General features: G+C 37.1%; 4 protein-coding genes across 10 annotated transcripts; 3 read left to right on the top strand and 1 right to left on the bottom strand.

The window, feature by feature from the left end:
* Positions 1-23,155: 23,155 nt before the first annotated feature.
* Positions 23,156-37,270, top strand: LOC136229016 (uncharacterized). Of its 3 annotated transcripts, none has more exons than XM_066017556.1 (16): positions 23,156-23,685; positions 24,120-24,820; positions 26,055-27,500; positions 27,702-28,097; positions 28,440-28,511; positions 28,598-28,678; positions 28,754-28,791; positions 28,906-28,993; positions 29,070-29,210; positions 30,603-30,794; positions 30,880-30,959; positions 31,067-31,139; positions 31,223-31,324; positions 31,691-31,793; positions 34,968-35,055; positions 36,848-37,270. In XM_066017556.1, the coding sequence occupies exons 1-16, from the start codon at positions 23,295-23,297 to the stop codon at positions 37,026-37,028; spliced, it is 4,173 nt and encodes a 1,390-aa protein (XP_065873628.1). In that variant the 5' UTR covers positions 23,156-23,294; the 3' UTR covers positions 37,029-37,270. The 3 variants fall into 3 exon arrangements, with proteins under 3 accessions (XP_065873628.1, XP_065873629.1, XP_065873630.1); XM_066017557.1 differs by having other exon boundaries at positions 28,598-28,636; XM_066017558.1 differs by having other exon boundaries at positions 23,559-23,665.
* LOC136229017 (uncharacterized) lies at positions 32,954-34,951 on the top strand. Its single transcript, XM_066017559.1, has one exon. The coding sequence runs from the start codon at positions 33,708-33,710 to the stop codon at positions 34,530-34,532; it is 825 nt and encodes a 274-aa protein (XP_065873631.1). The 5' UTR covers positions 32,954-33,707; the 3' UTR covers positions 34,533-34,951.
* Positions 37,271-46,730: 9,460 nt separating the features above from the next.
* Positions 46,731-52,165, top strand: LOC136230013 (zinc finger protein CONSTANS-LIKE 9). Of its 5 annotated transcripts, none has more exons than XM_066018940.1 (6): positions 46,731-46,918; positions 47,522-48,211; positions 49,071-49,301; positions 50,139-50,443; positions 50,888-50,970; positions 51,178-51,716. In XM_066018940.1, exons 2-6 carry the CDS (start codon positions 47,639-47,641, stop codon positions 51,207-51,209), a joined length of 1,224 nt encoding a protein of 407 aa, XP_065875012.1. In that variant the 5' UTR covers positions 46,731-46,918; positions 47,522-47,638; the 3' UTR covers positions 51,210-51,716. The 5 variants fall into 5 exon arrangements, 3 of the variants coding, with proteins under 3 accessions (XP_065875012.1, XP_065875011.1, XP_065875010.1); XR_010689233.1 differs by adding an exon at positions 51,771-52,165 and having other exon boundaries at positions 46,732-46,918; positions 50,888-51,525; XR_010689234.1 differs by having other exon boundaries at positions 46,732-46,918; positions 50,888-51,083.
* Positions 52,166-54,995: 2,830 nt separating this feature from the next.
* On the bottom strand, positions 54,996-59,324 carry LOC136231009 (uncharacterized). The gene is made up of 9 exons (XM_066020237.1): positions 59,186-59,324; positions 58,310-58,854; positions 58,115-58,216; positions 57,880-57,961; positions 57,746-57,765; positions 57,196-57,256; positions 55,588-55,649; positions 55,288-55,380; positions 54,996-55,202 (listed from the first exon to the last, which is right to left on the bottom strand). Exons 2-9 carry the CDS (start codon positions 58,712-58,714, stop codon positions 55,140-55,142), a joined length of 888 nt encoding a protein of 295 aa, XP_065876309.1. The 5' UTR covers positions 58,715-58,854; positions 59,186-59,324; the 3' UTR covers positions 54,996-55,139.
* Between the last annotated feature and the right edge of the window lie 12,765 nt (positions 59,325-72,089).

Raw genomic sequence — 72,089 nt, forward strand, 5'->3', positions numbered from 1 at the left:
ATTCAGTATTTTCCTTTATTTATGGCATTTTCGGTATTTTCAAGGATTTCCAGGGACTATTTGAGCATTTTCGAACCAGACTAAAGCCCATTGGAGCATTACCGAACTATTCAGGAACCATCGAAGCACTTTTGGGATTCGTCAGGGACCATTAGAGCATCTTTCGGAAGCCCATGGACTCAAAATGATAAAAATCGGAGCCACAGTTCCCCAAATGGGACCTGTCTCGGCGAGACAAAGGTTGTCTCATCGAGACATGCCCTCATCTCGTCGAGACGTGCCCTGTCTCGACGAGACAAGCTGGAGCCCATTAAAACATTATGTAAATGTCTTTTTCACCCTTGTTGCATTAGGGTTTCTCCCTAACTCTATAAATAGGGAGTTAGTTCCATCTTTTTCTTTCTCCCTCTTTCACAATGTAGACAATTAGTTTTAGCTTTTAGTTTAGTTTTATTTTCCTACTTTCTAGGTTAAATTTATTTCAGTTTTTATTTCTTTTATTGAAGAACAATTGATGGGAGAAGCTGATCTTCTATTTTATAAATCGGAATCGACAAACGGGTTCTAGATTTCTCTCTTTCCCTTTTATCGTTTACCTTTATATTCAATTGAAGATGTTTTCCATTATTCCTTTACTCCTTATTGCTATGATTGGTTTGTCTATGAACTGATCCCCATCCAATCTGGGATGGGGATGAAATTGATTGTATGAATATGTATGATTAGGGACCTAGGGCCTTTGATTGATCAGTTTATGCATGCTTAATGCCTTGAAATTGTCAGGAATATGATTATTACTAGAATGAGACTCGATGACGATCAACTAGCCTGCTTTGTATATATGATTGTGCCTAATGCCTATAAACCTGACAAAGATAGGATTATAGATAGATAAGAACCTAACCATGGAATTATCTATGTTGAACCTGTGTAAACCTGACCTCGCTAGAGCCACTAGGAGTGCGGCTTCGTGACTGGGCTACGGCTTTAGTCTTAGTTGACAAAGAATCTAATGCTTTGCATGCCCTAAGTTATATGCCTAATCAAGCCGTTAGCTAAATGCATGTGAATAGGTTAGATGAATCTTGATCACATTTGTCTTTCTTATTAGGGTAATTACCATCAATCACTGGTAAAACATAAATCCGAACTCCCTAAACCCATACATAGGATTTAATCAAAGGATTCCTCATCCTAGATTGTGCCATCTGTTAACTCTCCTTCTGCCCTATTAATTGTTCGCTTTATTTTGTTATGTTATCGCCTTTAATTTATTTAGTTCATTATCAAAAACCCAAATCTTGATTTAACCCTCTAAATAGTTAGACCAGCCTAAGTAGATTTACTAATTATAACAAATAGTCTTTGTGGTTCGATCTCGTGCTTAGCACAATATTACTTGTTGCGATAAGATACACTTGTCCTATTAACTGCTATATATTTTACGAGCATCAACCACTTCCTCCAAGTCCTCCCAAAAAGCTTGTCTTATAGAGATATCTAATCCTATTTGTAGCGCATATGCACTTATGACATTCACAACCTCATCTCCTATCACAAGCTTAACACTCATAATTCTATCACTCTTTCGAGATATCGCTACTACATCATCAATATACTCCCGATCAATAAGAATACCTACTCCATTTCTACCCTTATCCTTTTCCGAGTACCAAAGTTTATAACCCCAAGGAGCTAGCTTTCTAACCTTGGCTCCAACCCACTTGGTTTCTTGTAGGCATATTATATTTATTCTCCTCCTCTTCATAACATCTACAATTTCAACTAATCTTCATGTCAAAGAGCCTATGTTCCATGTCCCAAAGCGTAACCTATTACCCCTACCCCTACCATTACCGTTACCGTGGACTAGCTTATTTACCCGCAACCCTTGCATATTTGACACCACCCCCGGGTCCTGGGGTGGCGCGCTGCTTCGGGCGACGACCTAGCAACCCTTGCATATTTTTCACTACACCCGGGTCTAAGAAGTGCAGCGCGTCGCTGAGTAGGGAACGCCCCCACGATATTCATATTCTGGTTCATGTCATAAGATGTGGCTAAGTTTTCCGGTGGCCGCCACAAACCTACCGCAACCCTCCTCCTTTGTCCGGACTTGGGACCGGCTGTAAATGCCACCAAGTGACTCACAGGCGGAGTTTTACGTACAAGCCTATATATAGAAATAATTGTTTATATTTGAATTGTAGAGAATGAACTATAAATTATATTCAAAATATTTTCTACAATTTTTTTTCTATTTTTTTTATTTCTGATAAAAGAATCCCATAGATATACATGTAACTCATGATTTAATACTGAAATACTAAATATAAATTAGATTCCTTGTCAAAAAAAAAAATTAGATGTGTTGATGTTTTAAAAGTACCAAATTAAATTAAGTTACGTACACAATTTCTCAACACACAATTTCTCAATAAGTTGAATATGACAGAGGCTAAATTCAATAGTAATTATAAGATAAAGAAATCATTTTATTCTCAAATCAATCAATTTCTATTAGCATTAGAAATTTTTAATTTCTCAATTTCTATTATTTTTAAATATTTAAAATATTATTTTAATTGGTAATTACAAAACCAAGATTATTATGTATCAAATTTAGACATATTTACTTATTCGAGTATTCGATCAGCCCGTAACCGATAGTTCAAGATTAAATAAACAAAAATTACATTTGACGTGGTTGGATCCAGCCCACATAATTTTACTTATTTTTGGACTGAGCTACAAGCAAAATAAAATATGTTGGTTTAGTCTGGTTCGATCTAACGTGATAATGTTAATATAATATAATTTAAAAAGTACAAATATCTTTTCATTAAACTATTTTGTTAGAATTTATATTATTTATTCTTATTTTCAAGTATAATTCTTTTTATATAAAATAATGTAATTTTATTTTTGAAGGATGGTTTATGCAGATTGAGTTTGAGATTTAATTTTCCAATTCAAATTTTATCTGCTCTAAGCTATCTAACCATTTATGGGGATGAGAATATTATTAAAGTAAAGAAAGAAAAGGTAACATTACTCGAAAAACAATTTGGAGTGTTAGAAAAATTAGGGGTGGGCAAAAAACCCGATCAAACCGGTAACCGAATCAAAATCGGTAATTCGAACCGGAAAATGGTTAACCGAACCGGTGGTTTTCTTAATGGTTAAAAAAATAGATAGATACCGGTTTCGATTTCGGGTTAGAGTGTTCAAAAACCACGGTTAACCGAACCATTTAATAAATATAAATTTAAAAAAAATATATAGGTCATTTGACGACAAAGACAAGACAAATATAAATACATAGATTATAAGATAGATTATACTGCTTATATAAATACATAGATTATAACATAGATTAATATAAATATATAACATAGATTATACTACTTTATTTTTTTCTTAAAAAACACTGCTTAACATAGATTATAACTGTTGACATATAAGTTGTTAGTTAGTGCTAGAAGTCTTGCTTGGTTCCTTTTCCTATTTAGTCTCTTGTATAGCTATCCTACCACATATAGGAATTTGTTCTGTATAACTCTTCTACTTCACATAGGATTCTGTAATGTGTATAAATATTCTTCAAAGGTTAATAGAACATTCATTCCGCCTAATTATTTTCTACTTGGTATCAGAGCAAGGTTCAACCTAGCCGCACCATTCTTTTTTTCAAAACCCTAGCCGCATAACCTACTCTACTCTGGCATAACCTAGCCGCATATCAGAGAAAGGTTTAACCTAGCCGCATAACCATATTCCTTTTTCTTCCAAAACCCTAGCCTCATAACCTACTCTACTCTGGCATAACCTAGCCGCATATCAGAGAAAGGTTTAACCTAATTATTTTCCTCTTTCCTTTTCAAAACCCTAGCCGCCCAAACCAATATGCCTCCTAAAACTGATAGTGAAAATTCTACCAGCAAGAAATTCTCCTCTGTCACCATTCAAGATATTCCTTCATCCATTCATGTAAAATTGGATGGCTCTAATTATCGGGTTTGGTCAAAAAAATTTGGAGATGCACATTGCTGGAAGAAAAAAATGGGATACATCAATGGGAAAGTCGTTGTACCAGCCACCGATAGTGTTGAACATGAAGAATGGGAGGCTGAAAACGCATTAGTTAAGTCATGGCTCATTAATTCAATGAGCGACAATCTGATGTCACACTTTGTCCAGTTTGGGACAGCCAAGGAAGTGTGGGATGCAATCAAAAGGAGCTATTTGGATGTGTCTGATTCTTCTCAAACCTATGAACTGATGAGGAAATCCTTTCAATTGAACCAAAATGGCAAATCTCTTACTGAATACTACAACGAACTGAACTCAATCTTCATGGAACTCGATTATCGAAGGCCAATTGAGATGACATGCACTGCTGATATCAAAAAACAAAGGAAGCGTATTGCTGAAGATAGAGTCTACATCTTCCCTGCAGGACTAGATCACAACCTAGACCAAGTCAGTAGCAGAATATTGGCTACTTCTCCTTTGCCGAGTGTTGAAGAAGCTTATTCTATGGTTCATCGTGAAGTACAACGACAGCTTACTATGGGGGCATAAATCCATTTTGAAGGTTTTGCTTTAGCTGCTCATAAATATACACCTAAACCAGAATCCTCAAATGCTCAAGAACGTTTTTGCACTTATTGTCACAAGAGCAACCATACTGAAGACATTTGTTGGGAGAAGCAAGGTTATCCAGAATGGTACAAACTCAAATAAGTTGAGAGAAAGAACAGGAAGACTGCATAGAATGTCGTTACAAGCAACTCGTTGCCTTCCGTTTTGCTGCCTTCCGCCTCTCATGTTTCTAGGATGTCACCTCAAGAAGGTAATTCTTGTATGTCTTGTGTTTTAGCCACCTCAAATGATTGGGTTATTGATTCAGGGGCGTCTGATCACATGACTAATAACTCTTGTATCCTTAGCTCTCTAACACCTCCACCTGTTAAGTCTGTCCAGGTTGCTAATGGAAGTGTCATGCCTATTACAAAGGCTAGGACAGTTTCTCTTTCTCCAAATCTTTCTATGTCAACCGTATTATTTGCTCAAGGTCTCTCAAATAACCTTCTTTCTATTAGTAAGATTACAAAGACTCTTAATTGTTTTGTAATTTTTACCTCTACGCATTGTGTATTTCAGGACAATCTTACGAAGATGACGATTGGCATTGGTAAGGAGAGAGGAGGAATCTACTACCTAGAGGGTAATAAAATGGAGATGTCTGCTAGTACCCATAGTCTTCATGTGGAAAGTGGGAATTCTGATAGAGAGAAAATTGTACTATGGCATTATCGTTTAGGCCATTCATCCTTTTCATATTTAGAACACTTGTTACCTCATTTATTTAAGAATGTTTCAGTTGCAAGTTTGCGATGTGAACAATGCATTTATGCCAAAAATCATCGCGTTCCTTTCAAAGTCAGCTCTAATAAAAGTACTGCTCCTTTTTCATATGTTCATACAGATGTTTAGGGGCCTTTTTCTACTACATCTGCTTTGGGTTACAAATATTTTGTCTCTTTTATTGATGATTGCACTAGAGTAACGTGGGTATATTTGATGAAATCTAAGAATGATGTTATACAGCTTATTCCTCAATTTTATAAAATGATTCTTACTCAATTTGGTGTCCAAATCAAAGTGTTTCATTCTGATAATGGTCGTGAGTTTGTGAATCAATCTCTTCTTGCTTTCATGACACAACATAGCATACTTCACCAAACCATATGTCCTTACACACCACAACAAAATGGTGTAGCAGAACGTAAGAATAGACATATTCTTGAAATAACAAGAGCCTTATGTTTCACTATGCATGTTCCAAAAACCTTTTGGGCTGATGTTGTCATGACTGCTGTTTTCTTTCTTAATCGCATGCCTTCTCATCGTCTTGACTTCCAAACTCCTTTGAGGATGCTTTCTAGATTTCACTCTATACCAGCTTGTTTAAATATTTGTCCTAAAATATTTGGTTGTGTCTGTTATGTTCATGTTCACTCCACACATCGTGATAAACTTGATCCACGGGCACTCAAATGTGTTTTTTATGCTATTCCAACACTTAAAAGGGATATAAATGCTTTCATCCACCTACAAACAAATACTACGTTTCCATGGATGTAGAGTTTAGTGAAAAAGAGTCATACTTTTCTAGGGATGTGTCACTTATTCCTCTTCAGGGGGAGATTAATAGTAAGGAAGAGGAACAGTTATGGTTAGCAGAAAAGAGGTTTTGGCAGTATGATGAACAAAATGGTGATGACAAGGTGACTGAATCTGAGGGAGAGAGATCAGTTAGGCTATTTCAACAAAAGAATTCTCGTAGAAATGGGACAGATCCTCCTCTCAATGATAATACCATGCCATCGGATGACTCTTCAAAGATTGACTCTGAGGTAAATCTCCAGTTCCCTGAAAACCAAAACTCTTGTTTGGATCAATCTGTTGTTCCGATTCCTTCTTCTAATAATGATCAGGTTAAAAGATATCCTACTCGTGAGCGAAAAGAACCAGATAGGTTTGGGTTCTTTAACTCTTCTAATATTGCCTATCCAATATCCAACTTTGTATCATATCATCGCCTATCTCAAGAAAATCTAACCTTTGCTCTCCAGTTATCTTCGGATTCAATACCTAATAAGTTTCAGGAAGCCTTAGCTGACCCAAAATGGAAGGCAGCGATGGAAGAAGAGATGACAGCTCTTCAGAAAAATGCTACTTGGGAGATGTCGAATCTGCCTGAAGAAAAACAGACTGTGGGATGTAAGTGGGTATTTACAGTGAAATACAGATCAGATGGAACAGTAGAAAGGTACAAGGCCAAGTTAGTTGCCAAAGGTTATACACAAACCTATGGCATCGATTACCAAGAGACTTTTGCTCCAGTGGCAAAAATGAATACTGTTCGAGTTGTACTATCACTTGCAGCCAATTTAGATTGGTCATTGAGGCAATTTGACTTAAAAAAATGCCTTTCTCCATGGTGACTTAATTGAGGAAGTTTATATGGATCCTCCCCCAGGATTTGATTTATAAGATGGCAAGGTGTGTAGGTTGAGGAAGGCATTGTATGGGCTGAAACAATCACCTAGAGCATGGTTTGGGAGATTAAGTTACGCCATGAAGAAGTATGGATTCAAACAAGCTCTTGGTGATCATACTTTGTTTTTTAGAAGAGACCATGAGAATATTACCATACTTCTTGTCTATGTTGATGACATGATTGTTACAGGTAATAATGATAATGAAGTCGAGAAGCTTCGGAATTACTTGTCTAAAGAGTTCGATAGGAAGGATCTCGGAGCTCTAAAATACTTCTTAGGTACAGAAGTATCTCGATCAAAGCAAGGAGTGTTCCTCTATCAACGGAAGTATGTTTTGGATCTTTTGGCTGAAACTGGATATTCTGCATGCAAGCCAATAGATACTCCTATTGAAGTTAATCATGGGTTGTCCATCTATCCAAATCAAGTTCCAACCAACAAAGAAAGGTACCAGAGAATTGTGGGAAAATTGATTTATTTGACTCACACTAGACCTGATTTGACATATGCAGTTGGCGTTGTGAGCCAATTTATGCATAATCCGAGCGAGTGTCGCATGAATGCAGTAAATTGGATTTTGGCCTATCTCAAGTCTTCTCCAGGAAAAGGTGTCATGTTCACTAAGAATGATCATCTAGATATTGTGGCATATACAGATTCTGATTTTGCCGGAGACAAAACAGACAGAAAATCTACTTCAGGCTACTTATCATTTGTGGGAGGAAACTTGGTAACTTGGAGAAGCAAGAAACAAAATGTTGTAGCATTATCAAGTGCTGAAGCAGAGTATCGTGCAATGCATCATGGAGCAACCAAACTCACTTGGTTGAAGATTCTCTTATAAGAACTTGGGTATGGACCAAAAAAACCTATGGTTTTGTTCTGCGACAATATGGCAGCCATTGAGATTGCAAACAATCCAATTCAACATGACAGAACTAAACATGTAGAACTTGACAAGAACTACATTAAAGACAATTTGGATGTTGGTGAGATTGAAATTCCACACAGGAAAAGTTCAGACCAGCTAGCAGATATAATGACTCACGCCGTCTCAAATGGGTGAGTGTTGACATATAAGTTGTTAGTTAGTGCTAGAAGTCTTGCTTGGTTCCTTTTCCTATTTAGTCTCTTGTATAGCTATCCTACCACATATAGGAATCTGTTCTGTATAACACTTCTACTTCACATAGGATTCTGTAATGTGTATAAATATTCTTCAAAGGTTAATAGAACATTCATTCCGCATAATTATTTTCTACTATAACATACATTTCTTTATGTTTTAAATGTAAACTTGATGGATTGTTTTTTAGTTCGGTACTTATGTTTGAATTCTGAACTTTTATATGAATTCATTTCGTTTGAATTTTTGAAATTATGTGTATTTTAATATTGTTTAAAAATTTAGGTTTGGATAAAAATTATAGTTAACCGTTGATTTTTGGTTAACTAGTGAGAATTGGTTAAAAACCGTTAACCGAAAAACCTAACCGAAATTAATGGTTAACCGGTTGTATGGTTAACCGATTGATATAGACCGGTTTCGGTTTGGATGGTTAAAAAACCGTTAATAACGGTTCGATTAATTTTTTTACCTAATGGACCGGTTAACCGAACCATACCCACCCCTAAGAAAAATATATAAAATTTACCAATTTATCATCAAAATTCATTAATTATCCTAAAAATACATCTGGAAAACAATTCCAATCAAACCGCTTCAAATAACTAATATCTCAATAAATATATTTTTTTATCTTTTGGAAAATAGTTCGTAAACAAATTTTGGCTATCAATATCATAATAATTTCTATAGGCCCTTACTATTTGGAGCCTTCTCGTCGCACTTCATGCACACCCTCGAGACAGATCTTGCACTTATCTTACTTTATTAATCTCACATTAACCCTCAAACTAAACAAAGTAAATCAATAGCGGATTGAACGAGAAATTCTACTATGGTACTAGTCCAATGAATCTACTAATGAAAAAATAATAGTTGTGCAATTTTTTCCTTTATATTGGGATTTTTGAGAAAAAGTATAAAAGAAATTAATAACAAAACATGATACTAAGGATTTTATTGAATCTGACAGTTTATACATACCTTAAAAGTACAGATTAATGACATTTTTATGAGTTTATAATGCAATAAGAAGATATTAGAGAAAAACAATAAAATCTTATTTGTTATCCACTAATATTCCACTAACAAAATCAAATACTTATTTTTAGAAACCACTAAACTAGATTTCATCAAAAATGAATTTGAATCAAAAATCAAAATCTTAACACTTTACACCAGTCATTTTCCAACAAGTGGTATGCGTCTTTTCGTTAGTGAGATTTATTGGTTGTAACCATTACACCATCCACCATAAAAATTCTTGGATTGAATTTGGTTTGATTTGATGATTTTTAGATACAAATCTATTAATTTTGGAATGGACCTACCATAAGTGGATCTAATTGGTTGGATTGAAAGCAAATGGATCAAATTTATATGTAATAGAGGGATAATCTACCAAAATAGCTTCAATATTTTTTAAAAATGGCTAATTTAATCTTCACAAACGTTTATCAAATAATGAATAAAATGTTTGACTAATATAAACCGACAGAACATATGGTTATATGATTAACCTCAAAAATTTAAATTCAAATCGACCCCTTCTATACAGAAGAAACGATAATCCTCTCCTTTACCTGATGGCGACGAACAGAAATACAGAAGACGACGACGACGAACAAGGAGAACACAACAACAAGAAAGTTAAAGAAGCTGATGGCAGTGCATCCACAAAGACAACCATCACACTTGAACCAAAAGGTTCCCCCTACAGGAAAGGAGCAACCCCATGGAAGGACTCGTTGCTCGGAACAAAAAGAACCGAAGACTCGAATATGGAAGAATCTGATCCCGCTGAGGATTTCAGTCAAGGCTTCCCACACGGCTATGAACCTGTTTCTGATAGCGGAGATGAAGATGAACCAGATGAAAAATGTCCAGTGGTTCATTTTACAGCTGACGAAAAACGCATACTATGGCAACCTTGGAAGAGAGCGTTGATTGTCAAAGCCCTGGGGAAAAAATTGGTTACAGGTACCTCCACAGCAAACTACAATCTTTGTGGGGAAAGACAGGGATAGTTAACCTGGTGGATCTCAACAACGATTTTTATTTAGCAAAAATGAGTAATGACGAGGACTTCACGCTAGCATCTTCAGGAGGTCCTTGGATTGTTTCAGACCACATCTTGACAGTAAGACCTTGGAAACCCGACTTTGATCCCTCTGATGACCAAGTGTCTAAGATCCTGGCCTGGGTTCACTTTTCAGATCTCCCCATCGAGTATTACAACGGAAGATCCCTCATGAAATTTGGAAATCTCGTCGGACAAGCTCAGTTTGTAGACAAAAATTCATCAACGGAAGTAAGAGGGAAATACGCAAGAGTTTGTGTTGAGATTGATCTCTCCAAGCCGCTGATTGCTAAATACAAATTACGGAGACGAACCTACATGGTCGAATACGAAGGCTTACATAATATCTGTTTTACTTGTGGTATGTATGGGCATAACATGGAGTTCTGCAAATTAAGAGAAGATGAAGGAAACCATAAGGGAAGCACAGCCGAGGCATCCAACATGGATAATTCCAGGGCTGTAAACAGGGAGGAGGTAATCGAAGATTATGGACCATGGATGACCGCCCAACGGTGAAGAGGCAGGAAACCGGTGAACAAAGAAAATCCCAACTTGGTGACGTCAACCCTTCACAAAATACCAAACCAAATCCCATTAAGCAAACCAACTTGGGAGAGGACCCACTTGTGGCAAATAATGTATCAATAATTCAAAACAATAGTTTTGATAAGCTCAGCATAGAGGTAGTGGGCAATGCATTAAATGAGGAAGTGATGGCAATTGACAAAAGTCGGGAAAAGAAGAAAGAGGACTTAGGTGATACTCATTTCAAAAAGGATGAGATGGCAATTACTATTATCCCAACACTACCAAAAGTGAAAACTAACGGTAACTCTCTCCTTATGGGAAATAAGGAAAACAAATAAACTACTTTTAAGGCTGCTCCCAAAGAAAACAACATGAAGATGGCTACGTCTAGACTGCCAACAGCTTGTGGAGATTCTAACTCAAAGACACAGGGTCGATTGCTGAATTATACTAGACAGCCAGATGCAGTCGGGACGGATAATACTATTTTGCAAATCCAAAATCTATCCAAGGCCTTCTAAAGGGAATTCACCAATCCCTGCTTCCTTGGGGGAAGGGAGAAAATAAAGTTCCAGAACTAGGGGAGAAATCAAGCAAGAATGTAAAGGAAGATCATCAGACTCCGAACTCAGGGAAGCGAATGGTCTCAAGGAAGCTATAAAAGATCTTCTCCTGTTCCCTTCTTTTTATCCATGTCAATGAATTTTCTAAGCTGGAATATTAGAGGTGCTTCCAATAAGCACAACTTAAGGCATTTACACGATTTGATAAGTCTCCATAGACCTACTATGTTTGCCCTCTTAGAAACCAAGATGGGGGGGCCATAATGCGGATGCCATTACATGAAGATTTAAAAGCTGGTTAGTAGTGCGTTCCGAAGCGACTGGTAGATCCGGAGGTATATGGCTTTTTTGGAAACCCCAAGTGTGTGACTTCTCCCTCATTAAATCAGACAAACAGTATCTCCATGGCAAAGTTACAGTGGGAAATAAATTGGTGACCTTTCTCACAGTTGTATATGCTAGTACTAATTCCTTTTTGAGGAAATGCCTTTGGGAGGATATCCATGCGCAACTCCCACCTGCGGATAAATCCTGGATTGTAATTGGAGACTTCAATGATATTGCAGAGTTGGAGGATCAGCGAGGAGGCTCTCAACTGTATATCAGGCGGTGTGCAATCTAGAAAACCCAAATTGAAAAAGCAGGACTCATCGATGTTGGCACTTCTGGTCTACGATTTTCATGGAGGAGAAAGAATCTTCAAGTCAGATTAGATAGAGCGTATATTAATGAAACTGGTCGTACAGTCTTCCCAGATGTTGAATTGATCACACTTCCCTTCAGAAGCTATAATCACGCACCAATCCTCATAAACCTTCATTGATTTAGCTCGGGCAACAAAGGGAACAAGCCGTTCAGGTATGAATTGGCTTGGGAACTCCATGACTCCTTTCCGTCCTTTGTAAGTAACAACTGGCAGCCTAGCAATGACCTCCTTAGATCCGCACACAACTTCCAAAGTGAGGTGAAAGTGTGGAACAAACAGGTATTTGGGAACATTTTTCAGAAGAAAAAGCGTTTACTAAGGCGTCTTGAAGGTATCCAGAGAATGCTTACTACCCGCTGGCAACAATCCATTTGTGACCTAGAAAGGGAGTTACAAGCGAAACTCATGAACACCATTAAGCAAGAGGAACTACTCTGGTACCAAAAATCAAGGAAAGAGTGGATCACTGATGGAGACAGAAACACTAAGTACTTTCATATATCCACTATGGTTAGAAGGCACCGGAACAGAATTTCATCTCTTAAGGACACTACAGGTGGAGAGGTTTCAGACCCAGAAAAGCTGAAAGCTATGGCTATAGAGTTCTTCACACATCTGTTTCTAGCAAAACCTATTAAAATAGGAGCTAATGCAGTCTAGGCCAAGTTCCCTATCCTCCCAGACAATACGCTTAAGAACACGTTCAGTCAGATAACAAGAGACGATATAAAGAAAGCGGTTTTTTATTTGGGCGCAAATAAGGCACCAGGGGTGGACGGCCTAACAGCAGGGTTCTTCCAAAAACATTGGAACGCCGTAGCGGAGAGTGTGTACAACTTTATATTTGGGGTCTTCCTTAACCAAACCCCGATAGAAACTGTCAATGAAACCATTCTGGTTCTTATCCCGAAGGTGACTGCTCCAGAAAGCTTCAGCCAGTTCAGACCAATTAGTCTATGCTCGGTTATATACAAAATTGTAACCAAGATCATCACTACCCGTCTGAAAAACATTCTACCAATAGTAATCGACCAAAGCCAAAGCAGTTTCATACAGGGCCGCCAACTTCATGATAATATAATCTTAGCCCAAGAAGTAGTACATTCAATGCGGATCAAAAAAGGGAAGGTAGGACACATGGCTGTGAAGATTGACTTGGAGAAAGCTTACGACAGACTAAGATGGGATTTCATCATGGATACCCTAGAAAGTATCGGGGTGCCTCAAAATTGGCTCATGCTTATACATAAATGTATCTCTACCTCGACCATCCGCATCTCACTTAATGGTGATCTTATAGACAGCTTTAAACCCACTAGAGGCATCAGACGAGGTGGCCCACTCTCGCCGTTTCTCTTCATACTCTGTATGGACAGGCTGAGTCAAATGATCAAAAGGAGGGTTGATGAAGGAAGCTGGAAAGGCCTAAAACTGTCAAAGCATAGCCCCAAGCTAACACACCTTTTCTTCGCAGATGATCTTATTCTGTTTGCCGAAGCCTCCAGAAAGCAAATGGAAATCATGAAAGATTGCCTCGACATGTTCTGCGATATCTCAGGGCAAAAAGTAAATGTTGGTAAATCAAGGATATGCTTCTCCAAAAATGTCTCACATAGTCTCTCAAGGTCCCTCAGCGCCCACTGTGGAATACCCCTGACTTCATGCCTAGGCAGATATTTAGGGGTCAACCTTCTACACAAAAGAACTGGAATTACTGACTTCCAAGGCATCGTCAACTCTGTGAGTAGCCGTCTTGCGGGGTGGAAAGCAGCCTCCCTCTCTTTAGCAGGACGTGCAACCCTAGTGCAAGTTGTCTATAATGCCATTCCCACCCATACCATGAATATAAATCTTTTACCGGCTACCACAACTAAGAAAATAGACTCCCTCAATAGAAGTTTTCTTTGGGGGACATAGGTAAATGAAAAGAAAATTAGCCTCCTGGCATGGGATGACGTCTGCAAACCCAAAAAGAAGGGCGGGATAGGGCTAAGGAAAACGGCCGACCAAAATAAATCACTGTTGATGAAATTGCTTTGGTGCATCATTAGGGAGCCGGATTCCTTGTGGGTGCGAGTTTTAAAAGGGAAATACTTCCCATCCACGGATATCTTTTCAGATAGGCCAAAGCCTCATCATTGCTCCCATGTATGGAGAAGCATGAATACGGTGATCTCAGAGTTTAAACAGGGAATCACCTGGAGCCTTAGGGACGGAGATAACATAAGCTTATGGAATGATGAGTGGCTAGGAAACTTCAGACTCTATGATATGGTACAACTGATCCCGAAAAACCAGATCGGATGCATAGTCAAGGAATATATAAACAGTGAAGGGGACTAGAACTGGAATGAAATTGAGAAATGGGTTCCCATGGAGTTATGCTTACACATAGCAGCTACAAAAATCGATATATCTAGACAATGCAAAGATGAGTTGATTTGGAAAGAAACGAGCAATGGCAAATTCTCTACCAAATCAGCATATCAGATAATTGCGAAGGACCGTTGGGAACTCGCTACCTGGAAGTGGGAGTTCATTTAGCACTTGAAAATTCCTCAAAGAATTAAATTCTTCCTCTAGACAACAATTCACGATAAACTCTTGACTCAAGCCGAGCGATGTCGAAGACACATCTCCGACAATCCCACCTGCTCCCGCTGCAACCAAAGAGTGGAAAATAGCCTCCATGCTCTGAGAGATTGTCCGGAGAGTCAAAAAATCTAGCGGTCTATCATCGTGTTTGGTAGCCATGAGTTCTTCGCACTGGATAGGGAGGTTTGGCTTTGGAAATTCTTACACAATGACTCAATTACGCAGTGGGAGACAAGTACTTCCATCATTTTTGTTGTGGCTCTCTGGTTCATTTGGAATCGGAGGAACTCGATGGTCTTTCAAAACGCTATAACTGACTAGAGAGACATGGGTGAGGTAATTAAATCTTTCTGTTTACTGGTAGTAGGGGCCACAATTGAGGAAAGAAGGGCCATGGGGCAAGATAGAAATGAGTCTATGGCTAAATGGAGGAAACCAGAGGCATCATGGTTCAAGCTGAACACAGATGGCTCCTGATGCACAGCTAGAAACTACATTGCAGCAGGAGGGCTATTGAGGGATGAACATGGACAGTGGATGTTCGGGTTCTTACACAATATCGGAGTAGGAGACAGTGTTAGCGCTGAACTGTGGGGGGTTGCTACTGGTCTTCGGCTTGCGATTGAACGGGGATATGAGTGTATCCTGCTAGAATCGGACTGCCTCGAGGTTATTCGACTGATCAATTGACCAATTGAGGAAGCACAAGTCCACCCTGGAAGAGTGCTTGTTATGACAATTAGAGGGTTAAAAGAAAGAGCAAACGTGAAAGTTCAACATACCTACTGCGAAGCAAATATGTGTGCGGACTGGCTCGCAAAGAAAGCCTAAACGGCTCCCCGTGGAATTAACGTCATGTTGGAAGCACCCCTAGATATAAGAGGTCTGATGAGTGAAGATTGTTCAGGACCTAGCATTAGGAGTCCCAACTCTGCTGTCCTAGGATAATTCCCAGCTATGCTAGTTTTTTTTATGTTTTTGCTGCTGTTTTTCTTTTCTGGTTTGCTGTTTTGTAATTTTCTTTGGAATAAAAAAAAAAGATTAACCTCTAAGAAATTGTGTTTGAGAATTAGGATGGAAGATGACATGGTACCTAAGAGGATAAAATTGTACTATTTTTTTCTTATGCATGACATGAGTGCTAATTTGATGCGAACCCACGAGGAACGGTGCCTCGAAAACCCGACAACTAGATTTGATTCCCAAGAAAGCTAACGAATCAGGGTTGGATAGAAAAGAACCTTTGTAAAACAGAGTTACAAAGACCCAATCCCAATCTCCAACAACCAAGAATACGATCCGAATGATAAATTGAGACGAAAGAAAACCCCTGCAAAACGAAGTTGCAAAGACCCAATCCCTAGTCTAACTAACAAGGATTCGATTCCGAATTGTTCAGTTGTAGTGCTCCAAAGAACATAAGAGAAACCCTCACAAGAGAAGAAATTCCAAACTTTAATTTTGATGATAATCGATGTCTGCCGTTACAATCCAAGGGAAAGCTATAAATACCTAACCTAAATCTAATTAGTTTTTGGACGTAATAGTCCTTACAATAAAATAAGGAATGAAATAGGAAGTTAAGGGTATATTGGTAACCTTCCTAATTATTAAATAAAACAGAAGCCGATATCTGTTAAGCCGTGCCCACATCAATTTCCAGGCCACTTTTGTTATGATGAAACAGAAGCCGATATCTGTTAAGCCGTGCCCACGTCAATTTCCAGGCCACTTTTGTTATGGAGAAACAGAGGCCAAAGTTGTCTAAGCCGTGCCCACGCCTTAGGAAAACTTCCGAAATTGTTGCTAAATCCTTGAGAACAACGCCAATCAATCTTGAACATTCTCATGTGAGTCTGAATGCTCCAATTGACCTCCGTATTCACATCTCATGCAACTTGAAAGAGATACGACAATTAATGGATCATTAATTTCAGAAACTACGCTTTTATCCGCGATGTCCATCACTTGGACCATATATGATTGAAGCTCCTCTTCAAACTGTTTGGCTCTTGCTCGGGTAATAGGTCCATCGGGAAGCTTTAATTGAGAGATGTGAGATCCCAAGTTTGAGCTCTGATTTCCATTTTCATCATTCCCTCCCTCCTCAAGAGGATTCGACCTCGAATCAGTATCTGCATCATAAAAGGATAAATCAGAAACATTAAAAGTAGCAGAAACATTATAATCACCAGGCAGGTCAATCTTGTAGGCATTATCATTCACTCGCTGCAAAACTCGAAATGGTCCATCGCCTCGAGGTTGCAGCTTATTTTTACGAAGTCCAGGAAATCGCTCCTTTCGAAAATGCACCCACACTAAATCACCGGGAGCAAACACAACTCGTTTACGATGTCGATTCACTTTTGAAGCAACTCGTCGATTCTTTGCTTCAATATGCTTGCGAACCTTCTCATGAATGGATTGCACTAACTCAGCCTTTTCAACGCCATCTGTACTAGACCTCGCATCCACAGGTAAAGGTAACAAATCCATAGGAGTAAGAGGGTTAAGTCCATAAACAATCTCAAATGGTGAAAACAAAGTAGATGAATGAATGCTACGATTATATGCAAATTCAACCATAGGCAAACATTCTTCCCAACTCTTAAGATTCTTACCGACTACCGTGCGCAAAATTTGACTAAGGGTTCGGTTAACAACCTCAGTCTGTCCATCCGTCTGGGGATGACAAGCTGTAGAGTATAAAAGCTTAGTACCTAGTCGACTCCATAAAACACGCCAAAAATGACTCAAAAACTTGGCATCTCGATCGGATACTATAGTCTTAGGGACTCCATGTAACTTAACAACCTCACGAAAGAAAAGATCAGCAACATTAGTAGCATCATCGGTTTTATGACAAGGAATGAAATGTGCCATCTTACTAAACCTATCAACTATGACAAAGATAGAATCACGACCTTTCTTTGTCCTAGGTAACCCTACAATAAAATCCATGGAGATATCTACCCAAGGCTCCGTAGGTACAGGTAATGGTGTGTAAAGACCTTGAGATAAAACCTTAGATTTGGCCTTTTTACAAGTGATGCACCTGGAACAAAACCTATTGACATCTCTACGCATTTTCGGCCAAAAAAAATGTTCATGCAGAATATCTAAAGTTTTTGTAACCCCAAAATGGCCCATTAAACCACCACTATGAGCTTCCTTAACAAGTAATTCTCTATATGAACATTGTGGGACACAAAGTCTATTCTCACGAAACAAAAACCCATCAAGTATATAGAACTTGTCCACAACAGACTTACCACACAAAGAGTAAATGTCACCAAAATCAACATCACCATGATACAACTCTTTAAGATGTTCAAATCCCAAGAGCTTAGTGGTTAATGAAGTTAAGAGAACATACCTGCGAGATAGTGCATCGGCCACCACATTTTCCTTACCTTGCTTGTATTGGATGGTATAAGGAAAAGTTTCAATGAATTCCATCCACCGAGCATGCCGCCTGTTTAATTTCCCTTGTCCATTGAGATGCTTCAGGGACTCATGGTTAGAATGAATGACAAACTCTTTGGGCCAAAGGTAGTGTTGCCATGTCTCCAATGCCCTCACTAGAGCGTATAACTCTTTGTCATATGTGGGGTAATTAAGTGCAGCCCCACTCAGCTTTTCGCTAAAGAAAGCGACCGGTCGTTTATCCTGCATCAAAACAGCACCAATACCTATGCCAGAGGCATCACATTCAATCTCAAACGCTTTCTCAAAGTTAGGTAATGCAAGGACAGGAGCAGAACATAATTTATCTTTCAGAATATTAAAAGCATTCTCCTGTGCTACCCCCCATGAGAATCCAACCGTCTTTTTAATCACCTCTGTAAGGGGAGCAGCTAAAGTGCTAAAGTCCCTCACAAATCGTCTGTAAAATGATGCTAAGCCATGAAAGCTTCGCACCTCAGACACATTACTAGGTGTAGGCCAATCACAAATTGCCCTTACCTTTTCCTCATCTACTTCAATTCCCTTAGCAGTCACGATATAACCAAGAAAAACAATTCGATCCGTGCAAAAAGAACACTTAGACATGTTAGCATACAATTTTTCCTTTCTAAGCACATCAAAGACACTTTTCAAATGACCTATATGCTCTTCTAATGACTTACTATACACCAATATATCATCAAAGTAAACTACCACAAATTTGCCTATAAATACACGCAACACATGATTCATTAAGCGCATAAAAGTTGATTGTGCATTAGTTAGACCAAAAGGCATAACGAGCCATTCATACAAACCATGTTTAGTTTTAAAAGCAGTTTTCCATTCATCCCCTTCTCTCATTCTAATCTGATGGTATCCGCTTTTTAAATCTATCTTACTAAACACTACAGCTCCATGTAATTCATCCAACATATCATCCAACCTAGGGATAGGATGACGATACTTTACCGTTATGTTGTTGACGGCTCGACAATCAACACACATTCTCCAGCTCCCATCCTTCTTAGGCACGAGAAGCACAAGAATAGCATATGGACTCATCGACTCTCTCACGTATCCCTTAGCAAGCAACTCTTCCACTTGGCGTTGTAATTCCTTAGTCTCCTCAGGATTACACCGGTAAGCTGGACGGTTAGGGATAACTGCTCCAGGTACCAAGTCGATCTGGTGTTCGATGCCTCGAATAGGTGGCAACCCTTCAGGCAAGTCTTCAGGCATCACATCTTGATACTCCTGCAAAAGAGAGACACAAGAACTAGGCAGGACATTGTCAGCTTGATTTACATACGCCTCTTTATAAATAAGTAATAACACAGGCTTATTCATAGAAATAGCATACTTAACCTCACCGGATTTTGTAAAGAAATTGACCTTACTCCGCCCCACACTGTTATTCTCTCTTGACTCTCCTTTTGCATATGGCCCCTCTCCTGTTAAACTCTCAGAACTATTTTTACCTCGACTCTCTCGCTCCTTGGCCACATCAATATCAATTATCTCTTTTTTTTTAGATTTGGCTTTTCTCTCCCCAAGTCCCCCTTACCATCACTCTTCTGATCATGCTTTTCTCTCAAATCTCTCTGTTTATCAATGGACTCAGGTGCCTTGTTAGAAACAGCCCCGATGCGGTCTCTAAGCTTAATTTGGTCCTCATAGACCTCTTCTGGTGTCAAAGGAGCTAGAATAATTTTCCTTCCATCATGCATAAAACTATATTGATTCTTTCTCCCTAAATGCATAGCATTTTTATCAAACTGCCACGGCCTACCTAGCAAAATATGACCGGCTTGCATAGGAACTACATCACAAAGCAAATCATCTTGGTATTGCCCAATCTTGAGCGACACTAAAACTTGCTTATTAACCCTTATTTCCCCACAATCATTTAGCCATTGCAATTTGTAAGGATGTGGATGCTTTGTTACTGGCAATCCTAACTTCTCTACCAAAGTAGTACTAGCTACATTAGCACAACTACCACTATCAATAATCACACTACATACCTTGCTTTGCACGAGACATCGAGTGTGGAAAATATTTTCCCGTTGTTTCTTGTCCTCGGCAATCTTCATTTGAGCACTCAATAGTCGTAAGATGACTAGTGATTCTCCCCTCTCGGCTTTAGTGTAGCCGTCTGCCTCATCAGAATCAAATTCCCCTTCATCTTCATCTACCTCACACTCACTCTCACTATCAGTGACCACTGCACCTCCTCTCATCACCATAGCTCTTCTATTCGTGCATTCAGAAGCTATGTGCCCGAAGCCTAAGCATTTGAAACATTGAATTTTACTTGCTCTCGGCTTTTCCTCTACCTTCTGCTTGTTCTTGTCAGTGGAGTCTGTCTTAGGTGTGGGTTTATCAAACTTGGATGGATTTCTGCTTCCCCTCTCTTGGCTTCCCCAACGATTCTTCCAATTAGAGTTGGTAAATGAGGAACCCCCATTGTAGGTTCGAACTTCCTTCCTCTCCTTAAGTTGGCGTTCTGCTGTCTTTGAGGCATGTACCATGTCTTCCAAATCCACACAATGCTGAAATTCGACTATATTGGCTATGTCCCGATTAAGGCTAGCAAAAAATTGAGACTTGGTAGCTCTCCGATCTTCCACTACATCGGCTCTCAACATTGCCATTTCCATCTCCTTGTAGTAAGCATCTACGCTCTTAGAGCCTTGTCGAAGGGATTGCAATTTTCTGTATAAGCCATCATAGTAATCATTCGGAACAAAACGCTTCCTCATAACGGCTTTCATTTCACCCCACGTGTCAATTTGTGGCTCTCTGCTTCTAAATCTAGAGGTCACAAGCTGATCCCACCAAACTAATGCATAGTCTGTGAACTCAATCACTGCTGCCCTCACTTTCTTCTCCTCAGAATAATTATGACAGTCAAATAGGAGTTCAATTCTTTTCTCCCATTCTAGGTAAGATTCAGGATCATCCTTACCATTGAATGAAGGAATCTTCAGTTTCACATTCCCAAGACCTCTGTCTTGTCCCTCATGTTGCCAAACTTGTCTATCCCGGTTATCACGTCGATTTTGTTCTTCGGCATTGCGTGCTTCTTCAGCAACTCTATGATTCTCCTCAATCACATCCATACGCTCCATTAACCGGTTTAACAAGGTCAATACTCGTTCCTCTGCCATTTTTTTTCTCTACACAGAAAAAGAAACAAAACCAAACAGATAACATTGAACAAACACGAGAAAAATTAATCCAAGCTCACAATCCTCTCGGTGTTTCGCTCAATTCTTTGGCTTTTCACTCTGATACGCTCACCACTCGTTGCCTTTTACCACTTGATTTCTCTTATTGTGCTCTTTAAAGCACTCAGTAGAATAAATTCAGTGTCAAAACCCCGAAAGTTCAAACTGGAATTAAATCCTACAACCTAAGAAGCAAAACGGTAAACAAGAACGAATCGCAGAATAGCAAGTCGATGACCAATATTAATGTGACGATATGGAAGTATAACACGAAACGATGATGATCCAAATACGAATGACAAAACTCAAATTTTATTGTGCTGCACCTAATTTGTTTTGTACTTACTTGAATCAAAATAAAAATCAATTATCCATGACCTGTTTTCTTTCGACCCTTTTTTTTTTCTTAAATTGTGTTGCTTTTTTTTTTTCTTTGAATTGAAACTTTAATTCAATTCCACTACAACCTCTTTTTTTTGATTTTTTTTGATATATCTTCAACAAACTAAGAATTGGTTAGGTAAAGCACATAATCTTGTTTTGAATTTTAGATAAGGTTAGAACCTATTTTGAATTCGACCAAAACTCAAGAAAATTGAGAAAAAAAAATTAATGAAAAAATAAAATAAACGATTGACAGATAGATGAATCTGAAAAGTTAGAGCTCGGTTCTGATACCAAACTGATGCGAACCCACGAGGAACGGTGCCTCGAAAACCCGACAACTAGATTTGATTCCCAAGAAAGCTAACGAATCACGGTTGGATAGAAAAGAACCTTTGTAAAACAGAGTTACAAAGACCCAATCCCAATCTCCAACAACCAAGAATACGATCCGAATGATAAATTGAGACGGAAGAAAACCCTTGCAAAACGAAGTTGCAAAGACCCAATCCCTAGTCTAACTAACAAGGATTCGATTCCGAATTGTTCAGTTGTAGTGCTCCAAAGAACACAAGAGAAACCCTCACAAGAGAAGAAATTCCAAACTTTAATTTTGATGATAATCGATGTCTGCCGTTACAATCCAAGGTAAAGCTATAAATACCTAACCTAAATCTAATTAGTTTTTGGACGTAATAGTCCTTACAATAAGGAATGAAATAGGAAGTTAAGGGTATATTGGTAACCTTCCTAATTATTAAATAAAACAGAAGCCGATATCTGTTAAGCCGTGCCCACGTCAATTTTCAGGCCACTTTTGTTATGAAGAAACAGAAGCCGATATCTGTTAAGCCGTGCCCACGTCAATTTCCAGGCCACTTTTGTTATGGAGAAACAGAGGCCAAAGTTGTCTAAGCCGTGCCCACGCCTTAGGAAAACTTCCGAAATTGTTGCTAAATCCTTGAGAACAACGCCAATCAATCTTGAACATTCTCATGTGAGTCTGAATGCTCCAATTGACCTCCGTATTCACATCTCATGCAACTTGAAAGAGATACGACAATTAATGGATCATTAATTTCAGAAACTACGCTTTTATCCGCGATGTCCATCACTTGGACCATATATGATTGAAGCTCCTCTTCAAACTGTTTGACTCTTGCTCGGGTAATAGGTCCATCGGGAAGCTTTAATTGAGAGATGTAAGATCCCAAATTTGAGCTCTGATTTCCATTTTCATCATAATTAGCTCTTCCCAATCGAGACGATTTTTGATAACTTATCTCTATAAACGTCAAGGGACGTATATTATGTAATAAAAAAATAATGGGGTAGAAATGAAAAAAGGGTCAAAATCAGGGATGAAAATAGATATACGGAAGGCCAACAAAAGAAAGCCATTCAAAGTTTCGCACTTCAGGTAATTTCCCGCACAAAATCCCATTTCATATCCCATCTTCGACTTCTTTGCTGGTTCTCTCTTCACTCTACCTAAATGTGTTTCATACCGTAGCTTCGAAATTTCAAACTCCACTTCAATTCTCTCACTGCGCAGAATTATGGCTTCAAATCCTCCCCAAACTGTTGAGGATCCTTGCAACACCGAGACCGACGAGGAAACCATCGCTCTAAAAAAGAAGCGGTCGCGCCGGGTCAGCTTTGCGGACCGCGAAATTACATCTGTACATATTTTCAACCGTGATGAGGACTACGAGACACCTCCCGACTCATCCGCTCGGAACCCAAGCTCCGATAGTGTCTCTGAGGCGGAGAAGGAGGTGCTAGGGTTTTTTAGGGACCTTGTTGATAGCGATGATTCTAAAGAAATGTCACCAAATCTAGATGAAGACTACGATGACGATGTGATCAACGCAAGGAGATCCTTTTTGAGGCCGGTTGAGTCCCCGTCTCCTGGAAGCAGTATTTTCGGGTCTGCTACTTCGAATGATGGTTTGTTTAATTCTGTCAGCTTTTAGGAATGAATCGTTTTCCTAAGTTCTTTTTATTTTATTTCCATTAGTTAGATTAGTGTATTTTTATGTTTCGAAAACTGGATTAGCTTATTTTGTTTCATACAGTTGCTGCTAAAACAAAAAAATGACTGTTGATTAGTTAAATATGTCTCACTGGAGTGGCTGCTTGATGCAGGAGACAGTATCCGCATAGCTTATAAGTTAATTATATGGCAAAAACATCAGAGATTATGTTGTTTATTTGCGCTTTTCATGAATCAAGTAAAATTCAGTCAACAAATTGATCCCTAGCATAATGTCATTAACTGAAGATGTCTCAAAAGAATCTCTTGGCTCTTGATGTACAGTTAGCAAAGCATAATTTCCTGCAAGGTGAAGAGTTGATGCATTTTTTCCTGTTGGTTTTTTCAGAAGACAACTTTTTTGGACCTGTATCGACAAGTTTCATTAGACCTGGACAGCAATCCGATTCTGCTGCTTCAGATGACAATCATGATGTTACAATGGATTCTACTGTATTTTCAATGCATTACCGTAGTCTTGCTAGGTCAGATTCTGGAGGAAACACTTTCGAAGAGAAAACTCCTTCCCAGGTAACTACTCCGTCTGATTTTGGAAGTTCCATGGTACTAACAAAGGTGAAGAAGATGATTCCACGATTTTCTTTGTCTGAGAAGTTTAGTGGTGGTAGGGATTCAAATGATATGAGTCTAGTTGGAGAAAACCCACATAATTATGGTTATGAAAAGCTATCTCCTAAATTAGAAGAGCTTTTGGCTGTAAGCAGCAAAGATTTGCAAGATGTTTCTGTTTCTGATTTTCCCAATAAAAATGCATCCAAGAGCAGTGAGATTCCCGTGTTTGATGGGAATATGGGTGACCACATAGATCAAAAGGATCACAGAGATAAGGAAACAGGAAATATTGGCAAGCTAGGATTGTCTCCTGAGGGAGTTTCTTCTGTTTGCATGGAATTGGATGAGTTGAATGGAAATTCGTTAAACACACTTGTTGGTCTGGTTGCTAGTGGTTGCTCATCTCGCAGGGATGAAGATTTGGCAGCTAATGTATTTGTTGATCAACGACTGCAAACTCCTAACCAACTGGCGAAAGTAAGACTTCTGTTCTGGATTGGATTTTCCCCCGTGCTTTGGTTTTTTCAATTTCATATACAGTATATTACAGATCCAAGTTGTATGACTAATATTGTCTTCTTTTGGAGCTCACTAAGGTCCTTGAATTTTATTTTCTCTTTGAAGGTTGTTTTTTTGCAATAATTTTTCACTATAACTCATATATGTTTTTAGTTGCAACTTGCATGCATCTGTTGTCCAATTTGTATGTCGCATTTGCCTAATTATCTTTTCTTACAGAAAGCTAGATGTTACTGTTAGCAATGCTCATGTGATGTGATTGACAGCAATTCATTTAAAGTTAATTTCCTGAATACCATAGTTATTAATGGCGCATGACGCACAAGGCTCCAGGCCTAGCGCCTCACCACCCTCCATGGCGGGCGCAGTCACCTTGGCCCGCGCTAGGCGTCCCTTGTGCACCAAGGCACAGAGAGCCAGCATATGTATGTATTTTGGGTTTTTGAAGGTGTTTTATTGTAGGCTTATGTTCACCCTTGGATTAGACACATCTAAGGCCAAAGTAAACAAAAAACAAAGAAAGAAAACAAAAGATACACGTTTCAATTGGAAGAGCCAGACTCGCATAACTGACAACACAATGATGTAAAAGAGAGAGAAAAGCAGAGAAAAGGAAACAAAGCATACCTGAATAAGCAGCCAGGGTAGAATTGATTCCACATTGCCTGTACTTCGTACTATCACTACTATGTTTGTACAAATAGAACTGTGTTCGCCTACATATACAATTATTATGCTAATGCGCGTGTACAAGCAGTAACAAACACTTAAAACAAACATCAGCAACTATGTTATGCATGTGTACAAACAGAATATTGTCCTGGTTTAGTATTTATAACCTTTTGATTTAGAGTTTATAATTTCTTATAGTTTAAACTATTATCATTTATAGTTTTATAAAAATTTATTCTTGTTAATGCGCCTTCTGTGGCTCTGGCCCGCGCCATCGCCGTGCGCCATGGCTCCAAGACCCCCTTGCGCCTTAGTGCACAGTGTGCCTTTAATAACTATGCTGAATACCCATTGTGTGGTTTTCGCTAGCTGCGTTTAAGAAGTTTAACATTGATTATCTCCTGCCATGTTGTTCAAGTGGGCAACAAATCCTGTATATTTTTTCTCTTGAAAACTTAGTGACCTGTAATGTCTTGGCAAATCAAGCCTTTGGCTTATGCATTACTTATTTCGGTTGCAGGTGAATAAAAACTATACGGAATGTGTGAATGGGATTAATACCCTAAATGTTGAGATCCCTAGTGGCGATCATCAGAGCATTAATGGTGAAGTTCCTCAGTTGGATTCTTTTGTGCATGAATTTAGGGAAAATCCAAATGGAAGTTCTCATGTGAAAAGAAGAGACAATTATGGAATTGATCAGAATTTTGATCAACAAAAATCTCCTGCACATGGGTCCATATCCTCAGTATCTGCCAAACAGCAGGAAATATATCTGGATACTGCTATAACGTGTGAACATTTATCATATGTTACTCCTTCACCAAAGCAACCAAATTCTTTTCTAGGCAAGGGAACTATAAAGAGTGGTGGCAAAAATTTCTCTGTTAATAAAAGCATTTCTAAGTTCCAGATTTTTGAGCCTTCTCCCCTTGCTTCAGCTTTAAAAGAGCGAATTGAAAGTTCGAAACTCAGATTATCAAAGCTGCTTTCATCTACAACATTGCCATTCATTGCTGTTGCTGAAGAGAGCTGTAAGAGTGTTGAGAGAAAAAATGTGGATGCTGTAGTAGCTAACCTAGAAAAGCATTTATTTTGTACTGATGCTAATGATAGATGTCAGGAAAGAACAGATCATGTAGATAGTGCTGGTATTCAAAAACAAAAGGAATATGATAGTTTGAGCAAGGATGATCGATCTAAATGCCTCGCAGAAGATAGGGTGTCTGTGATTTCCATGTCTACCCATGTTTCTTTTGAGGGAGCTAATCAGCTGATGACCAGAGTGGCTTCACCTTCTCAGTTCAGTCAATTGCAGAAGATCGAGAGGCAACATAATTTGATGCCAGCGAAGTTTGTACAGAAGACAGCAATTGTTTCTGGATCTGATTCCTCATTGGTTGATATCAAATTGAATAATGAAAATGATGCCAAGGCAATTGTTCTTCCTGATGAGTTTGTTTCTCCTACAACAAAGACATTGGAAAAGATATCATGCTCATCAACAAAACAACAGTGCACCTCCTTGCATGACTTTCAACCTGATGAGATGGTTAGCATGAGCTTAGGACAAGATAAATGTTCAGTCGGTAAAGTTATTAGTAATAGTAATTCAACTGTAATAACTGATGTATTAAGAACATCTTTTCCTGACGAGGGAGCACAATCTAGCTCACCCCTTCCAGATATTAATGGTTTCGTGGACTTCAATCAAGTGGGAAATTTCCATGACTGGCAAAATTACCCTACTGTTTTGAAGCATGCACCTGAAACTTTACCAATTTCTAGATCTCCTTCAAGGGAGAGGAATTCCCAGAAGGTTCTTTCAGGGAGCCCATATAGGAATATGCTAGCGGCAACTGGTTTTGTCCATTCTGAAAAGGAGGTTCCTGGGGAATGGAATGAAGCTTCACCTCCTGCATCAGCTTCCCACGATATTAGTAGGAGAATTAAGAATATTACAGAGGTCACATTTCTCTCTCTCTCTCTCTCTCTCTCTCTCTCTCTCATGTGTAGTCGCTGATTCTCTCACACATGGAGTTATGTTTAATATCTGTTTTAGTAATATAAATTTCCTTGGCTATTTGTTAATGTTAATAATAGTTTTTGCATCAGAGAGATGTTTTTAAAGTTTGACACTTTAAGCTTGTTGCAATCTTAAACTCAGAGGCCCTTTAAGAAAGAGATGTTTAAGAGTCCCATTAAGGAGCCTACTCATAGTCCCTCCAGAAAAGATCAGCATGGGGTATCAGACAATGAGAATATGCAATCTTTTGCAGGGAAGTCTATAGTCTCTCCCAACTCCAACGTGAATTGTCGTGTTGATAGTGGCAATCATCTGAATGGAATTCCTCCACAAAATATTGAAAACTCTTCTGAAAGGAAAAGAAGATTTGAAGAATCAGTTGCTGAGAATGAAGATAAATATCGGAGGATCAAGAGGAGTCCAGAAATTCACACAAGTGAGGATGCTAAGCTGGAAGTTGTGTTGGAATATGCTATTGGAAGTGACAATACAAGGCAGAATACCAGCAGTGACCAAATGACGAAGCATTGGAGTGACGTACGTATATGTATTTCTGATATGTTTTGTTATATTACATGCATGTATCCAGGTTGTCAACAATGTGGTGGTGGTAAACTTGGACAAACGATCTCTTCGTTTTCTTACCTTGGAATTTTGATGTCACAATTTCTCTTTGTGATTTGTAATTTCTCGTGTGGAGTTAAAATATGGATTAACCTTAACCACATATTATGTGGTATAGTATAGATAATGGAGCAAATATTGGATATGCAAAACACCATGTGGGGAGCCACAAGGTGACAATGCAAATGGACAATCTGATGGATTGTTTTATGCAATTTCCTCATTTCGTTTCTTATTCTGACTTCTACCATGCAGATTTTGCAGAAGTTCTTGGAAGATACAGAGCAGTTGCTCTCTCCATTAACTGGAAAATTAAATACAAAATTGGTACTGTATATCCATATCTTCTTCCATGACATGTATATGTTGTTCTTATATCTGCTTCTCTAAAAGTACTTTTATCCTTATTGTAGCTTTCTAGGCTGCAAGATATCGTATTGCACTTGCAGAAGGTGAAGCTTTTTGAGACACTCCATTCCCAAATAGAGTCTCAGGTGATGAGTAGAAAGGATCATACAAATTGTTCTGACCATTTGCTTTCTAACAATGCTTTATTGTTTTGTCTGCAGAAAATGAGCGATCAGTCGAGTGAAATTAGGCTAAACAGGTGGTGGTTCATCTTGTCATACTCTTTTCATGTATCTGGATCACTTTGCTTTCGAGGTCATTGTTTGTAAATTAAATGAGTAAATAAGATCTGATTGATGATATTATGTCCCAGAGTAGCTGAAACCAAAATGTTGCTTTATAAGTTGGCATATCAAAAGGCAAGGCTGCAGCTAATGCATATGGAGCGTGAGAAAGTGCTGGTATTCTTTTTCCTTGTATTCTTACATTCCCTATATTTTAATATTCTTTGGTCTCATGTCTTTATTTTTTATGCAGAAAAAATCACAACAATTGAGCTCAGCACTTCATAAGTCTCAGATGCTGAAGTTGAATAGACAATGTCTACTTTTGTCTGGTAGCAGGAATTCTGCAGCTAACAATCTTAGATGCACATCTGATATGAGCAGCAAAACAGGGGTATATATCAGTTTCAAGATTCTTAATTTCTTATGCCATTCAGTCCCTTCCACTCTTTATCATTTGCATCTAAAGTAAACAGTAGATTTATTTTCAGGAACTGTAAGAAAAAGGAGAAGAATGATTTAATCAGAAATTTGTGAATCCTTCTGCATGATAATATTTTGATGTTGAAACTTCCCTGGTCATACCTTGCTATTTTCTTTGTATCTAGAAAATCTCGAAAGCACTCCATAAAATTATAAAATCTTTGCAGCTCTCTCTCCCTCTCACTCCCCTAACAGACATGGTGCAGCATTCATATCTTAAGGACATTCGTGTTTTCCCAATTCAAACAAAAAGGAGTTTTTTTGTCCAAGCTTTACTCCTATTTCTTCCAATTTCTGACCTTGCAGCCTCCTTTCAATGAAATATTTATTTTGGCTGGAATGGGTATTGGTTGAATAGTTGCATTGATGCATTTTAATCTATTGTAGTGATAATGGAAGGAGGAGATCCACTGTATCATTGTCACCTTCTGTGAGATTCTTTTTAATTACCTATCAGGATTCATGAATTATCAATGAAAATGGGAATGAAGATGTTATGAACTTGGTACTTAATTTTTATATTTTCTTTTTATCACAATGAACTTAGTAACTGAGAGAAACTTTTTCTTTTTGAAACTACAGAGAGTTAATTCTATTTATTCTTTTATTTAGGATTTAGAGAAGCTGTTTGCTATATATGTTCAGTTTCATTTTTGTGTGCGAGTTCTAGATGTGGACATGCAAATGAAGTCCAGTTCTTTTAACATTTCGGTGGTAGTTGTCTGATCCTTCTTCTTTGCCTTAGGACTTATAAGCCAATTTGGAATTGGTGAATACGGAGGAAAGAGTTGAATACTTCTAGACTCAGGTCATTTTTGGTTCTTTCTTACAAGTCACTCTGTTATAAATTAGAAAAATTGGTTGTGAAAGAAGGAAGTCTGAAAAAAAGCAGTTTGCAAGTTGAATCAGTATCTGATTCTAGGTTAAAGAGACCTTTAAAGTATAACCAGATCCAAACTCAGGCCCGTGATATGAGAGGCCAGGATGATAATTTTCTTGTTAGTGCTCAGCTTTTCCTTTATTCTTGTAAGTCAGACCCATTAATGTGTACCAAACATGGAGTATTTGTCTGTTTACATGGTGCACTCTTATAGATTGATTTAAATATTCTGCATCTTCATGATTCATGCTGATATTTTTCTGTTTTAGAATACTTTATTGTATTATTTAAGAAATGCCTCCATATCTGCGAATATGCTCGACTTCTGCCTATTTTAGATATATGATATCTTGAAAGATTAATGTAGTGGGTATACGGAGTTTACTTTCAGTTTCATGACCTACATGCTTTGATATTGTGCAGCTTTCCTGGGAAAAGTTGGCTGCAATGAAGCATGACTTTGAAGTTATAGATAGGAAAATAAAGAATCTAACAAAATCGTTCAACAGTTACCTCAGAATGAAAGGAGAACCTAGCTGTTCTGAGATTATTGCACAGCTAAATGTTCATTTGAAGAAGAAAACTTCTTGCAAGATTATACATGACGATTTGCAGGTCTTATTTTCTTACGCTGACACAATCAAATGCAAATATAATTTCCTTGACTACTGAGAGGTTGTCTTGTCTGTTATTTTATCAGTTATGGGAAATTGATGACTTTGGGAGTATGAATCTGAAGCGAAGCATTGCTCTTAATTACCGAGGCTTATTCTGCCAAAGGTTGTTTTTCTGTTGATTTTGCCCCCATTTTGTTATGGCATCACCTATTGAGCTTTCTGTTGATTATGTTATCCCCTTGCTTGTACTTTTTTTGTGATGGAATGCAGATTTGTGATAAATGGCAGCCCTACTCCTAGTGTTTTTGTTTCGAACAATTTGGATGGCACTAATATCACAAAGGTAATGTAGTCTAGCAGTGGGATGTGGCATTAGTTTTATTTTCTATCGCATTTCTGAAATAAGTGTTTCTTTGTTCTTTTTAGAACTTCCCTAATATGGATGCCTGCACTGCATTTGCATGGACTTTAAATGCAAGGTCCAAAAAGAAGCTTGTTGGTTTCAAAATATTTGCCCAGGAAACACAGGTAAATATCAGTCTACTTTTTTCATTTAGTTGTATTATGTATATATTTTTTTCTTGATGTTTATACTGGAGTTTGCTGATACAAACGTGTGCTTATCAATGAAAAGAGAAGCTTCCAACTTAATTGCTATGAGATATATTTGCTGAAGGCCTTTTTCTTTTTCTTGAATGATATTCTGTTGCTTCAATATCATACCCTCTTTTAATTTTGCTTTGGCTTGTCAGTCCCATTATTCAAGGGGGTTAGAGTTATTTTCCTCAACCATCTTCTTCTTATTTTAGTTAATGGTTATGAAGGACTTAACTGACTGAGCTAAGCAAGTAGATACTATTTGTATTTTTTTTAATGCAGTTTTGTGTTATGCAGATTACGTGTTCACTTCTACATAATCTGCTTGATGTGTTTGGAGAAGTTCAGTTAGCATTGCTAGAAATTCGAAATTTGGTCCAGACAAGATTCTGTTCCTCTGGTAATAGTTCATCCTCTTTCATTTCTTTTCTCTTTAATTTGCTGTCCAATTTGGACCTTAGCAATGACCATGTGCATCATTGGAATCTAAAAGTGCAATTCATAGTTTTGTAAAATATTAAGTACAACTGTGTATCGTACTTTGGACAAAAGAGAACTTCTTAAAACTTTGCATCCTTGAAATTTAAAAGGTTATTTAGTGGCAATTTTTTTCACTTGATAGTAATGAATTAACTAACTGGTGGTTACTTAAATGCTTATGAAGTTCATGTTATGTTGGCAACTTAAATTTAGGTAAGCTCATTGAAGGAAATTCTTTTCCTTAACATTCATTTGTGGAAAAATTGGAGCCATCTGATGTTTGCATTCCTTTGGCATTAGTTGTCCCTAAGATATGATAATGTGATATTATCAAATATATTCCAAATGAAGCGTCAAGTAGTTGCTGCATATCTGTAATATAAAGCTAATACCTTTCAAGTTCACCAAGGGTTTTCTTTGGAGCATACCAGATTCATTAGTGGACTTTAATTATTTAAATCCAGTGACACAGCATGCTGGGTTTTTAAAAAATCATCACATTTATTATTGGTCCGTTAACAAATTGAAATTAGTTATTATCGTGTGTAGTTTGTATTTCCTCTGTTATATGATAAAATTTCAGAAGTGTGAAGGTTTTGACAAGAAAAATGGTAGAGTTATACATTGAATAGTAGGAAAAAAGGGGTACTTAAAATATAGTATTCCTAATGGATACTGAATCTATTTTTGGATCTACGTGGAGTTGTAATCCTGAACCCACCATAGCGAAATGCGGATGTAAATATTTATAGCACTAATTAAGACAACTTGTTCAATGCTCGTGGGAGAATTGGGAAAGCTTGTTTGAATTGTTTTTACTAGGTTCTATTTTGCACTTGACCGTAGGGATTGTTGTTTGGTTATTCCTTTTTAAATTATCTGAAAGGAACCTGTCTGACACTATCAAATTATGTAGATATTGCATTAGAAACTTTCTATGGTATACTTTTTATACAATTGTTTTATTTTTTTGTTTTCATTAATTAAGAGTCTTTAATATTTAGGAGTTTTTGGTTTCCATTAGTTTTGATAGTTGCTGTAGGATAGGTTTTAAGGATGCTATTTGATATTTATTAATTTATTGTGTTCAGTGCTGCTTATTTAGTTAGGCTAGTTTTCGTCTTTCTTTTTGCTGGTAGTATTTGTTAGACTTTTTAATTTTGGTAGAATCCTAGTAGTGGTAGAATCCTAATTGTGGTAGGACCCTTTTGGCCAAGGATACCTTAGGTGTTTAGGAATCATTACCTCTTTATAAAAGGGGATTTTCTATCGATTAATTTTATGCAGAAATTTCAATCAAAGAATTAAGGAAGAGTTGGTGCCTCTTTAATAAAAAAATCACCAATCGTAAAATCAGGAAAGGTAGGTACTTCAAGGAAAGGCAAAAACAACAAAGAAGTCATGCTTGATTTCTTCGTGGGAAGACCCGTGACGAGATCTTTTTCGCGGTCCCATAGCAACTTTTATGATAGAATCATATTCAGGTGGGGATTTTTTTAGATATATTGTAGAAGTGGAAAATGAATTTTAAACACAAGCACTGGAAACACACTAAAAGCAAACACTAACAGTCTACCACCAACATACATGCATAGATAGAAAATGAAAGCAGCATAGTTAGATCCAATGCGTCATTGGTTGGGACAAAAATGCAGTGTCAAATGATTCATGTTGTTTTCTTTTTACTCCGAGGCCTCTTAATGAATGCTCACAATTTATAGACAAGGGAGTATGCACGAGTGTACGTACTAGTGTTGGGAAGACTGAAGAGTTTCCTATTACGATTGGAGTGCATCAAGGTTCCGCACTAAGCCCATTTCTTTTTGCCATCGTTATGGATGAACTAACAAGTTCACTTCAAGATGGTATACCATGGTGCATGCTGTTTGCAGATGATATCGTGTTGGTTGATGAGACGAAAGAAGGAGTGGAGAGGAAGTTGGAACTATGGAGACAAACTCTAGAATCTAGAGGCTTTAAGTTGAGTCGAAGTAAGACAGAATATTTGGAGTGTAAGTTTAGCGGCCGTAGGAGTAGGGAGGCAGGGACAATCACCCTAGATGGGAGAGTTGTTCAGGCCTCGGATTGCTTCCGGTATTTAGGATCTATTATCCAAACGGATGGAGAAGTAGATGGAGATGTTGCTCATAGGATTAAAGCTGGTTGGTCGAAGTGGAAGAGTGCTACGGGTTTCCTTTGTGATCCCGACATGCCTAATAGATTGAAGGGAAAATTCTACCGGACGGCAATTAGACCAGCATTGTTATATGGTACGGAGTGTTGGGCAGTGAAACACTGCCACATCCATAAGATGTCGGTGGCGGAGATGCGTATGTTGAGATGGATGTGTGGTCATACGAGAAAGGACCGGGTGCGTAATGAAATAATTAGGACAAAAGTAGGGGTCACATCTATTGAGAATAAAATGAGAGAAAACCGACTAAGGTGGTTTGGCCATGTGAGACGTAGAGCGCTTGATGCGCCGGTTAGGAGAACCGAAGAGTGGCAAAGGGATGTAGTGGTGAGGGGTAGGGGAAGACCTAAGCAAACTTGGAGGAGGGTGATCGAGAGTGATATGAGTTTACTGGGAATTGAGGAAAATATGGTAGTGGATAGGACGGATTGGAGGGAGCGAATCTGTGTCGCTGACACGACTTGACTTTCACGGTTTTATATGATGGTTCATGTTAGCCGACCCCGAATCATTTCGGGACTAAGGCTTTGTTGTTGTTGTTGTTGTAGTTTGATTCTTCTCGCATGATCCACCATGTATCATTGTTCTTGGGTTATGGATGCTCGTATTACATGTGCTTTATCGAAGTTAAATGCTTCATGGACCTCCCAGTACTCGGTCTTTTTAGTTCACTGGCTTTCGAAAAGCTTGCTTTTATGTTGTCACCCTTAGAACTAATTTGTTAAAGCCACTTAATAGCTATATGATTCCTTGACACTCTCCTATCCATGCAGTCTGCCTTCATGTCAAGTTGATAGATGGTACCCATTAATCAACTTTTGAATTAGCAGTCCTGGTTCCAGATTTCCTATATAAATGCAAAAGGCCGTAATTAACCACAAATGTTTTTCTCTTCTCCAGTTGAACAGCTTCAATTGCAGCTATGTTTCATTGATTTTAACAATGGTTGGAGGATGATGGTGACTCTGGACATGACATGTTTGAATCGGTAAAGGTTCCTATCTTATTCTTTTTCGTTATTCCTATTAGTAGCACACCATTCTGAATTAATCAATTTATGAAAATACCAAATTGCCTGCTGTTGTCTGCTGAGGACCAGTATGTGCATATCTTCATTCTTGTACGAACTAGATGTGCTGTTGCACATTCTAACTTGAAAGTTTCACCAATGCAGGGGGTCGCAAATGGGTAGTTTCAGATGAGTATGAGTTGGGTTTTTACAAGTTAGTTTGTATATCATCCATGTACAGATTGATGACCGTTTAAATTTCATATGCATACCATGCCCACATAACCTTAATAGATGCTAACCGACCCATTTGCCAAATTAGCAATGATTTAATAGACATAAGAAATGTTTTCTACATTTTTTTTCTAAATTTCACATGATTTTTGAAGTGATTTTCTGATGAAAATAATGACATTTCACATTCAATTTGCGAGACTATTGTTTCATATTACACAAACGTGTTGAGCAAATGTAATAAGAATCCAAGTCTTTATCTAATATTCAAACAAGAATTGAAATAAACTACTTATAGAAGATGCAAATATGGCTAAAATTGCTGTTTTTCCATTGCCTTTTTTATGTCATATTTTTGTTCTTTTCTTTACAATTTTGAAATTCTTTCTACTATTCAATTAAAAAAAATCCAAATTAACATCTGTATGTAGTAGGTACATATTTTTAATGCTCCAGATCATGAAGAATAGGAACTAGAGAATAAAAATTTGGAAATGGCAAAATGCAATGAATATGAATCCAAACAATCAATTCATAGAATTGTTACAATAATTTGTATAAGAAATATTATAAAATATCCAAATGTTTTTTCAATTTTGCCAGCGTAAAACTTAGCCACATCTTATGACATGAACCAAAATATATGGTTCATGTTAGCCGACCCCGAATCATTTCGGGACTAAGGCTTTGTTGTTGTTGTTGTTATCCAAATGTTTTTTCAATTTTTGTTGACTCAGAATGGGTTGGTATCCACTTTCAATCCTTATGACTCGTATTAAAATGGTTTGAACCATTTATTGCTCACTAGAACTATAGCAGACTCTTTATAATGGACTACTGACGGATCTTTTGGCTGATACTGTACTTAGTGGGTTCCACAGGTCCAATGTATTTGCTTTAAATGTGCGACATTGAAAGCTAATAATTGGTATTTCTTATTGATGCAATTTTGCTTGAATTTCAACTCTTAGCTTCACAATGTAATTCAATTGTGCATGTTAAAATATTAGTTTTGCGTTTGAGGTTCTGTGATGCAGACTTGTGGAACAATGCATGGTACGACTCAGCATAATATGCTGAATAGCTTGAATTTTGGAACTTGGTTGTGGATGTCAACTCTTCATGTAAAATAGTTAAATTTTGTAACCACACCCTAAGGAGGTGCTGGTTTTTATTTCAGTATGGGTGTTGTGGTTATTGCAGAAGATTGTAAATTAAAGTTAGATAAGTTCCACTAACTTCCTTGCACTGGTTTTAAAGCATTCTGCACGATTTTTAAGTGTATGTAATAGGCCAAACAGCAAGGATTCAACACATTAACTGGTGATCTCAGTCGCCTAATTCTTTGACCTAAATAATTTAGTTAAACATGTCTTATTATAAATGTGATATTTATGTTGGTAAGTTGCTTATGTTCTGTTCTTATTAGCAACTAACAAATAGCTAAAGTTGTTACAATTTTCTTTTTCTTTTTAATATTTATACCCCTGATAAAACAAAATGGTTAGATTGTCTGACATTTGAGTTTCTGAAACAGTGGGGTGTATCCTTCAGAAGTTGTTCCATCTCAACTAGAAGCTTCCTTTGCTGGGACATGCATGCCAGTTCCTGAGTCTCTGGTGGCTAGAATAACAGCTGCAGTTGATGGTCTTGGAGCTGGGTATTCAAGGATTATAAGGCTTTGCAGGTGTATTTCCCAGGTGGTGTGCTCCCCTTGAGCACATGAAAAGTGCCTCAGTTCGTCTTGAAAATAGATCTGTCAGCTCGGCTTTGCATTTTGGGTTGGTCTTCGGTTTTGTAGACTTCATACTACAGATAGCTTCTGCATTGTTCAGCAAAATAAACTTTGCCTCTGAACTCTGGACTGAAGTTGGTGCTGTAACTAATTTGGTCACCAATTTAATAGAACCTATAAATAATTAAGAAATTTGATTATAGTTCATACTATTTTCTGTGGTTTTATTACAGTTGCAAGAAAATTCGAATTAAGGAACGGGTGAAACTGTTCCTGAAGTTGGTGGACATGATCGGTTAGTCCAAATCGAAGTTTAGGTATAACTCAACCTTGGAAATTGTAATATTTGACAAATTAAATCAAATTTGACAAATTTTTAGGTATTGAAATTGATTGTATTTGATTTAATTTGTAAAAAATTATTAATTTCAAAACTGAATTAATGCTTAAACTTTGGTTTGATCTAATTCCAAGAAAATCCAAGTAGTGAATGTCTTATGATGTGACAAATGTTACTATGTTTGCATTATTCTTTTTGCTGAGATATAAAGTTACCAGGAGAAAGAAAATATCCTAGTCGTGCAATTGACAAAGCAGAAAATATCTGAGTCTTGCGATTGAGAAAGCAGAAAATATCCTAGTCTTGCAATTGACAAAGCAGAGGCCTAAATCATGAGATATTTTGAAGCCTGTAGATATTTTGAAGGCTGGATCAGATATTTTGAAGCCTATATCCAGAAAGCTATAATTGGCAGAATATGGTGGAAAAGGAAGGCTAGTAATAGCATACTTCTATTAACTTACCTGGTTGTGAAGCATAAATTTTGATTAAATGCAGTCAAGGTTGTGGTGTTAAAGATCTAAATTGCCGGACCACTTGGGTATATGTCTTAAGTGGACCATTCAATTTGCAACTATTGAGAATTATTGTTGTTCAGACATAAAAGCTTCTAATTCCAATTTTCGCTTTCTGGAATATGCAGATTCTTCTTTAGCTACTGGTTCAAGTGGAGAGGTGCTGTGAATTGATACTGTGTCCTTGACTACCTGCTTAATACAATTGAACCTTCAGTGTTTAAATCGTTTTTCTGGATATATTTTCAATAATATTATAGTTTTAAAATATTAAGGTCAATTGTATTATTCTAAATTTATGCTTTGTTTGATTTAATTTTGTTTAACTGAACAAGTGACTAGAAAAGAAATTATGAAGTCAACAAGAGCAAGTAGTAAGAGAATTTAGGATGTGCTTTTGGTTTCATAATCATAACTTAAAATAGTGTATATGGAAAAGACCTATTCAAATAATTGAGCTGATGACAATACATCTAAATCGGTTGCCGAAACAAGTGTAGATTTTGCCAAAAAGGCCATTAGATTCCCAAATCAAATATGATTGTCTATGTTATTAACGTTGTAATCTATGGGATAATCCGAATTATAAATGGTACTAATAAAGAAATACGATAATGGTTGCAAGAGTGGGCCATGATGAGGGAGTGATGTGTCAATTACTGAGTAAAAGAAGGGCAATTTGGAAAAAAAATATAATAAAGAAATGAAAAAGTGAACTACTTTTTGTGGGGTTGAATCTCACATGTCTATTAGTATTGTCAAGTGGCTGGTTGCCTTGCCTTTGCTGTGTTTCGTACAAATGCCTTATCTAAACAAATAGTTATTACTTCTTTCTTCCATTACATAAGTTCCATCACACCCCTACTTCTCCAAATAAAGTTTTAAGTTTATTCCTATTGTTTTTTTTAGTAGTGACCTTATAAAATAATAAAATTTTACATTTTTACGTTACAAATAATTTATTAAAATGTTTAACACTAAGTGTCACGTATAAGTTAATTAAAATTAACTGGCTAAAATATTTACTATATTATTAATATAATTACAAGCATGTTAAATGTACAAAAAAAACAAATATATATATTTTAGTTTATTGACAAACTTGTTTGGAAGGTCTAGTGTTGGATCTACATGAGAGGTAGGTGGGGCATTCGCGTCTCTTACCTTCCTGTCCTCGTGGTTTTGCCACTCTTAAAAAGGCATTCGTCTCCTTTTGATGGTGTTTCGTTTCAAAATTGCTTAAAATGATATATTGGTTATCTGAATTTGTTTAAAGTGCTCTATTAATTTTCGTATAGTAATAAATTGTTCTTGAATATAATTTTCAAATTACTTTGAAAAAAACAAACTAGTAAAATCGTGTTCCATTCTAAAAAATTTGTAGATTAATCACTTAAATGACTGATATGACAATGAAATCAATAAGTTGAAATTTTGTACTACCTACAAATAAAATATCAAGTAACTTGATATTGATATTGATATTGTTTTTTTTTTTTTTTTTTTTTTTGCATTTCATGTGATAGGGGAAATATGCACTTGTATGGGACAAATTTAGACCTGCTCTCTCTTACTCTATTGACATATGTTACTTTTCAAAACAAAATTAGCAATTCTTATAATTTGCACATTTTAAATTGTTCATTTATGACATAAGTGAAAAAGTAAACCTGTGTTATAAATGCTTTTGGTTTACTTGTACAAACTCTATCCATATTTTTGTATTACTTCTATTAGTAAAAGAACAATAATTTTGTTTATTTTTTTTTTTTTTTGTAATTATTACTACCCTCAAATGAATAAATAACACGATAATAATCCTAGAAATATTAGATTGGACTGAATATTTTAAGAAAAATATAAAATTTTAACTAATTTTGATCAAATTCAACTAATTCAGTCAAAAAAGTCAACATTTTAATTCGATTTTGAATTCTTTTTCTTAAATATTTGATTTTATATAGCATAATTAAGATCCATGTCCAACCTTAATAATAAAAGAGTGAAAAAGATCTGGATAAAATAATAATAATAAATAAATGAATAGTAGATTTGAAGGAGGGTAAAGAGTTACCTTAGCTATACGAAAAGAGTTTCAAGTGTTTGAAGAAAATATATAATGACTTGTTTCCTTTTGATGGCCGTCAAGTTTCCCTCTCATTAAAACAAACCGCAAGAATCAACTTCTTTTTTATATTTGATTACATACTTATTAGGCCAATCATGTGAAATACTTTAGCTTTTTTTCTAATTTAAACAAATCTAAATAGACTTTGTCTTTATTCTCTTACTTTATATATCATATTTTTTTTTTATTACAAACTAAGCAAAATTATATTAATTTCTTTTTTTTTTTTGGTAGAAAAGGAAAAGAAAAACGAATAACAACAAACTACCTAGGAATTAGCTTAGGGAAGCTAACCTATCTTCTAAGAGAAGATGAGAGATGAAACTAGGGGAAACAGGAAGGGTAGTAACGCCTAACGTCCCTTCATGGCCCGCCGCCGCCAAGCGATCAGCAACACGATTCTGCTTTCTAAAAATGTGTCTGAACTCTACGAACTCAAAGGAGGAGCAAAGCCTTATAATAGCTTTGATGAGGTTGCGACTGTTAAGACCCATAGAATGATTCTCAGAAATCATTTTGATTGCTTCCAAATTATCAGACTCCACAGAGAGCCTCTTAACACCCAGCCTTTTAGCAAGATTGATTCCAGTAAGAATAGCCCAGAGCTCCGCAGAAAAGGAAGAACCCAACCCTAAATTCTGGGAGAACCCAGAAAGCCAGACGCCCCCTACATCTCTAAGCACACCTCCAGCCGCAATCTTACCGTTACTGAGGCAGGAACCATCAGTATTCAGCTTCACAACCCCCTCTCTTGACCTGCTCCATCCCACGAGATGGACATCACAACACTGAGAGGCTCTGGCAAGGGACTCTCCTTTGAAACTATCGATAATAGAGAAAAGTTTTTTCGAGAAGAAATCAGCTAAGTTTGTCATAAAAACAGTTTTATCTCCAAAAATCTCCTCGTTTCTCCATTTCCAAACTTGGTGACAGATAATAGCAAAGAAAATGTCACCATGCTCCATGTATGGAAGCAACTTTCCTCTAACACCATCAGAGAACCAGTCGACCTCAGAATGTGCCATGAAGGAAGAGAAAATATGGTGTGGGAGAATTTTCCTCCAAACCTCTTTACTATTAGAGCAATCTCTAAGAGCATGGCACAAAGTCTCAATATGGCCTCTGCATCTACTGCAAGCTCCAGAATCAGCCAAGTGCCTTCTGTGCCTATCCGAATTAGTAAGAAGCCTGTCCTTAACGCCCAGCCACAGGAAACTCCTAATACGGAAAGGAACTTTAAGGGTCCAAATCGACTTCCACACATCCGAGGGAGGATCAGATCTAAAGAGAGAGAAAGCTTCAAAGGCCGATTTGCAAGAATAAACTCCATTATTAGTCAGCGCCCAACAGTGCCTATCCAAGTCTTCCTCTTGATTACTCACCTTCACTCCCCGCATTCTAAGGAGAGTCTCAAGGCTAAAGAAAGTATCAAACTTTGACCAGATCCAGTCCCCTTCCGAGTCAACCACATCGGCAATCCTCCAGTTGCGTATATCACTAGGCGGGGGGGAAGAACACACCTCAATTAACGGTTTATCCCCAATCCAGTTATCAAACCAGAAACTAATGGACTTACCATTCCCCACCTCCAGGCCAACTCCCAAGCAGAACTCATCAAACACAGCACTAAGTCCTTTCCAGAGGAAGGAACAATTAGCAACTCTCTCTTTCGGGCCCCCGAAGATTTTGTCTTTCCGATACTTACCACAAAGGAGGCGAACCCAAAGAGAGGAGGGGTTTTGCCACATACGCCAAAGGAGTTTTATTAATAAAACTTTATTATTGTCCTTTGCTTTCCTAATACCCAGACCCCCAGAATCTTTAGGCTGGCAAACCTCACTCCAAGGCACAAGATGGATCTTCCTGCCCTCCGCAGCTTCCCCCCACAGGAACCTACGGTTAATCTTGTCAAGATCATTAAGCACAGGATCCGGAAGCTTACAAGCCTGCATGATGTGATTGGGAGCAGCACAATTAACAGATTGAATTAACGTGAGGCGGCCAGCGAGAGACAGAGTCTTGGCTTTCCAAGTGGCACACTTCGAATTAGCTTTATCCAAAGTCTCTTTGAAGGAGCCTTTAGACACACGCTCACTATGGAGGGGAACGCCCAGATACTTCCCAAGAGAATCAGTAAGAGGAATACCTGAGAGATCACTTAATCTCTTACAGACTCTCTGATTCATATTCTTAGAGCACATCATCCTAGATTTCTGGATATTAAGCTTCTGCCCAGAGGCCGAACAAAAACAATCCAGAATATCCATAATGACTCTCAACTGCTCCTCATTACCCTCAAGAAAGATAAGGACATCATCTGCAAAGAATAAGTGAGTCACCTGGGGACAGAAGCTGTTGATCGCCACAGGGTGGAAACTCCCATTATCAATCGCATCCTGAATCAGGTGAGAGAACCTCTCCATAGCAATAACAAAAAGGAAAGGGCTCATAGGATCCCCCTGACGGATTCCTCTGCCCGGGGAAAATTCCTCCGACATATCCCCATTGACCATAACTTGAAACACAGGAGAAGAAATACATACCTTAATTAAACTTCTCCAGCTGTCCGGGATTCTAGCTCTCTCAAGGCTCTCCATCAAGAAATCCCAATTAATTCGATCATAGGCCTTCTCTAAATCCAGCTTCAGAGCCACAATGCCTTTCCTCCCCTTCCTAATCTTCATCGTGTGGACCATCTCTTGGGCGATCACCACATTATCCATCATTTGTCTACCAGGCACAAAGCTACCCTGATTCTGACAAATGATCGCAGGAAGAATGCCACGGATTCTATTAGCCACAATCTTTGTAACAGTTTTGTAAAGAACATTACAAAGACTGATAGGTCTCATATGCAAAAAGGAAGAAGGCTTATCAATCTTAGGAATCAGAACCAGGAGGGTTCTATTAACCAGCTCAATATCCTTCGAACCACTGAACACCCCCAAGACAAAATTATAGATGCCTTCCTTCACTACATCCCAATGCTTATGGTAAAAGCCCGCCGGAAGACCATCAATCCCAGGAGCTTTAGAAGCCCCAATGCTGAAGATAGCTTGGTCAATCTCTTTTCGGGAAATAGGTTGAAAGGCCTCCTGACTACAATCCTCACTGATTAAAGGAAATGTAGCAATAGAGTGAGCCCTCTCCAAAAGAACATGTTCCTCTTTGAACAGCTCTCTGTAGAAATCCAGGGCTAAGTTCCGAATAACCTCATCTTCATAAACCCAATCACCATTAGAATCCTTAATGGCCTCAATTCTATTTCTCTGCCTTCTGATCAGGGTAGAGAGATGGAAGTATTTGGTATTACGATCCCCATCTCTAATCCAGGACTTCCGAGACTTCTGGAACCAAAGGAACTCCTCCTGCCTAAGCACAGCCTCCAGCTCCTTCTGAAGGGTTCTGAGGAGGCCCTCAAGGCTATGATCAAACCTCCCCTCCAACCTGCGTTGAATGCCCTCCATCCTCTTTAATAACTTGTTCTTCCTTCTGATAATATGCCCAAACACATTCCTATTCCACCCCTGCACCTTATTCCTGAACCCTTCAGCAGCTTGCAGTACATACGAATGAGGTCTCCAACTCTCATGAACGAACTCTTTAAACTTAGGATGGGACTCCCAAGCCAACTGATACCGGAACGGTCTCTTACCCCTAGGATGCTTACCTCTCAAAAGTCTAAACAAAATAGGACAATGATCCGAATGACGGAATGGGAGGTTCAACACAGAGCACTCGGGGAAGGAAGTTAGAGCTAAAACATTAGCGTAGACTTTGTCCAATCGAACAAAAGTATTATTACGCTTCCAAGTGAATTTATGACCAGAAGCCCCCAGATCGGAAAGCCCACATAAATCCATACTATTCTTGTGATGCAGACAACGATTAACATAATGATTGGATCCCCCTCTCTGATCACTCATAAAGGCGATATCATTGAAGTCACCCGCCACAAACCAGGGCTCCGAAATGCTGACACTCATAGAATAGAGAACCTCCCAGAGCCGTTTTCGATTAGACAAGATAGGGTCAGCATACACAAGGGTAATAAAAAAGGGAGTATTGCCGGAAATACTCACTTTACAATGAATGAACTGCTTATCCATGCTAAGAATATCAAAATGAATCCGATCTGGCCTCCAAAAAAGCCAAATCCCCCCAGCCCGGCCAGTTGCCTCCGATCTAACACAGTGCCAGTTCTTAAACTTCTTAACCACCTCATCTGCTTTCTCACCACTAATCTTAGTTTCCAAAAGAGCAAAACAAGATGGATTAAACTGCTTAATAAGATCATTAATATGGATACGGGTAGCCTTGCTAGCCGCACCCCTAACATTCCAAAATAACAAATCCATAGAAAGGAGGACAACTGACCACACCCCTACCCTAAGCTAGGTATTTACTAGGGGCTCCTGAGAGCCTTACCGAGGTACCCCCGGGCCCCCTCTTATCTGGAAACGCCAAAGTGTTAAGGCCACTTTTTTGTTTTCCTTTAAGCTTTTTCATATTAGTTTTGTTAACTCCCATAGATTTCCCAATCCCAGGATCAATACCAGGAACATGAATACTAACCTCATTTGAATTCTTCATCCTTCTAGCTGCAAGGGTCAGGGTCCCCCCCTGGGCTTCATCCTTAGAGACAAAAAGTGGGTTCACAGATTCAACCACCTTCTCGACTGGATCTACAGACTCTAATCCTGGAATACTCTCATCCATAAAATTATATTAATTTCTAATTAGTACAAATTATCCTTTTTCCTGTCAGAAATGAGATATATATTTTTTAGGCTTATTTATCGGGTCAAGTAATTGGTTGTTTGATATTCCCTCCATTCCATTATATAGGTCATTCTAGCAAATTAGTTTTTTCCCTAAATATAAGTCATTCTAGGATTTTAAGAACTTTTAGTTTAATTTTTTGATCCAAATATTAAATTTTTTGTATTGATACATGTGTTTTTTAATATTCCAATACTTATTCCTCAATAGTGATATGAGAAAGATTTTTTTTAATTAACCAATATATTTCTTAATTTGTGTGAAATAACCTAAAATGACTTATATAATGGAATGAAGAGAATATTTAGTTTTGTAAATCAGATTGATATTTTATTACTACAACTCTACACAAGTATGCAAATTAGATTAATTGATCCATTTAAAAAGATTTACCCCTAATATTAGGACCGAGATTTTTTCTTGCAATATTTTCCGGCGAAGATGGAGATTTACACCCTTTTTTCTGTCCTGTAACACCTGGAATTTGATGTACTTTTATGTAAATATCATATTATCAAGGGATAAGATGTAAATTGCCCCTAACGTTTTTGGGGAGGATCAGATTTACCCCTTAAGTATGAAATAGCAAAATTTTAGGTCTATGGTTTTTCTAAAGGTGCAATTTTAGGCCTATTGGATGGAAAACTTTAACAGTGTTAAAATTGTATGCCATGTCAGAAAATTTATATTTAGGATTTTCACGTGGATTACACTCATCCTGCATAATTCATTTCCATCTTCTTCCCCGTAACCGTGATTCAGCAGATTCGTCTCCTTCTTAATTGCGATTTTGAATCTGCTCTTTTTCATCTTCTTCCCTTCAATCACGATTCCGCTCTTCTTCTTCTTCCCTTCAATTGCGATTTTGATTTTGATCTCATCTCCTTCTTCTTAGCTTCAATCGTGATTTTGCTCTGCTTCTCCTTCTTCCCTTCAATCACGGCACTTCCTTTTCCTAAAGCTATCGTTTTTTTTATTGTCCTGATATGGATTAAGCATTTTTTTTGTGCACTTAATAGTCCAACTGGCCGCTCCTCCCAAATGCTCCATCATTAAAATATTCATTTGTCGAAATTTATTGACATAAAAATTTATTGTCCCAAACCATTGGATGACCCTTCATATATCATCCACTTCAAACTGCAGCTTTTTTAGTTTTCTCCAGCTACATCCTAACTTAATCAAATCTCCCTCCCCTATCACTCTACAATTCTTAATCGAAAGGTCTTCGAGCGTCTCTAACTTGCCGAGGTATTCCAACCATTCACCACTAGTAACATTGAGACATCGGTTAAGGTGGAGAACGATAAGTTTTTTTGCAACCCACAACAACAGACAAGATGCCACAACCTGTGTTTCTGGGCGTGAAATTCAAATTCAATGCTGAAAGCTTGGCACAAGAAGCTAAGTGAGAAAGACCCACATCTATTAAGAATGTGCAATTTTAACACCGTTAAAGTTTTCCATCTAATAGGCCTAAAATTGCACCTTTAGAAAAACCATAAATCTAAAATTTTGCTATTTCATACTTAAAAGGTAAATCTGATCCTCTCAAAAAATGTTAGGGGTAAATTTGCACCTTATCCCCATTATCAAGGGTAAAGGCAAGGGTAGGGATGGGAATGTGAGAAATTAGGCGAAAGTAGCGAAAAAGAAATATTATTTTAATGAATATTTATAGTGCACTTTTGAGATATATAAGCACACAGAGACAAACAGAGGTGGCACTAATAAAACAAATAAAATAATAGATATTTTAATATAGCAGAGAAGAAAAGGCCTAACAAAAAGAGCTTTTTAAAGAGAGTAAAATGAAAAGGACAGGGCCCCACTTCCCCCACCCTCTCTCTCTGCACTTTTTTTATCATCTTATGTCACATTTCCTATACCCACCCAATATCTATCTATTTCTCTTCCATTTTTATTTTTATTTTTATTTTCCATTTTTCTCTTTTTCTCTTTTTCTCAAGAAGAAGAACCAGAACCAGAACCAGCTTTAAGCATAACCAGAACAGACTGAATCCATATATCTCTGTGTCATCTCATCTAGGGTTTCTTCTCTTCCTGTATGATTGGATTCATATTTCACAGATCTTCTTGCTTTTACGGTAATTTTCCCTCTCTTCTCCTTCTCTGTGTCTCTGTTTCTGCTTCGATTTTTCACTGTCTAGATTATACAAAATTGTTCTGTTCTTCCTTCTCAAGGTCAGCACACTAGTATGTCATGGATCCTTGCTGGATTTTGGGTTCTACAGTGATTTTTTTTCGCTCTTTGTACATCTTCTAGTTCGTTAATTTTGTTGCTTTTTTATTTTATTTATATATATATATATACTTGCTATGTTAGATCATGCTTGCGTCTCTTTTTTATTTGGATTATTGTTTTTCGTAGCTTGTAATTCATGTTCGGGTTTCCGGCGAGGTCATACGTGCTTGAAAAAGTACTTCTCTTCTTTCTTTTAATTGGTCAAAAGTTCAGTTCTTTTTGTTTTTTGAGTTAAAAATTATCAGCTGTCTTATTTTCTTTTTTTCTGGCAAGCAACAACTTTTTTCTGGTTGAATTCATTTCATAATTACAATCTGACACCCTTAAACGCTTTATTTCCTTTTCCTTTATATATTGAAAAAGAGAAAAATAGTTCTCATCGGACTGCAATCCGTTATTTTGATTTCTGGCTGCCAAACTAAAATTTCTCTTTTACTATGTGAAGGTTGTAAAAGTACAATAGAAGTGAATTCTGCTGCATCAAGGGAGCTGTTCTTTTGTCACCTGATATCGGATTTGCTGTCAAATTAGTCGGATTTTGGAGAGAATTGTTAGTTTAAACATGGGTTACATTTGTGATTTCTGTGGTGACCAAAGGTCCACAGTGTACTGTAGGTCGGATGCAGCTTGTTTATGTTTGTCTTGTGATAGAAATGTCCACTCCGCTAATGCGTTATCCAGGCGACATTCAAGAACACTCTTATGTGAGAGATGTAATTCACAACCCGCGTTAATGAGATGTCTCGAAGAGAGAATTTCTCTTTGTCAAAATTGTGATTGGTCCATCCATGGAAGCTCTACCTCAACTTCAACACATAAAAGGCAAACAATCAATTGTTACTCTGGTTGTCCATCATCTGAAGAGCTTTCTTCATTGTGGGCCTTTACTTCAGACTTTTCTTCTGCCGGTGAATCTGCCTGCGAGCAGGAAATGGGGTTGATGAGCATAGCTGAAGAGAGTTCAGCTGGTCCATGGGGTCCTCCAAAGAATGCTGTCAGCCAAAATTTATCTGCCGGTGCTGGGACAGGTGAAGTATCAAAATCAAATGGTTACGCCGGAACTTCTTCAATGTCGGAATTGGTGCCAAACAGTCTCGATCAGCCTGCTAGATCAGCAACAGCACCTTTGCCAAAGGTATATTGGGCTTCAGTGTATTCATTGTTTGGAAGGTCTAATTAAAACTTTCTGCAGGCATTCTCAAGTTTTCAGCATTTTGTTTCCTTTACAAGCCAACTGTTAAATGATTCTATTTAGATTGCAGGAAAAATTTCTATTTCTTTTGTTAAAATACCCCAGTTTTTAACTTTTTATATCTGTTTACGAAATGACATCTTGTATTGTGAATTGTTCATTTGTCTTACTAGAAAATCTTCATCATTAAGCCATTTTGCTTGAACCTTCTCACTTTTGTACAAGTTTACTTGACAATGTCATTTGTAGCTTGCTGAGAAATAAAACATATTTTGAAATTTCGCCCTCCTTGAAATTTATGTACTTTCCATTTAACAGTTTCTGCTTTCTAAGTTATAAAATCTTATTTCATAAATTTCTTTTATTTCACTAATTTTGATAGCTTTTGCTTATTATCTTTGAGATTTCTTCAGCAATATGCATTGTATACTTGGAATTACTGCATACCTTGAGGTGCTTGTAAGTTATAGTTATTTCTCCGCTTATGATTTACAACCAACATATTTTTGAGAAGCTAAAATCTTTAGAATCCATTCATTGACGAGCTAAAATCATTTAAACAATTCACTGAAGGATTTCTAAGTGGGGAATCTATATGGGTATTTTGAGAGGCACTTTTCTCACAGCAGCTGCAAGAGCTCCTGACTTTACCTTTTGGAATATGTATGGCAAAGTTCAATAAAATTGAATTTTGTCAGGAAAGAGAATGTTAAACCATTGCTTCCCCTTTTATTTGCATGATTTTTAAGATTTATTCTTAAACTTGTAAGGAACCTTATTTACTTACATTGTTCATATGCAGTTGCGCTGCCCTGAGACTACAGGCCCTGCAATTTGTGAAGATGATGATGACCTTTATGAGGACTTTAATATGGATGAAATGGATTTGAATCTTGAGAATTATGAAGAACTCTTTGGTGTTACCCTCAGTAATTCAGAAGAGCTTTTTGAGAATGGCGGGTTTAGTAGCTTGTTTACCATAAAGGACATGTCTGGTGCTGAGTCCAATTGCCAGGGTGCAGTGGCTGCTGAGGTTCTTTCTCCATTCTACTATCATTTTATCTTGTCTGAATGGCCTTTCAATTAGTTTTTGCTTCTTGTGCTGGATCAGTTGATCTCATGGATCGTTAATCTGGTTATTCTTTTTCTTGATTGATTAAAAAAACTTTGTTCTTCAGTTTCAACTATGATTAAAGACTGAAGAAGGCTGTTTTAGTCTTTCTGTTTATTTAGTTCAAAAAGTCTGCACTAACTGGACTGCCAAAGCATGTGATTTTTGTACCTTGTCCCGATGTGCCCATAGAAGCAAGCAGAACAATTTCTACAATCCGATAACAGGGTACCTTCAGACATGAAAAGTAAAGTAGAAATAGCTGCACATGAAACTTTCCTTGTATATTTCAGAAACAGCTATGGTATGCCAAGCTCAATCCATGTTAATCTTCTCCATCATGTGATAGGCTTCTCTATATTCCTGATGCTAGTGATACATGCATGTCTGCGGGAGGAAACTGTGTAATATCGTGATAGTCATTCCTTTCGTCCTTCCTTTTCTTGCTGTATCCGAATTGTGGTAGGAAGGAATCAATATTTGTCACAATACCTAATGCTGAATCTGCTGTGCTTGTTATAAAAGGCGCAATTAATCATGCGAGTTTAGTTGATTAATTTTGGATGTGAAAGTGCCTTGTGAACTTTTGAGCATTTGTATTTTGTTTGCTCAACATACACTTGTTATGTATTTCTTTAATCTTTGGCTGCACCACTCGTCTAACGCTCTTCCTTCTCTTTCTCATTCATAGCCTGTATTAAACATTTGTAATGTTAGCCATTTATGAGTACAAACATACTTACGGTTATGTTTCTGCAGGGATCATCAGTTGGACTGGGCAATGCAATGCAGCCAGCATGCAGTACTGCTGCATCTGGTGATTCCATGATGAGTGCTAAAACTGAACCAGTCCTTTGTTTTACGACAAGACAAGGTCATTCTAGCCTCTCATTCTCCGGCCTGACTGGAGAGAGTAGTGCTGCAGATTACCAAGATTGTGGGGCATCTTCAATGCTTCTAATGGGAGAGCCTCCATGGTGTCCTCCATGTGCTGAGGGCTCCTTCCCATTGGTTAATCGCAGTGATGCTGTATTGCGTTACAAGGAAAAAAAGAAGACAAGGAAGTAAGTATGCTGTAATGCCTTCTCTATTTACTATACAGTAGCAGCTAAAATTCTTGACTTGGGAAAGTTATATCTTCTCCTCTAATTGAACTATGCAGGAATTCCTTTATTTGGCAATAACATAATATTGAAGTCAAATATAAGAACTGAATGTGTTCATATGATTCGGGTTCATTTATGCATTTATACATAGATGGTCAAGTAGTTGCGTTTTATGTTTGATTGGAAAAGTTGTGTTATTCCAGTCTAGCAGTGAAAATATGCGAGTGTTATTTATGTCTGCTTTCTGAAAACATATACAAATTTTCACTGGTAGACTGAGGTATAGTTAAAAAGCATGCAATGCAGTACATTGTGGTTCAGTTTACAGATTTATCATTTATGTGCATATTATTGTGTACCTCATTACATGGATGTTTAATCGGAAAGTTAATTGTGATACAGGTTCGAGAAGAGAGTGAGATATGCTTCCCGGAAGGCAAGGGCTGATGTAAGAAGACGTGTGAAGGGGAGATTCGTGAAAGCTGGTGATGCTTATGATTATGATCCAATGAACAAAACCAGAAGCTGCTGAGAGTACAATTTTTATATATTATTTTAAAAGACGAAATCGAAAAAATGAAAAAGGAAAGAACCCGAGGTTTAGTTCGAGAGAAAATTATTATTAACTAACACCGGCTCAATTAATGCCTGATTTCCTTGTGGAATGACAGAGATTTATGATTGTATCACAGGGGACCTAGGAGGTCTTGATGGGGAGAAATAGGCGGATGTGAAAGAGCTGGTATTCGTACTCGTATTCGACTTCACCAATAAGATTCAGATGCACAAGTTTCCATCACTGTAAACAAGAGATTTTTTTGGCATCCAACAAGACAGACATAGATTTGTCTTGCATTAACTACGAATTTTCTATTCCTTGTGAAGAACTGGAGTTCTAAAGGGAAAGAAGAGTATTTATTTCTGCATTGCTCAATCCTCATAATGTCAAATATTAATCAAGTAGATAGCTCCTTGCTTTGGTTGGTTCTATAAAAGCTGTCTCGCTCTGGCATGCATGATGAACCCAAGATCTCGCAATTGTAACTATTTTTTTCTCTTTTCTTTTTTTCCTTCAATTCGTTTTGACATGTATAGCGCAAGTTACTATATGTTTATAGTTGAGAGAGTTATATTCATAGCCCAAACACTTCTATTTTTAAACAGAAACAAAAAGTTGTAATTTTTCCTTTTCTGTCAGTCAATGCAAATAGCACAGAATTATTATGTATTAGTGATCAAGTATAAGATGTTAAGTTGTATTTTTGTTTTTGTTTTTTTTGTGCAGAAATTTACTTCATTTCACTTCAGGACTTGTGATGCAAACCACCTGGTAGATTTGGAGCCATTTCTGTTTGGAAAAGCAAGCTTGCAAACAGCTAAACAAGATAGATTATGAGAAAGGAATGGTCAAAAGAGATGGATTGTATTGATTTATTTCTCTAAAGATAAAAAGACTAGAAAGAAAAGATAAAAAGAGACTAGAAGAACTCTCTGCAAGCATAGCTAAGAGAAATTCCCCTCTTCCCCGGAACAGAGTCAAGTGACATCAACTAGTATGATACAGATTGAAATTCTTGAAAGATGAAGTTGAAGGTTTTAATCTTAAACCAACAAAGAAACAAACTTGAAGGAGATGAACCTCCAAATAGAATATAACCCTAGCTTCAATAGGAGTGTTTTGTATTTGATTTGATAAAAGACGCATTACAATAGAAAATTGAGCTTTATAACCTCACTAAACCCTATGAATGAAAATACAATAAAACCCATAAAATGAAACTATCACAACATAAGTTAATAGCGCTAAAAGGGACTACGGATAAAAGAATGACAAACTAGTAAATACTAAGTGGTAAAATAGTAAATAAGTTGATGACAAGACTTGTAATTACAGCAGTGGTACTGTTGTAAATAATAAGATAGTACTGTTGTAAATAGTAAACATATGGAAAGAAAGACACTATTGAATTCGTAAGTTCACGTGACATGTCAGAATACCCACACATCGTGTGAATTAAATTTGAGAAGCAGAAACTCCATATTTGGAGCCACGCGGCGTGTGGATTTTTGACATGTTGTGTGGGCTCCTCACACGATGTGTGAGCCATGTTTCTCCTCCACACGGTTCTTCATCTCTCCACCCAGCGTGTTGCCCTTTTGAGCCCGAAACCTCCGACATAGGTTTGATGATCTCACTATTTGTGACACGCCAACTCGTTTGAAACCCTCCTAGATCCTCTTAAACGCTTCAAATGCTTGCTTAACTCTCATGGAACAGAATGAACGGATTTATGTCCTTATCATTCTCCTTTTTTTTTTTTTTTTTTTATAGATTTAGACCCCAAGTCTTGTGTAGGATAAGTAAAAACGAGGGTTTTGCTCTTGGGTGTCCCTAATAGTGTCATTTGGTCCACATACTAAAAAACTTCATCTCCAACTTTAAGTCCGCTAGGACCACTCCTTACCTTCAACAACTTGCCATGTTGGATTTGTAGACATTTCATTCATATTTCTCTTGAATTGCATGTCTTCTAAGTGCATCTTGCAATTCTCGTTTGTTTAAGAATATATCATGCACCTTTAAACCGATCACCCATGTTGATGCTTTAGATACAATAAGAATTATGGGTGCATCATGGACCTCTAGAAGCCATTGAAATAGACCAGCCCTCGTTTTTCTGTCTTCGTCATCTGGCTCATAGATATTTGATGGGACATGATCAACTTGTGTATTTGTTTCGGGAACAACTTTATCAATTGGTTGTATTTCATGGACAAATGTATCGCCATCATCATCATGCTCGATGTTATAAGTACCCGATATATCTTCATGTATAATTTGATTAACAATTGGATCACTACTTGATTGATCTGACATATGGTTTGAACGTGTATTACCTTATGGGGGTTACTCGTCTCAACATTCTCTTCCTTACAACCTCGCGGTATTTGTGTATCAATTGAACATATAGTGGCATCATATAGGTCAAATTCTTCTAGCAATACTCCAGGAAGCACCGTGCATCATTACGATCTATAATAGATACTAATTTGCGAAGATTTTTGTTTGGACCGTATTTTCCTTGCATGGGCATATAAAGGCCAAATGAGGTTAATCAACACCTACAAAAGTGCAAATTCTCTCTTTTAACCTCTCCAACTTGATTTTTGTATTGCATCTTCGATTCACCACCCCACATATCTCATGATACTTGTAACTTTTTTTCATTGGTAATTCCACAAGATCAAACAAATTAATAACAAACTCTATGGACATACTTCATTGTCAAATTCCTATAAAAAGCATATCATATTTAACAAAGACATAGAATAGGTAGTTCATAATTGTGAAATTGATTGAAAAATTAGCTTCGCATTTTTACAACGCATTTTAGGAATTGCAAATCACAATTTTATATATTGGATCACAATCTAAATAAATTGTGAAATAAGCTTCCATTTTGGAGATTTAGTTCTCATTTTGCAAATTGTGAAGCACTATACATAGATTTACTTCGCAATTGGGTCATAATTTATACTAAATGCGAATAATAAAATGTAGTTTGCAATTTAGCAATATGGTTCATAATTGACGATTTGTGAACCACCGAACATAGGTTAAGTGCACTAACTGCGTACACATTTGTGTATAACTAATCTCGAATTGCAATTGATTATTATGTATTTAAAATAAATAAAAAAACATATATGAACTTAAAAATCAATAAAACTCTGGGATTGATTCTTGAAAGGGATTTGGAGATTAAGATTGTATGGTTTTCAAAAACTTATATATAATGTAAATAGGGGTTAGCATTTGAGTTTTGTAACTTTCCAAAAAAAGCCCGGTGCTAGGGCAAATGACCCCTAGAGTTAAGAGCTCTTGCACAGTGGTTGGATTTCTGCCTGGCTTGTGGGCATAGGAATATTGATATGGGCGAAGACAAACTGGGCCGTGATTGATCAATAGAAGATGGCATGATCCACTTGTCGTTTAGGAGGGAGACCTGAACGTCATTTAAACTTGATTCATCTCTCTGGTTATGCACAATTTAGTAACTTTAGGTTATGATTAGCTCATATTCATAAAAGACATAATAATTCAGATTCATGAAGTGAAATGAGTCAGAAACTCTTCTTTGAAAAGCGCCTTATATATGTCAAATTAGCATAACAATCATCAACCACTGCAAATCTGTATGGATGTCCAAAGCTTGAATTATCCAGCCACCTGGAACTCTCCTTCTTGTGTTGTGATATAGTATAGGGCTTTTCTCCTCTTCCCCGAACAGAGCCTCCTAGAGTGAGTCAACTCTTCACATCACACACTTGGCCCATTAACTTCCCCTTTTTCAAACGTTCTTTCACCCATTAGAGATATAATTACCCTTAATTGACAATGTTAAAGGTCTTCTTGTACTTTATCCTTTTAATATTGATATTGAAATTTCAGTTATTCTCAATTGGAAGATTATTACAGTTAAATAATTATCCATGAGAGGTGCAGGAGTGAAAAAAAACACTGCAAGTATCAAATACCATTCAGCTGAAGCATTCAACAAACAATAGACATTCAATATATCAGAAGAAACAAAAAAACAAAACTATTTCTAGACAAAAACATTGGAACTCTAGTGTCCCAACTATATCTTTATCAATCATCATCCGAACCACTATCTTCAGAGATTTTCCCTATATCATCTGCTGCAACAGTATCCTGTATCATATAGTAGACATTTTTGTTACACAAAGAAGTCATAACATCCAGATATCATCTATGCTTCTGCATAATATTCACTTACTTGCTTCCTATCCCAATCCTTCAACTTTGAATTTGTTAGCATGTAGTTATCGCGTAGGGGAGCCCAAGACGGCCCTTCACCATTCACCTTCACCTGCATATTCCAATGACTCTGTCAGATTACTCGAAACATGGAACAAGGAAGACGTCGCGACACACAAGCTCGTCTTAACCAAAGAAACAGGGGTATTTATATTGAAATGTATAAAACAATTTGGATGAATCATCAGAATTGATGACTGCGAGACAGCACTTTTCAGTAAAGGCTGAACAGTATCAATTGAGTAGCAAAATAACAAACCTCATTAGCTGATGTCTTGCCTAACTCCGAAAAGAAGGCTTGTTTCCTTCGGTTCTTGATCACTGACCAAAATCCAGACTACATATAGTTAGAACTGAAGAGGTAAAAGGCAATCCCCAGGATAAGCACAATAAGATGTAGCAATTATACAAGTACAGGTACCATATAAGTGTAGAGTTCAAAATTCATTGCTGCCTCATGAAAAGAAGGTGCAGAAAATGAAAATAAATAATAAATTTGTATCTGTCCTACAACCTAGGCGCAAGGCTTAGGTGAGCTCCTGATGAACAGAAGGCGCAGAAAATGAAAATAGAACAGAGATAAAATCTAATTATCAATATTTGATATGTCATTAATACTCTATTAGTAGTTAAGGCACAAGTTATGATGAACTAAAAAACGCACTTATAACCACACAAACAAGACAAAACCACATAAAAACATAATATTAAGCATCACCAAGTTAAGGCGTTGATAACAGAGATTAAGATACTAGAATTGCAGCAGATCTCTGCTTGCTTCTTGCGTCTTTTCGCACTTAAGAAGAAGGAGCTCATCTCCTTTAGGTTTCTTACTCTTCTTCCCTCCCTTTTATTTTTATGTCTCTTCTTATTCTCTTTTACTTAGATCAACGATTTAGATTTAAGTTTACTAAATACGATAAGTGATTAAGATTAATGGACCATTTATTTTAATGAGAACAGTAAAAAAATAATTAAAAACCTAAACATTAATCAAAACGCAGAAGAGGCGGGCCCGTGAAGCCAGGCGAGTGCCTTTTAAATAGAACATCGCCTAGGACTTATTAAGCGCAGGACCTCGAGCCATGCCTGAGGTGCGCCCTTAACAACTATGACAGCGACGCGATGATTTTGCAAACAATTCTTCCACAACACAAATGTAATAGCTGGAACTTGGCCCTTAACAGCTACGAGATGCAGGGACTATCGTGTTGTTTTGTGCTTTAAAACATGGTAAGCATAAACTATACTAGACTTCAACAGCATGACATCACTCAACCATTTTACACATTTATATATGATCAAGCTGACGACCAATATGAGAGCCTTTCAAATATCAATATTGGGCCTGAACTATATAGGGCTACTAACATTATGGCCCTAAATTTTATTTCATAACATAAAAGCCCTTGAACAGTACATTACACTAACATTAAAGTTCAAATAAAAAAAAAAAAAAATCCGTTTACAAAATTCACCGAAATGCTGACATGAACAAGTTTGACTACATCATGAACTCTCTTTTTTTTGTTTATCCATGTCGCCATAAATTATGGTCAAATACTCAATCCCAGGTCATCATTTTGTTAATTTTTTAACGCACTTTCTTTGATTTAGACTTTAATGTTAGTATAATGTAAAGTTCAAGGACTTTTATATCACGAAATGAAGTTCAGGGACTATAATGTTAGTAACGTTGTAGTTCAGGGGCAATCGATGTATTTTACCCCTAGATGTCACATGAAAAGCAGCAAACCTTCAATTCTTCACAGAGAAAAATAATAACAAATGCATAAAAATGCATACAACAAATACATGTATTGACAAATGCATAAGAATAAAAACTCAAACCCCAGATGTCACGCACCTTTTGCATCTTTTGTTCTTGAAGGATCCAATCCTTTCTGTGCATTTTGTGCCTTGTTAACCTAATAAGATATCAAACAGGTAACCTTAGTCTCAACGTGAAAGCAAGATCAAGTAATACAACAACAACAACAACAACAAAGCCTTAGTCCCGAAATGATTCGGGGTCGGCTAACATGAACCATCATATAAAACCGTGAAATCAAGTCGCGTCAGCGACACAAATTCGCTCCCTCCACTCCGTCCTATCCACTACCATATTTTCCTCAATTCCCAGTAAACTCATATCACTCTCGATCACCCTCCTCCAAGTTTGCTTAGGTCTTCCCCTACCCCTCACCACTACATCCCTTTGGCACTCTTCGGTCCTCCTAACCGGCGCATCAAGCGCTCGTCTCACATGGCCAAACCACCTTAGTCGGTTTTCTCTCATTTTATTCTCAATAGATGTAATCCCTACTTTTGTCCTAATGAAGAAAAAACTTTCTTTACATAATAATTAAGGCAATGAAAGAGATGCAACATAATAAACGTTTTAGAAAGCAACTTACAGCATTAAATAACTTCACCACTGAAACGCCAGCAACATAAACAATAAACATGATACATGTCAGTATGAGAAACAACATCAGTAAGTTGACACACAAAATATAAGCATTAATACATTATTGATCAAATGCAGTACCTCCTTTTGTAGCAACACTTATGAGAAACTTTTCGTGTGTATCTAGATAATTAGCAGGCTTCACATGCCCCTTCTCTTCCATCTATCATGTAAAATGAATAAGACAGAGTAGATATGATTTAAGCAGAATGATCAAGAAGAAAACGGAAAACAAGAATAAAACATACTACTGCCCCAAAACTGAAATTTCAAACAGCATGATCAAAATGATAAAATGAAGTGAAAAGGGAAGTACCAAATGTTTCTCCTTCTTGGCCTCTCTCTTGACCTTCTTTCCTGTTTCTTCTTCAGCAAGCTTCTCCACTACAAGTTTCTGGTGCCCTGATAACACAGGCCCCTGAAAATTCACTAAAAGTTTTCATACATGCCTCCATAACCAAAACTTAAACAAAATAAAATAAATCCGACTGGTCAATGTAAGCTAGCTTACCAGTGAATCATCAGGTACACTTTTTGCCATAATAATCTTAAATGCAATCCTAAATGCTCTACAACCCTCTGCAAGTTTTGTAATTCCTGGCTGAATTTCATCATCTTCTTCTTCCTGTTCGGATCCTGCAACTTCAATACCAAAATCCTTATCATCATCATCCTTGAAAGAAGCTTCCTGTTCTTCTTCTTCTATATCATCGTTAATCTCTTCCTCGTCATCATCAGAATTGTAATCACGTGCCTTCTTTTGAAGCATTTTCTTAATTTTGGGGTCCATTTTGACTCTCTCTTTCATTCCTGGAAACTGTTTTTGTTTCTTCTTTGCATTATATCCTTTCTTGTGCCCTACTTTTCTCTTTCTAAAGGGCTTTACTGATTCTGGCATATGGGATTCGGCGGCCATTGTTAACTAGAGTTCACAGCAATTTGCAAAACCCTCTTTAGATTGTCGTATTTTACTTTTATCAGGACAAAAGAAAATATCAAATTAAGTTGATTCTGATACAGTGAGGCGCTAGACAGTGCTTCGCAAGCTCAAGGAAGCTGCCAGACAATATTTTGCAGAAATCGTCAGTAAGCAGTTTTATACTAAGAATCAGGTAGAAACAAACAAGAAACCAAAAACTAAAATAAAAATTCACAACTTCAGTAAGTTCATCCACACAAAAAAAAGGTAAAGAATCACGTTCTGGAAATTATAGGAGTTGAAAGCCAGACGAATTAATATACACATTTACACAAATACAAAACTTTTAGATACAACAAAAGAGAACCATTAGATAAAGGAATTCCAACCTAAGAAAACCACCCATGAATTTACCAAAACTTTTGAGAGATAAAAACAATATCACTGGTAAACTCGGATAGGTTATACCTTTTCCGGTGGCGGCACTTGACGGCGACAACCAAAGCAATCTCCGAAAGGGAAGATTCACAACTATGTCAATTAGGTCCCTCCCACGAATTACCAGTGAAAGCAAAAAGGGAGCTTCATAGAAGCGATAGATTAAAATCTCTAGGTCTTTTCCAGCAACAAAACTACGCCGTTTCAGCAGTAAAAGAAACATCCAAAGTAGACAGCAATTTCTTTACATAATTGTACTAAATTTAATCGGGCTCGGGCTCGGGTTCGGGAGGCCCACCCGTCCAAGCCCATCTATATATTTTTTTAAAAACTGAGAGTTGATTTTGTGTGTAAAATGAAATTGGAGAAACGATTCGTAGAAAACACAGAGAAACGAACGAAGAAAACCAAAACAGAAAAAAGATAAGAGAAAACAAACCTGCGGCATGAAGGATGCGGCGGCAGCTGCGGTGAAGGATGCGGCGGCAGCTGCGGTGAAGGAGGAAGCAAGATCTTCTTGTACGTTTTATATTTGTTGTTGTGCCGCGTTTGAGGAGGAACCTTCAATGTTTTCATTTTTTTTGTAAGGTTAAGGTGCAAAAATACCCCTAAGGTTTTGGGTCAGGAACAATTTTACCTCTAATGTTTAAAACGGTGCAATTTTACCCCTAACGTTTGTAGCCAAGAGCAATTTCACCCTTGACGTTGATAAATTGGGTCAATTTCAGAAATAATTCATCAAACTGTCTTCTCGGTCATGAATCTTATCATCTACGCTTCACTTGTACGTCATTTTATCAGTAACAAACCATAAACATATGTTGGTATGTGAAAAAATAATAAAAAAATATACTGTCTTTTACGAATTAGATAAAAAAAATTCAAAAAATTTACCGAATTTATAAATATTAATCTCCAATTCTATTATTAAATTACAAAAAAAATGAAATTCTTTTTTTTAGAATGAATTGATATAGAATTGGTACAAAATAATGAACAGAGATATCTGTATTTTATAATAGTGTCTGAAATTGACTCAAATTACCAACGTTAGGGGTAAAATTGCTCTTGGCTACAAACGTTAGGGGCAAAATTGCACCATTTTAGACGTTAGGGGTAAAATTGCTCATGACCCAAAACGTTAGGGGTATTTTTGCACCTTAACCCCTTTTTTTATATAAAATTATATTATTAGATTATAATTAATATATATATATATATAATTATATAATATATTTAATAAAAATATATATGTTAATCGGGCCGGGCCGGCCCGATATAACCGCCTAGTTTTTGACGGGCTTGTACGGTCTTGGGCCGGGCCAGGCCTGAGTACATTTTCATGTGTCCAAGCCCAGCTAAATGGGTCTGGGACAGACCTGGCGGGCGAGCTCACCGGTCCATGCTCAGGTCTAATTTCAACTAGACCTGTTCATGGGCTGGACCAGACTGGGCTTGGACCGGATCTAACCGGGCTTGTCACATAATTACCTGTTCATGGGCTGGATCATTTTGTATTATCTCAAATTAGTAAAATTCATATTTTTAATATATTTTAAGAATTAGAATTTATAAATTAGAAGTCTAGAATAAATTTTATAGGATTTATGATTTATGAATTAAAATCCAGAATTTTTAAATTATAATGTAAAATCATACAATATATAAAGAATAATGACATTTTAAGAATTAAGTTTGGTTATATGACTTAATTATATTTTTGTACTTAATTATGATATTCATGTATTTGACTCTAATTACTTTGTCCAAGTCCAACCAAACATGCACTATATTTACATCAGGCTCAGGCCGGACTGGGCCAAGCTAAAAGAACTAATTCCCAACCCGACCCAACTAATATCTTTGTATTTTTTAAAAATTAAAATTAAACTAAAAAATGATACTATAAATATAAATAATAAAATACAATAAACTAAATTTTAGAGGATTATTTCAATAAAAATCAATTAACGCAATTCTAAATAAATAAAAAATACTTTTTTGTAGTAATAAATAAAATAGTAACAAAAATATGTATATGTTCACAAATTCTAAAAAAATATATGGTTTGGAAATTTTTATGTGGAAGAAATTTAAAATTTTTATTTTTGAAATATAAAGTTTATTAAACTATAAAAGTTATTAAAATAAAATTATTATTAAAATTTCGGGCCGGGCTAGGTTGGGCCTGGGTTGTGAGACAAATTCCAAACCCCACCTACTCTATAAGCGGGCTTGGACCGAGCCAGACCTATTACGAAACATATACGTCAAAGTCCAGTGTTTGAAGAGCAAGTTTGGACCGGCTGAGCGGGCAGTGGGGTTTTGAACAAGTCTAATTTCAACTATAACCAAATGATAAAGCATATGGGCTAAAAGGCCCAAGTAGGCTTCTCACGCACATTATCTAGTCCCTATCAGGCCTCTATAGTCGTTACATCCGCTCACGCTAAGAGCGCCAAAGCCTCTTCCTGCCGTATTAAGGGTGGCAGGGACTTTAGGCGCCTCACAATAAGCCAAACCTATAAGTAGGGGCGTCTCACTCTATGGTAAAGAATTGAATCTTTCTCTATCTGCTCTCTCTTTACATATCATCACTTTGCTCTCACTAACCACTAAGTGTAATTGAGGGACCGCTTCTTGCGCGAGTACTAAGGACAAGTCCAACATTGGACTCAATCCCAACTTTTCATCATTTGGTGAAGTGAGTGCATTTAGTGAGGTGAGTGCGATCGAATAGTTTGAAACTCCTTCAAGTCCATCTGAAAAGCAATGATACAACAGCAAGGTAGGAACGCCTCCCCCCACAAGGCCAACCCAACCAAAGAAATGGTTGGCACCATCCAGCCAGAAAAGTAAAAGGAAGTTGAAGCAGCGACAACTCTCTTTCAACTTTGACAACAGGGTAACGGTAGCAAAAGATTTCCAAGACGAGTCTCATGATCCAACAGCGAGGCTAATGAAAACGCTATGAGAATTCTAGACAACCCATATATGACATGCTGAGGCGCAATAACAAATGATGGCCATCCAAAATGCCATGCATGAGGGCAATCAGAAGATGTGAGAGCTCCTCCATACTAAAAACCCTCATCAGCACGAGGTCGTCCCCACATAAACGGGCAAAATAGGAGCCACCAACACCCTCCCTACAGGAGAGCAACCATCGACCTTAACGCTAAGCGTTCCCCAAACACCCATGGGTTTTCGTCATGTTTCCATGATGAGAATAATTACATCTTTGTGTGCTATTAACCGAACTAAGGTCCAAGTTCTACGACAAATTCTAAGCTTTGAGATCCTCTAAAATGTCACATTTATACCTTACATATTTTATTTTGAAAAAAATATCATGGCGTATCTTCGCGTCATATTTTTGTAGATTTTTCATATTTTTTCATATTTTTTTCGAGATACTATGAAACACTATGTTTCCCTTCGCAGACCAGAATGTGGGACAATCTCAAAAATTTTTAATTTAATTTTTGAGAAAAAATTATATTCCACTTAGAAAAATCTAACTAAGCATTTGCAAATTTTTTTCCAGATCTTTCTATATTTTTCGGCCTCCTCACCTCTAATTCGTGCCTTCCGCTCTAATTAGATTATAATTAGAGCCGAAAGATATGAATTTTTATTGGTTAGAGACACAACCCGACATAAAGGGATCTCTTTAAAAAAAATAAAAAATATCGAAAAAAATTCGTACGAATTAGAGCTGAGCGGTTAAATTAGAGTCGACAGACTCTCATTTGAGCCGCTCGATTCTAATCGGCAAAATATAGTACTTTTTGGATTTTAGGAAGGATTTCTTCTATAAATATAAGTCCAAATTGAGGGCTTGAGATTAGGGGTGTCAATATGGATACACGGGTCATAAACGGGTCATGTCAAACTACTATGGTGACTTGTTTAGGTCAACTCTAACACGGTCTGTTTAATAAACGGATTGACATGACACGACCCGTTAAATAAATGGGTTGATACGCATTGACCTGGATAACTCGTTTACTTAAATGAATAAATCATGAGTGAAAAATTAACACAACTCGTTTAACCCATTAACCTGCTATATATAAAAATCTGCTAAAAGAGTTATATGACCCATCAACCCATTTATCATTTTAACTTTCAACAAAATAAAATATAAAATGGAGAATCAGACCTGTCAAAAGAAGTTTATGGAGTCTAAAACATAAAAATTGATATATATATATATATATATATATATTTATGGGGTTAGTCTTAATGGTATCAGTAACCATCCATACCCCTAAATGGATGCAAAATCTCAGCCATTGATTTTGATCCAATGGTGTGATCATTTAATGTATTAATATCATAATAAATGACTTACCTTGGAAATTGCATTTTTCTCTCTCTTTGTAATTACTCATTCTTCTTCATTAGCATTCATCTTCAATACGAACAGTAAGAGAACACATCGGATTATTCATCGGAAAAATCATCACGGCGGCCGGAAAAAAAATCGCGGTGGCCGGAAAAAAAATCGCGGTGACCGGGGAGGAGCCGTATGAGATGAAAATCTCACGTACGGTTCTGGAACGGAGATTCTTTGAATTGAATGACGACCGTAACGAATGTCTGCTCAATCCGAATACATAGAGTTGAACATAGTAAAATAAGAAATTGAAAGATTTCGTTGAAATTGTTCGTTTGGAAATTTCCCGAAAAGCTAATCATAGCGAAAAATTTATCATCGTTAATCGACTTTTCTTGCTGATTTCGACTAACAGCTTGGTTTCGATTTCATTAATATTACTCGGGTAAATTCTGAATTGATGTTTGTGTTCCTCTTTACTCCATAATGGATCTATTTGTTAAGTTTTAATTAACTGTGGTTCTATTGGAGTTTCAACATCCATTATCAGCAAGTGTTAAAGCTTCCATTGAGTTAGTTGTGATTTGTATATATTGATAGATTGTAAAGTGTTATTGATTTTTAATAAGAAATTTAAGAGGATTGAAATCAACCTCTTGAAGATTCATTCAACACGTTGGAATGTTGTTCTGAAATCGAAATAATGTTTCACATTATTATTTTACATAAATCAGAACACAACGTTTTCTTCTTTGTATTGTTTTACCGATCTTATAATGTCTAGAAAGTTTATCCGAAGTCTTTTTTATTTAAGTAGAAGTGCAAACTGGTGAGAAAAAACGCAGTATTTTGTGATTGGTTTTGCATTTTGGGATTTTAATATGCTTTTTCAGAATTTTTAATACACGATTGAAATAATAAGAAACATCAGAAATAACAATAGTAGTTTAAGAAAAAGAACAATATCAAAATATTAAAACTTGATGAACCAATACTAATTGTTAATAGTCTACATTTTGTGCAATATTATTATTCTTTCGAGGACAATTCCTGGAAGCATGACTAGTCTGACCACAAATTCTACACTGGTTCGGATTCGTCCTTATTTTTTTAGTTTTGCCATAGGACTTTGTTTTCGGCATATACACATATGATTTGTTTTTTTCTTACTAGCCATAGTCGGCCGACCCTTTGTTATGCTAGGACACGCTCCTTCATCACATTGTACATTTTCAGAATTTTCGCTTGGAATAATTATATCCAATTCGATATTCAGATCAGATATAACCTTCGAATAACAGTGAGGAAATAAACGATTAAGAGTTAGAAGAATGTAAAAAAAAATAACGATCTCACAATAACTGAATAAAACCCGCCTATGAATTAACATTTAACCGAAAGCATAATAGGTTAGCAACATACTGCCATGGAAGCTCAACCTTTTCCAAAATAAAATGTAAATTAATAATGTAAAAACTTGATTACAAAAGAAAGGAAAGTTTTCCTCGTATAATAAAAATCCTAACAAAAATAAAGTGCATCTCCGCTAAATCCTATAAAGTTCACCATTGATCCATTTTCCGAGGAGTTGTTGATTACGAAAAGAAAATGGAGTGAAATAAGTCAAATGAGGTAGATGTGCGCATCTGAATTCATCATGTGTTCTGTGATAGTCTTTGGTAATACCAACTTCCAGTTTGCTTCTCAGTCCTCCAAAACTCTCCCTTCTTTTATTTTAGGTCCTCACAAGCTCCGTTCATATGCTACAAAGTCCTCCTATTTTCCATAAGTTCCTCAGCGGTTAGAATTCAACCTGTAGACAGCTATTCACTAATCAGCAAATAATTCTACGATTACTTGGTCTTTAGCGAGACTAACTTTCATCGTTAATATGCTAGAAAGTCTTCTTATTTTCCATTTGTTCCTGAAAAGGTGGAAAATACAAAAACAAGCATAACACAGGCATAGTGGTTGCTTTTAGCATGTTTTGTCGGCCTAAGAATGACTTTTAGGTATAGGAAAACAGGCACTTAGCAAATACACCACACTTAGCCCAATGCTTGTCCTCAAGCATGTCAGATCATGGCATAAATCCCAGCCTCTGTTGTTTTACTTCTCACGTTTCCTTTTCCTAAAACCCGCATGTATTATGAAACCCAAATTAACGATCATCAGTATCAGAATATTTCTATCCTCTAGTGTGCACTTCACTACTTGAAAGATCTCAGCAAATGTGGTAAGTCATTTATGCAAGATAAGGCCAAAACAAAATCAACAGCACTCACTCGGTGGATCACACAATCTCACAAGTGTTTATGGGAATTATTTCTGCACGTTTTAAGATTCACACAAGTCTCAACATAGAAAGAAATTACCATAGGCTTGCCAATATATCAAATCGCCACCTCTATGTATGAGTTCAAGTTTGGAAAATTAAAGGATCCTAGTACGGGGTCTGGTTGAGAAAAAGGAAGGTTTATACAAAAAGGTGAAAGCAATTTAGCAACAGTAAAGATCAAGGAGGAGAATGAACACTTTTCAGTTTGTACCTATTTGTGTTTTTCTGATATTTCTCTCTTTTTTTCCTCTTTTTTTTTAAATTTTTACTCTTTATGTTTTGAAATTGAATAAGAGGAAATTCTGAACTGATTTGGAAGTTTTTCACAAATGAGGAATGGACGACACAAAATAGAGCAAGTATACCCTTGGTCATAGAAAACAGACATGAACAAGGATGAAGATCAAGTGTGTTGACCCAGGTTTAATTATGAAAACCTTTTTGCACTCTATAGACGATGAGAGAATGTGATAGTGCAAAGTACTTCACACGAGAAAATCTATTTGAAATGATACGGAAAGTACACTTTTTAGGCATATGATATGTGCACAGCTCTTGTCGATAAATCACAAAAATTGATCAAGTGTAGATTGTGTCTATGCACACAGAATCGGCTTATAAAAAAAATGGGACGGTCAAGGATTCTGGTAATGAAGGAACACAAATTAGGTTAGTAAAGAAATATTTACAAGGCAGATACTAGGTTCCTCTAACCTTCAATTCATGAACTCAACGAGTGTGTTCTTGAAATGTATAACATGGCAAGTTCTAGAATTTCAATCTATGTGGACATCACTCAAAAAAAAAATTATTCTGAGCAAAGTTCAGTGTTTTGCTCCGTGTCATGTGTAGGCTCAAGTATACTATCCAGGACTAGGTGTAAATTCGTGCTGTTGTTTCCATGGTTACTTTTTCAAACATTTGAGCATGCCAACTGGAGATCTTTCAAGCTGTGGATAGCAAATGGATATATAAATATTCTGTCACTTCTAAAATGGTCAATTTGGTGTAAATAATACATGGGGGCAAGCAGTACTAAGTCACATGATTTTTGATCCTATTAGCATGGGAAATATGAGCTAGCAATGACAGCTTCTAGGACAGCAAAGAGCACACTAAAAAAATTTAATTTGGGCAGGTAAAAACATAAGCCTACGAGTGTAGCATCACGATTTCTAAAGATTACGCCCTCCATCCATTTCTCATAAAAATTGTCCCTAAATGAAAAGAACAGACTTACAACAAGTTTTCAAAATGTCAAAATTAGCATAAGAAAAAGGGACAACAACACAACAGAGTAAAAAGGAACCACCTCCATCAATCACAAACCAGTAACACGAAGGCAGTAAGTAAACATTTAAAAAGTGTAGAGTCGAAGAAATTTTACTGCTCGTGTTAGAGGTGCTTAGAGCTCTATTGCTGGTTTTGAAATGGGGGTATGAACCCCACACTTTTGAAGTAGGCGATCTGATTTGCATGAAGTTGTTTGACAATAGTTGACAGCTGGCCAACGACATCAGTCAACCTTTCGAGCCGGTGTAAGTACTTTGGATGTTCCAATGGGGAAAATGGTCTCGGTGGAGGTACCGAGGTAAACGCTTCAGGATTTTTGTTTGTGAAACGTTTTTTCAAAATGTTCACCATAAGGGGCTAGTTCACCTGCATTCACAAAATAGAAAGAACCATCCTCGCCCACACGGATCAAGCACATAACATGTAAAGCTGCAATGTCTAGGACAGAGTTATGGCAAGCAATGTGCTTTGTGGTGCTTGTGAGGTCATAATTGCATAAGTGAACAGTAATGCTAGTGATTAAATGGCCTAAAAATAGTTGCTTGGGCTCTATGCATAATTTCCTAAATTTTAAAGCAAGCCAATACCCAAGATTGCATGATTTATTCTCCATCATACACCACAGGAAAAATAGTTCAGACTTAGAAATGACTGTTGTGTCATTGTTCCTAGCAGATGTATTATAGGCCAGTATGTGATGCATATAACGAAGAGCTTCGTTAATTATGAGATTGGCTTTGGAACGGGTTGGTTTAAACGGAATGGTGTTTAGTCCAGTCAAGGCCCTATAGATCTCTACATCATTGAATTCCTCAGGGTAGTCACAAAGCATGCTGGTGTATGTAAAGTCATGGATTTCATAAAGACTAACCAGTCCTAAGGCCGCACTGAGTGTGTGGTGTGTGCCTATTAACCGAAAAGTGACCGAAGGTCTGTGCAAATCAAAGTCTTTGGCTTTGTGGTCAAATTCATAAGTGCTATAGAATTCATGCACAAACTCATCAAACACAGGGTACTGTATGCCACAAATAGTGTGTGGTGTGTGCCCATTAACCGAAAAGTGATCGAAGGTTTGTGCAAATCAAAGTCTTTGGCTTTGTGGTTAAATTCATAAGTGCTATAGAATTCATGCACAAACAGGGTACTGTATGTCAAAGAATTTCCCCCAACCAATACGATCAACTAACTCGTAAAAAGCATTGTACAATTTAAGTTCTTTCAAAGTAATATTGTCCACAGTTCGTGTTTCGACAATTATTAAGTGTCTAACAGATTTATACCTTGATGTGTGCTCGACGTTGTCGAATGTGAGGTCGGTGTTGAATGGGGGAATGGACGAAATGTAACGTGATTTACCTTTGGCCATTTTTTTTCTTTTCTGTGTCCGAGGTTATCGTTCTTCCTCGGACTCGTCGGAAGAAATGGTGGTCGGAATTTGGTCAGGGTCATCACTAACCGAAGCTTCGGTGGAATAGGAATCAGAGGAAGAGTCATGTGGCAGAGTGGGTGGTTTCTCTGCCATCGCTGGTTGATTCGAAGGTTGGTGACCTATTCGGACCTTCCTCGTGAATCGTGTGGCAATGATCAAAAGCGGTCGAGCTGGCTTAGCGGCAGATGGTGGTTGTTCAGCTGCTTTAGACTTCCTTGCCGGCTGTTTCCGTTTGCTTGTGGAACCTTTGGCCATTGAGTGTTGGTGAGGATTGAGAGTGCAAATGGTTTTTTATATAATTCATTAAACTCACAATATTTATAGCCAGCTTGTTATCCAATTGTACGTTGTTTACGTAATGAAATTAAGCACGTGGGAATTTTGTTCTAAAATCCGAATGATGTTTAGATGAATACACAAACAACCCCCTGAACTTGTTCAAATGTTGCAACTGGCCCTTCCAACTTTCACAACTTACCCCTTAAACTTGTCCAATATTAAAACATAACCCCCAAACCGTGTATTAGGAAGATTACTATTTTACATAAATCAGAAGAACCGTTTTCTTCTGTGTATTTTGTTACCACTCTATAATGTCTACAAAGTTTCTCACAAGTCTCTTCTATTTAAGTAGAAGTGCACACTGGTGAGAAAAAACATAGTGTTCTGCATTTTGGGTTTTAATAGGTTTTTTCAGAGTTTGATGTGATTATAAGAATTTTTAATATACGATTGAAATAATAAGGAACATCAGAAATAACAGAAGGTGTTTATGAAAACGTTTATTGCCCATTTCGAAAAATATCAAAACATTAAAATTTGATGAACCAATACTAATTGTTACTAGTCTACATTTCATTCAGCATTTTTCTTCTTTTGAGGACAATTTCTGGAATTATGACGAGGCTGACGACAAATTTTACAGTGGTTCGGATTCGTCCTTATCTTTTTAGTTTGGCCAGAGGACTTTGTTTTCGACATATCCATGTGATTTGTTCTTTTCTTTGTTGCCACAGTCGGACGACCCTTTGTTATGCTAATACTGGCATCCAAAATAGTATTAGGACACGCTCCTTTATCACATTGTACATTTTGAGACTTTTTAGCTTCATTAATTTGATCCAATTCCATATTCAGATCAGATATAACCTTCGTTGCCCTTTCAAATGCTGGTCTCGATCTTGAAGCAAGGTATGATGTTAGACAATTATGTTTTGATATTTCTCCATACATAATATGTTGATCTGCTTCTGGATGATTGAATTTCCTTTCCTAGTCTACAAGCAAATGTCCAACATCTTTAGCATCTTTTAGCCAGCGATGATTTACCAAGCAACGAGGCAGCGTCTTTATTTCCATATGCTTCAAACAAACGAAAATATGTCTGCAAGGAATTCCTTTTGCCACCAAACAATTACAACTGCATTCCACATTTTCTAGATCTTTAGAAAGCTTAACTCGGCGCATAGTCCCTGAACCCTCATATTATTTTACGAGCATAATGGTATTATCGGGATCCGTTTCATCGCTTATTCTGAAAATATATTTACTAGATTGGTCTATCTCCCTTTTGATCCGTAGGTAAATTTCCCTTGTGAAAATTAAAGAAACTTGTTCCTCCACAGACGGCATAGAAGTTTGTCCCGGCATTGTTTTAGTCATATGTGTTTTGAAGTGCTCTTTCATCTCGGCAAAATGTAGTTGTGACAAAGAATACTCATATTGTCTGAAAAACATGGTATTTTGTTTTCCAAGTCAGCTTTCAATAAAGCATTCATTGACTCACATCTACCCGTCGCTCTAACACCGCTAAAATAGTGATGTCGAAGAAATGTGTATGCCCACTGCTTTCTAGTCGCGTGTTGGGCCTGTATCAATGCATTATTATCCAATCCATGTTTTTCTACCATCTCCTCCCATCTTTGCTCCCACTCATCCTCTATATAGTACCTAGGTAGTTTCAGGTAAATAAATGAAGCAAATTCAAAAAAAAAAAAACCTCAATTCCGATAGTTCAATAAACTTAAGATCACAAATAAAATTTATTACCTGAAAATAAACCTTCTCAGCTCTGTATTAAATCTTTGGATGTGAACATGTTGGATTGCATTCTTCAATATGTGCCAAGAGCAAATACGATGTGGAATCCCGGGCATGATTGTTTCTAGTGCTTTATTCATTGATTTGCAACTATCCGTCAACACTGTTTTTGGCTTTTTGCCATCCATGCACTCTAGAAATGTTTGCAAAAGCCAAACATATGATTCTGCGGTCTCATCTTGAAGGAGGGCAGCGCCAAAAACACATGTTTTGTCATGATTATTTGATCCCAGTAGAATAACCAATGGCTTACCATACCTTTCATAAGCGTTATAAATACAACAAACAGATTGTACTAAAGAAATTATTATGAGTTTATTAAGTAATAGAGTTACAACACAAACTTACCTGTTAGTTTTGTAAGTAGCATCAAAAGCCAAACAATTGCCAAACATTTCGTAATCAACTTGGCAACTACCCTCGGACCAGAATAAATTCGTTAGTCTTCTATCATCGTCTGCATTGTACTTGTAGATGAATTTAACATCTGGTCCTTTTTTTTATTCAAGAAAACAAATTGTTGTTTGGGTGTCCGAATCATCCCAAGTTGAATACTTTTTTGCAATTCCCTTATACAAATCACTCTTGAGATGCCCAACTTTATCCCAACCATTACTAAGTTCAGTTTGGTATTTATAAATATGGGATGTCCTGATTCCAGCCCTTTTCATTGCTAGTGCTTGCTCCCTTGCCGAATCACTGACTTTTCTGTTAGATCTCAAGAATGCCTTTTCACTGAATCTTGCAAGTGTGTGGTTATGGTGGTCATTGAAGGACTTAACAAACCAATTACTACTATTTGGAAATAGTTTCACCATAAAGGACGCCTTACAACCGGTTCTTGTTATCGGGCGTACTTCTCTGGTCCTATTTTCAAGATTGCAATATTTCGGCTCTCTTTGACCCTCGCATGAACACACCCAACTTCGAGTGATTATAATACCCTTTGTGTTTGGCCTTTTCAATTTTTTCTAACACTGAACCCCATCATTTTCGAATACAACATGTAAAAAGATTCAGCTTGTTCCATACTTACAAATATTTTATTGGCAAAGTCTGACTCTTGTATTTGTATTGCTTCTTTGTCGATACCTATAAATTCCAGTAAGCGATTCCACTGTATAATGTCTTCTCCGGTACATCCGTCCACCCCATCACGAGCTATTATTTGGTTTTCATGTTCATCTTCATTAATCGTATCTTCATGTTCATCTTCATTCTCGTCATGGTCTGCGTCAATTTGTTCGGATGTGTTGCCCATCTTTACAATAGAACTATACAAGAAATATGCAAGACAATTCTGATTTACAAAGGAATGAATATGAAGATGGACTTAGCTATTTGGATACAAGTTTCATATACAGAACAAGTAGAACGGATTATATGTAAATTGAACATGGAGATGGACTTTTCTATGAAATAGTTTAGTTTT

Source organism: Euphorbia lathyris, chromosome 5 (assembly GCF_963576675.1).
Source record: "Euphorbia lathyris chromosome 5, ddEupLath1.1, whole genome shotgun sequence".
Taxonomy (NCBI): Eukaryota; Viridiplantae; Streptophyta; class Magnoliopsida; order Malpighiales; family Euphorbiaceae; genus Euphorbia; species Euphorbia lathyris.

Coding starts and splice junctions, on each gene's coding strand:
- LOC136230013 (XM_066018938.1), top strand. CDS start 47,639: ATGGGTTACATTTGTGATTTCTGTGGTGACCAAAGGTCCACAGTGTAC. Junction 49,302..50,138: donor AGGGTGCAGTGGCTGCTGAG/GTTCTTTCTCCA, acceptor ATGTTTCTGCAG/GGATCATCAGTTGGACTGGG. Junction 50,444..50,887: donor GAAAAAAAGAAGACAAGGAA/GTAAGTATGCTG, acceptor ATTGTGATACAG/GTTCGAGAAGAGAGTGAGAT.
- LOC136229017 (XM_066017559.1), top strand. CDS start 33,708: ATGGATGAACTAACAAGTTCACTTCAAGATGGTATACCATGGTGCATG.
- LOC136231009 (XM_066020237.1), bottom strand. CDS start 58,714: ATGGCCGCCGAATCCCATATGCCAGAATCAGTAAAGCCCTTTAGAAAG. Junction 58,217..58,309: donor GTGTACCTGATGATTCACTG/GTAAGCTAGCTT, acceptor GTGAATTTTCAG/GGGCCTGTGTTATCAGGGCA. Junction 55,650..57,195: donor AAGAACAAAAGATGCAAAAG/GTGCGTGACATC, acceptor GATTTTGGTCAG/TGATCAAGAACCGAAGGAAA.
- LOC136229016 (XM_066017556.1), top strand. CDS start 23,295: ATGGCTTCAAATCCTCCCCAAACTGTTGAGGATCCTTGCAACACCGAG. Junction 29,211..30,602: donor ATATGAGCAGCAAAACAGGG/GTATATATCAGT, acceptor GATATTGTGCAG/CTTTCCTGGGAAAAGTTGGC. Junction 31,794..34,967: donor GACAAGATTCTGTTCCTCTG/GTAATAGTTCAT, acceptor TCTCTTCTCCAG/TTGAACAGCTTCAATTGCAG.